The following is a 64,971-nucleotide window of genomic DNA, read 5'->3' as shown; positions in this document are numbered from 1 at the left end:
GGCCCACGAGTTCGACACTCTAGGCAAACAAGGTCAACGAGTTTAACACTCAGAAAAAAAAGAAAGGCCACGAGTTCGTCACTAGGTAAAAACGACCTACTAGTTCCACGCTACACCACGGGGATTAATGAATAGGTCGCTTGGGCCTTGTTTGCTGGGTGTCGAGCTCGTAGGCCATAATGGTCTGATTAATGGGCTGTGATGACTCGTGGAAGTCGTGGGCTGTATGACTGGTGGCTTAATTGTGGGCTGTATGATTCGTGGGCGAGGAATTCGGGACGTGCCGCCGTCAAATCATGTTCAACAATGCAGTTAGATTTTAATGTTATAAATGTTCAAGATTATCAATATTGGATGAAAGATATGAAAATAGGACACATGAAGATTGACCATTAAACTGGTACTTTCTTAAGTACTCAAAGTGGACATTTAAGGCAATCCTAAAAAGTGATTATAAAATACTCAGTGCTCAGAAAATCTGTTGCCGTAACCACTGAGACAAAATTTTGACTGTTACTTAGTGAATTGTGTACACGCTTACACTAAATTTTCATCACAACTTTTATGTTACCGATTTATATATAGAATAAATAGACTAGTCAATCTAGCCCCCAAATGGCCAAACCCGGAAAAAATTGCAACAGAATTTATTTTTTCACACACATGTTCCACTGATATCCTTAAACAACATACAAAAAATCTAGAGGAATATAGGTGGGGGAACCTGTCTAGAATAGGATCCAAAGAGAATGTGTGTTTTGCCACGTTGTAAGCACAACCACATGCGTTGTTTTCTTGGTGTGTGTTACACAAAGATGCTCTTTGTATCCAGGCTAACATCTAACCTTCATTTAAATCATTACATCAGCATCCAGTGAGACTGGCTTCCCTGTCTGTACACTAGTTGTGCATGGCCTTTAGGAAAGCTGGCAGTTCTCTGATCGCCTTGTCAGTACATAGTCTTAAACAACCTTCAGACATGGATCTTTGTGTGTTGTGCAATGAGTCCTTGACCAATGGACAGTTAACTGTTGTACTGGGAGAAAAGGGGAGCAGTGGTGTCAAAAAACAGCTGAATTACGGGGGGACAACATTGATGTATGTGCTGGACATTCTGTGCATCAAAAGTGTAGAAGGGACTACACCAACAAAAACATAATCAGTCGTGATCTGAAAGCAAAGCTAGAGGGTAACACCTTAACTAGTGGTCCCACTCTGCGTTCACAGGAGCCGGTGTTCACATTTAGTAAGCACTGCCTATTTTGCGCTCAACCTGTACAGCCTACCGGGAAAAAGAGAGGCCACGATGACACAGTTGTCTTTCCTGTGAGAACGGAAGATTTCCAGGCTACAGTAGAAAGTATATTTAAAGAACGGCAGGACAGCTGGGCTGAAAAAGTTCACAGCAAGATTGAGTTTGCACAAGATCTCCATGCAGCAGATGCGGTCTATCATCAAGTGTGCAGCATCAATTTCAGAACTGGAAAGCAGATTCCATTAATGTACCAATGTTCACCTGATGATTCTATGCAGAAACAAGTAGGACGACCTGTAAATGTCCCACAGAGAGCATGCCTTTCTGAAAGTTGCTGAATACTTGATAAAGAATGATGATGAGCAGATAACCGTGACTGATCTAGCAGACAAGATGGAGGAGTTTTGCGATGAGCCTTACAGTGTGAAGTACATGAAGCAAAAATTGCAGGAGCATTTTGGTGACCAGATTATCATCACTTCCATTAATGGTAAAGCCAATGTGGTGACATTCACTAGCACAGCATCAGCCATACTGAACAAGTTCTACGAGACTCCAAAGATGACTGATCCGGAGGCTGAAAAGATGAGAATGGTAGCAGCAGCAGCAGAAATGATCAAGAATGACATAAAGTGCACAGAGACATCGAAAGCTGTCTACCCAACACCAGATGATATTTCCTCCATGGAAAAGAACAATGCCATTATTCCTGAATCCCTCAGACTCTTACTCAGAAGGATTTTTAGCGAAAAGAAAGTAGAGGTGAAGATAGCCTCAGTAGGGCAGGCGATTGTGCAGGCAGCCAGACCAAGAGTTATCACTGCTCCCCTTCAGATTGGCCTTGCAGTTCAACTGCATCATCATTTTGCATCAAAGTTCTTGATTGACTCCATGACCAAGCATGGCTTTTGCTCTTCATATTCAGAAGTGAAGAAATTTGAAGTATGTGCAGCAGCTACACAGGGCACAGATATCCCAGGTCTCACTCCTGACCATTTTGTTCAGTATGTGGCAGACAATGTTGACCACACTGTGAGAACACTGGACGGGCTGAACACATTTCATGGAATGGGCATCATTGCATCTGTGACCCCAGGGGTAAAGAGAACAGAGCCTGTGCCAAGAGATTCAATACCAAGTGAAGCAACAATTGCAAAGGCAAAGATCAACATATGCTTCTACAGTAAACCATCGGAGAAGCCTTCGAATCTCTTGGTAGTCAAAAGAACAAGCATTGACTGCATTGATGAAGCATACAAGCTGGACCTTCTTTGGAAAGTGGCATGGCCTTTGCACTCCCCAGGGCCTGGATGGTCCGGCATGATGCAGACTATCAAGTCAGGGAGGCTATCCTGGTAAATCATCTGTGACCTTTTTGCCAATGATAGACATGAGTTCAAGTGACATTAGCTGTGTGTACTCAACTCTGAAATTTGTCTGCAAAGAAGCTAAGCGGCAACATGTAACACCAGTTATCACCTTTGACCAGCCCATACGGTGGAAAGCACAGATGATAATCACCAATGAACCTCCTGACAGTGAGCTGCACCAGTTGTACTGCGCCTTGGTGGCCTTCACACAGAGATGAGCTTCCTGGGATGCATTGGTCACATCATGTCAGGATTGGGTCTGCGAGAGCTTTTGGAGGTTGTGTATGCACCGAATGCAGTTACTCACATGCTAAGTGGAAAGGCCATTGCTAGGGCAGTGTGAGGACATGTGCTTGTAGACTCTGCTCTGAATGCAATGGTGGTAGCCAAGACATTCAACTTACTCCTACCGGAGAGAAGTACCAGTGATCATGTGGGACAACCTGAAGCAGCAGAAGAGTCCACAGAGACTGGAAAAGATGGAGCCACACTGGCTGAAGATCCTGATGATGATGATTTGCCTGCTTTCTTGCATGAGGGTGTTGAAGTGAGTATATTCAGGAGATGGAAGTACCAATGACGTTGATCCCAACAACCATTTTGAGTTAGAAGTTGCAGGCATGAGTGAAGACCTTTATGAGGCCATACAAATGTATGACAAGCTCATGGAAGGAGAACTATCTGCAGAAGAAGTGTGCAGTGATGGCCATCTTGAAAAGGTTCACAAACGTCTACAAGAAGAAATGGAATCAATGAAACAACGTACAGCACGTCTGTGGATACAATATATGGAGATGATCAATATTCTCCGCCGCTTCATCAGAGCAGAGAGAACTGGAAATTGGAAGCTCCATCTAAATACTCTCCAGGAAATGTTGCCATATTTTGCTGCAGCTGGGCACAGTTTATATGCCAAGTCAGTAATGATCTATGTGCAGCAGAAGCTCAACCTGTCACAGCAACATCCCAGCATCTTTGAGGCCTTTGAATGTGGGCACCATGTCATTCGCAGAAGTGATCGATACTGGGCTGGACTATCATCAGACTTGGTGATAGAGCAGGTACTCATGAGAACTATGAAGACAACTGGAGGACTAACACGAGGTAGAGGCATGTCTGAGGCCCAGCGTGCACAGTGGCTGCTGTCAATGCCAGCTTGCTCAGATGTGAATGGTGCAATGCAGGAATTCACTGGCACAGACTATGTGACAAATGACCAACATAAAGATATATCTCCAGCCAGGCAGGCAAGAGATGATAAAGATTCTAGAAGTCTCTTGGAGCATCTGCAAGTAAGAGATCCCTTTTGCTCAGAGGATTCCTCTCTTCGAAACATTGCAACAGGTGTGACTGCTGAGGCTACTGTAAATGCAGACACGGCAAAGATGGTTGGAATGAAGATTCTGGAGTCAATGGAGGGTGTCAGTGCAGCTGAATACACATTCAAGAAGACATCACAGGTGGTGACAATGGACTGCAAAGTTCGAGAGAAAGTAAATGGGGACTCGCTTCCCGTAGATCCCCAGTTGCTTTTTCAGCGGTTGCTTACTGCGGCACATGCTAGTAAAAACATAGCTGAAATCTTCCAATATGAGCTCTGCGGCAATCCAAGTTCACTTTTTGAGTCATCAGGGATGCCTAGACAAGCAAACAAGCCAGCCCTTGCTGATGCCATGTGGACAGCTGTAGGCAAAGGCAGTAGCATGCCAAGCCAAACAGGGGATAATATGCAATATGTACTTGATGGTGGATCACTACTGCATAGAGTCCCTTGGCCCCGAGATGCAACATTTGATTCTGTGTGTAAAATGTATGTAGAATACGTCTGCAGAAATTTCAAGGACTCCATCATTGTCTTTGATGGATATGAAGCAGGACCCTCCACCAAGGATGTCACGCATCTCATGCGGTCTGGGGGTGTGGTTGGGGCACTGGTGACCTTCGTTGGAGGCATGCCAATCAGGACAAAGAAGGATCACTTTTTGGCAAACAGTACCAACAAACAACGGTTTGTTTTCATGCCTAGTGAGAGATTGGAAGATGCTGGCTGCAAGACTGTGCATGCTTCTGGAGATGCAGATGTGCTGATTGCAAAGACAGCAGTTCGCTATGCTGCTCAGAAAGCCACCACTGTCATCGGAGAAGACACTGATCTCTTGGTTCTTCTCTGTCACCATGCAGATCTGACATCCTACCCACTGTTCTTCCAACCAGGTCGTAAACAGGGAAGCAAAAAAGCTAAAGTATGGCACATTCAGTGGACTGTTGAGGTGCTTGGTGCAGATATTTGTCATTTGCTACCATTTGTGCATGCCATTGCAGGGTGCGATACTACTTCACACATCTTTGGCATTGGAAAGGGTCTTCCTCTGAAGAAACTGAAAGACTCCAACTTCAAGAAGCAAGCAGAAATCTTCTGCAGCAGTGAGGCTACCAGACAAGAAGTACAGCACGCTGGTGAAGCAGCACTTGTCTGTCTGTATGGCGGCAGTCCTGATGAAAAGCTGAATAGACTGCGATACCGACGATTCTCGGAAAAAGGTATCAACCAGTACATCATCTGTCCAGGTGCAGACTCTCCCTCCAACATCAGCAGCTGCCCAGTACCACAGTGCCAGAGTCTACTTCCAGGTTCAGGAATGGATGGATAACTGTCATTTGGATCCTGAAGACTGGGGCTGGTGTAATGTTGGTGGGACACTCCAGCCAAAAATGACAGACTTGCCGCCTGCTCCAGAATCACTCCTGAAGGTGATCAGGTGTAACTGTAAGACTGACTGCAATAGAAGGAGATGTACTTGCAAGAAACTTGGCCTTGATTGCACACCTGCTTGTGGAGAGTGCAAAGGGGTTAGCTGTACCAACTCACCAGCAATCACAATGGACGATGCTGATGATGTTTAAGAACATGAAGAGGTAATGGTGTAATAAATGAGAACATGAACATATACTGCATTGAAATGAAGAAAATATTTTGTAAATTAATAGTTTGAATGTGTTTGGGACACTAATTTCCTCAAGTTACCTTTTAAAGAAACCACTAATCCCATTTTAGCACATTTGCAAGCTTTCCCCCACCTCCATTTCCCTAGATTTTTTATGTTTCTTGCAAGAGGTATGGGAGCTGGAATCTGGAAAGAAAAATTCTGTTGCAATTTTTTTCCAGGTCATACCACAGGGTGACTGGACTAAAACGTCACGAGAACATAAGAGCAATCGAAGCTCGCACGAAAAGTAGGCCGCCATCTTGTGTCGGGAGAAAGAAGTGACAGAAATTCACAAAATTAGAGCTCTGCTCTTGTCAGATAGATCATGCAATCCATTAAAATGATATCATCAATCAAATTTATTATGAAATTTTGAAGTGAAAAAAAATCGTTGAAGACTAGTTATTGTAGTCCCGAGTATACTCGGGCAGGAAAGTGTCTATAGGGAAATGCGTGTTGTAGCAAAATCTTTGAAGACTAGTTATTGTAGTCACGAGTATACTCGGGTAGGTGCCTATAGGAAAATATGTGTTATAGCAAAATCTGTTCGTCCTCAATCGAAGCGAGAAAAAAAAGAGCTACATTCACCTAGCTTTCACAGTGATCGTTTGTTCACGGGAAGAAAAAAAAAGAGAAAACTGTCATATGCCAGTGAGCGATGCAAATGCTCGTGTCTATAAGAAGTATTTTGCTCATTTGATTCTTTCCTTACTCTACCAATGGTTGATTATCGTGTCTTTGAAGTACTTCGTGTCGTGTGACGGGAAACGGTACATAATTATTATATTTACATCTCGGGCCCTGACTGTATAACCAAGCAAGGAGGTCCAATAGACGTGACACATGGAAAGTTGTAGTCATACGGAGAACGTCGCCAACTCGCTCATTAATACTCCATAATGACAGTGAGTGTTGTGAAGGAAACAGCGAGACTTGTTAGACCTTTTGCGGGTGAAGACCGTCAGTTGCAGCTATTATAGGAGTATCTTCTTCTCTTTTTTTTTTTTTTGATAGATTGTTACTGGACGCGATTTTAGAAATTGTTCCAAAGGATCATCCTTATATGTGTGCGTTTTTGCTGTCTTTGTTGTTGCTTTGGGCGTTTATTTCCTCAAGCAGATCCCACATTTCGCTATGAAGTACAACATCATCTCATAGAACCAAGAACCATATTCTGATTCTTTGAGTGTTTCTTTCTTCTTCTTTCTTTGCTTCGCATCCCAGCCTTTAAGGCTTTCAACTTCTTGACATATCGTCGCGCAATTCTTTCTTCTCCCTGCCCATATAAATTTGGAAGACAAGAATCGTACCAGACAGAGCTTGAGAGCCGGTCTCTCAAAACTGACGAGAAATTGTTGCAGAAAAATTTACAACAATAAAAAAAAAAATGATGTCCACGTATCATCATAGGGAGCTGAAACACCTGTCTCTCTTTTGTCTCGTCCTGCCAGTATGTCTGATGTTCATTTTAGAACTACCGAATCCAGCTAAAGGTAAGTTTATACTTTTGTCACTCTCTCTATCATGGTTGACATCAGGGTGAAAAAAAAAGAAAATTTAGAAAACCACAGAAAAGGAAAGAAAAAGCAGACGTGAAGCAACAAATATGGTAGCGAAAGAAGAAATATTACTATAAAAGTTGCAAAATCACTCATCTTTCGCTATTGTCATGCTACCTATAGTGAGGTACCGTGTCGGACAGGAACGATCATCCGCCGTACATTGTACAAATGTATTAATCACATTGAGTGATAGTTTTAGTTTTAGTTTTGATTTGTACACATGTGCTTCATTTTCATTTTTATGCTGACGACAATGATGATTATGTTCTAAGAGGTTTATAGGGATGGGGGTCGGGTGGAAATCCAGGAATCTCCTACATTTATGTTGACGTATTTTTTTCAGTTTTTGAAATTAATGTATGAATATATTTATAAGTGAAGTCAACGGTTGGATGATTATACTAGAATTGTATAGTGTTTTTTATGTTTTGAAGTTTGATAAGGATTATGGAGTTAAGGGGTGGGGATCAGGGGTTGAGTGATAATTTTTTAATGATTGTTAAATGTTTCTTAGAGGCAACATGTGTGGGTTCAAATGCCTACGGGCAATAGTAAATGTATTTACTTTTGTGTGCCCTGACCCTCATGTCGTCTCCATTCATTTCATTTTCACATAGTGTAACGTGTACAGTACAGTGTATCCTTTGTAATTTTCATTCTGGTTTTTGTTTCATGTTTGTGATGTTAATGATATGTATCCTATATCCTTTACCTGGTCGAATAAATAATAATAATAATAATATACATTATGTATATGAACCTATATAAACCAATTCATAATGTCTTCATATAAACAGATTGCATTAAATTCAGGTTGGAAGACTGATCAGTAGTAATAAACCAGGAAGTGAGCTTTTATTTCTGAATCTGTCTGACTTTATTCGCTTTGCGTCATTCTAAATTCAATTGGGGATCGCTACTGCTTAATTCACCATCAAAATCTGAGAGGGAGAAAAAAAAAGTGTAAGAGAGATATGTAAGCTTTTCTGCGATATAATTTACCCCCCCCCCCCCCCACAAAAAGCACAATTACGGACTCCTAAAAATATTTATACAGTTCGCTATTGTAGATATTGTAGACCTCCTTGTGACGTCACGCACCGCGCCTTAGAGTGACTTGGTACGGCTAGGTACGTCTAGTCATTTGAATAGTCATCATTTGCAATGGACGTCGCAGGGTAGGACGGATAAGCTGGAAATAATAAGATGACGAATCAGATCTTTAAAAGTCATATCCCAACTCCATAACTATAGAATCTATTTCAGTTTCAGTTTCAGTTTCGTTTATTCATTCCAATAAAAAATCCGTGGTTACAAAACACACAAAACAATAATCAATCGAAAATTGACATAATACAGACAAACAATGTTCAAGTTTACATATTTGCCAAAAATCAAAAATTCATGGAAATGAAAAAGAGAACTAGAGAAAAGCCTTGCGGCCTTGTATGAAATAAGTTCCCTCAGGTATGTACGGGTACTAGATTATGGAGGCACATAGAGTGTTTTACAGTTTCGAGACAAGAACAGAACAAAAACAACAAAAACATATAGATGTAATAGTCATATGAAAATGTGCAGGAAAAAAAATATATGGTTCAGTATCTGTCAAGAAAGTACTTTTTGAGAGATTTTTTGAACATCTTTGAATATTTTTGACAGCGTATATCACTTGACAAAGAATTCCAAACAACGGGTAAGTTAAACCGGACAGATTTTTTTAGCAAAAGTTGTATTAACCTTAAACATATGAAATAAATTACTGTTACGAGTATCATAATGATGGATGCTGTTATTTACGAAGAACATTTCAGAAATATTAAGAGGTAACATATTCTGAAAATGCAGAAATCCAATTATTGCTGTATAATGTAAGAACATTTTTTATGTTAATCATGGAAATTCAAAATCTTCAACTTTTTAAATAAAGGGGCTGAATGAGCAAAATAATCACTACCAGTGCAAATACGAACTGCCTTCTTCTGCAACTTTATCAATGCATCTACTTTATACTGACTACAATTTCCCCAAACAACTACACAGTATGTTAAATAAGGTAATATCAATGAATTATACAAAATAATAAGAGCACGTAATGGCAAATGATATTTTACCTTATGCAATATGCCGACACACCTCGAAATTTTACTATTAACATAATCTACGTGTGTATTCCATTGTAAATGTTTATCAATATAAACACCAAGAAATTTAACACTCTCTAATCTTTCAATACAGTGTGAATCAACTGAAATTTCAGTGTTCTGTATTGAATCAAAAACCTTACTAAATTTATTATAAAACATAACAAAACTAGTTTTATCAAAATTAACAATTAACTTATTACTTTTAAACCAGTTACTAACTTGTTCTAACTCAAACTCAATATTATCCTTCAAATGTTCAGTTCCAGATTGGGTATAAAATAAGGTGGTATCATCTGCATATAATATGAAATCAAAATTTGTAGAAGAATGGATGATATCATTAACATATATCAAAAACAGCAAAGGACCTAAAATAGAACCTTGAGGGACACCATAATTAACTGCAGTTAAAGGTGAGGAACAATTTCCGAAAACTGTATATTGAAAACGGTTTGATAAATAATCTGAGAACCATTTTAAAGGGGTCCCTCGAATACCATAATAATGTAATTTATACAATAATATTTCATGATTTACAATATCAAAGGCCTTTGAAAGATCCAGAAAAAATCCAAATGCAAAATTATTCATATTCAAAGCTTTATTAATTGTATCTTGGAATTTTATCAAAGCATGATCAGTCCCATGATTTTTTCTAAAACCATACTGGTTGTTACAAAGGATATTGTTAAAAGACAAAAAAGAAAAAACCGATTATATATACATTTTTCTATTATTTTTGAAAAGCATAGTAATATTGATATGGGTCGATAATTATTAAATGAATGAGATTCTCCTCTCTTATAAACAGGTACTATCTTTGCAACATTCATTTTTTTGGAACTGCACCTGTTTGTAGAGATAAATTGAATATATAAAGTAAAGGTTTCAAAACTGAATATATTATTTGTTTCATCATGTATACATTTAAATAATCAACATCATACGAAAAACCGTTTTTCAATGATTTACAAACTTCAATCAACTCAGATTCATCTATGGGTTTTAAAAAATCGACTTGGAAAAGTGATCTGTGAGGTAAGTATCGAATGAAGGAATACATGTCATATTATCAGACGATGAATCTAATGCAGTTTTACAACAGTTTTCAAAATGAATATTAAATTCATTTGCTATTAACTGAGGATCATTTATTTCCCTATCATCACTAACAAAATAATCAGGGAAATGTTTCTTAGATTTTTTTCAAAATATCATTAATTATTGACCACATACCTTTGTTATCATTTCTATTTTCTGACATTCTGTTACAATGAAATGTTTTTTTAGCATGACGTAAACAATTGTTCACTTTATTTCTACACATTTTATATTTCCTTTCATTTATAAAAGTTTTATCATTCAAAAATATCTTATACAATTTATGTTTCTTCTTTATATATCTTAACAATTCTGGGGTAATCCATGGTTTCCTTATTTTACACTTACGGACACTACTTTTCTTCAAAGGCAAATTTCTGTCTACTACTGAAATCAACAAAAACAAAAATATATCATAAGCTTCATTTGCATCAGAAGTTGAATATACAGAAGACCAATCTAAATTACTAAGTTCTTGTTTTACCTTTTTCAAACCTTCATCTGATATTTTTCGATTAATTTTCTCCTGAGATCTTTTCTCATGTTTTAATATTGTTGTATTTGCAAACATAAAAATTGGTAAATGATCAGTGATATCAGCATAAAAACTGCCACAATCCAACTCAGAGCAAATAACATTGGTAAAAATATTATCAATAAGTGTTTCACTATTCCTTGTTATACGTGTAGGGGTATAAATTAAAGGGACCAAACCATAGGATGAGTTGAGATTTATAAAACGTTTGGCTTCTTGATCTAACGAAATTCCCAATAAATTTATATTAGAATCACCTACGATATATACATTTCTACGTTCATTTGAAATAATACGAAGAACTCTGTTATAAAAATCAAAAAACAAATCCATTTTACATCCTGGTTTCTTATATATCACACCCACAGATGAGTTGTTATTACTGCCCTCAAATCAACAAAAAGATATTCACAACAAGCCTTCTCTTCTTCAGTTTGAAGGATATCAATTCTGGTCTTAAATCTAATACTATCCAAAATGAAAAATGCTACCCCACCCCCTTTCCCAGAATACCTATTTGAATTTATAAAAGTATATCCTTGCAATTTATACGGGATTATAGGAGTATCAACTATCCAAGTTTCAGATATTGCTATCACAGAAAAAGAATGTTTAAGTGATGATAAAAAATCATAAATGGAATCAAAGTTTTTCTGCAAACTTCGGGCGTTGAAATGTATCAAACTAAGACCAGATCTATCATCAAACTTCAGATTAAATTCACATGGCGTATAACATTTGTATGAATTGGATATTTCTAAGAAGTGAATATCTGGATCTATACTTTCAAGTGTATTACTCATTTTGAATATAAACAATTTTTTATCAAATATTCAGCGTCAATGGAATTTATTATAATCAGTAGTATTGAATACTGTATTTGAACATATTTATATCTTAATTCTGCAAGTTTTGCGAAAGTTATGGATGAAAATGAAATATACACACACAGAGACATCACAAGAAACACACACATTAGGATTCATTCGAGGACACTACTGGAATAAAGGGGGGGAAATCAGACACAAAATTTAGTAAAACACAAAAATCACATCAAAGAGTCAAAAAGAGTTCAAAAGTCTTTGAGTATACAGAAGAAAAAGTTAAAGTTCTACCAGGAGATAGGATGGTCGAGACTTGATGATTATATCATGCATGTTAAAAGTCACAGCTTTTTTATGTCTTTTGTGTTGTGGACCAGTCTTGTTTGATTGTTAGTTCCTTTCACCAGCACGTAGATGCGACCGTCTCTGCTCCATGCCTGTTCAACTTTTTCGTTTGCCCTTGCCTCACTGAGGAGTTTCTGATTCCGTGCTGTCAGATCCTCTACGATAGACATCCTCTGACCCTTGAGCTTGCGGCGTTTGGAGATGAATTCCTGGCGTATCCTGTACGATCTGAATTTCACGATGATGCCCTTCGGGTTGTCTTTGCTCTGTTCCCTCCTCGGTCCAACTCTATGAGAACGTTCAATGTCCTCCAGCTTCAGGTCTGCTTTCAAGTGCTCTTTCGTGATGTATGACCAAGGAGGTACTAGGCGACGTACCTACTTCGTATGGCTATAACAGATTAAGTGGCGAGATCTAACTAATTTCTAAAAACAAGGTCACCTTCAAGCACAGTGACGGCCAATCGACTCAAATGGGTTTCCCCTTTCTCTCCTCTGTTGTCAGAATTTGAATCTGGACAAAGTTATATCAAAACAATTCTAATTACTGTACTTTGTTTTTGACATATTAATTATTAACACACCAATGAAGTCTGTTAAGAGTATATTTTGGTATGAATACGGTGTTTTGGAAGTTACACGACTCAGGCGCTAAATATCGTGACACTGGTATCATTTGCTAGATTGAACAAAGAACCAGAATCATGTGGACAGAAAGGTTGACTGCTGAAAATTATCTTTAAGATAGTCGATACCACTTCCCTCTGAAAAAGGTAATGGCCAGTTGGCATTTATGAAAATTGTGTGGCCAATTTTGCTCCGGTTGATCAATTTCAGCTGTTTCCGCGGACCGCGAGTGCGCCAGGGAGTGTGAATGGCCACCAGCACCAAAACACTGCCGATATAACTTCAGTCTGGAGTGGTACTACTCTATGTCCAAGGCCTGCTACGGGTGTCCCTCAAACCTGACCGATTGCTCTCGACCCCACTGCATTCCACTGAATGGCGTTCATCGACCGATCACCGTGGTCAATAGGATGTTTCCTGGACCCGCTGTTGAGGTATGAAATGCATTCATGGACCACTCTGCATAATTTGAGCCAAATCCCAATTTCAGTGCGTACAGGGAACTATATCCCAAGAATATCTTCTTCTTCCTCCTTCTCCTCCTTCTCATTCTTCTTTTTTTTTACTTCTTCTGCTGTTTATTCTGCCTCCTTCAGTCCTGAAAATATTGCAGATGGCATAATTAATTGTGTGTGCGCACGCGCATGTGTGTGCGTGTGCGCATACGTTGCAATAAAGGGCACTCTGGTATACAAATGCGTTGATGATGGGTATCCGTATTTTTTTTTTTAATCGAAGCGGACATATCAATTCATCGAAAATGTATGTTCCTAACTTTCGTCTGTCATGTTAGAATAGAGATCATACATTTATTAATATTATTTGCATTCGCGTTGCTATTTTTCAGGTATGTAAAGGAGATACGATTGAGGTTAACGTCTACAATCACATGATAAACGGTGAGGGCGCAAGCATTCACTGGCACGGTTTCCCCCAGAGGAACACGCCCTACATGGATGGGGTTTCCATGGTAACGCAGTGTCCAATAACGGAGTTCACCAGCTTCACCTACGAGATGGTTGCAGAACATTCGGGTACTCACTGGTGGCACGGTCATTCAGGAATGCATCGTTCAGATGGAATGTTTGGAGCACTGATCGTGAGGGAACCCGCACAGGTAAAATTATCATTGTTGAAGAAAGAGTTCATTTCTTCGTATAAATAGCTACTATGTAGGTTTGAAATCTTGCCAATTTGGCCTATATGTTATCATTTCTCAAGGGTAATGGTCGAATCATTTTGATGGGTCTGACATAGCCCTCTTCTACATACATGGGCGGTGAGTTGGCTCAGTCGGTAGCGCGTCTGCCTCACGATCACGCGGCCCGGGTTCGAACCCGAGTCTGGACTGAGCAATGTTGTGTGTAAACATACCGTCCCCTCTAGCAAGAGGCAAAACACTCTGTCCCTCGGATAGGACATAAAATGGAGGTCCCGTGTATGAGAGACTCACAGCTCATGCACGTAAAAGATCCCGCTTCATTCATTCATCGCAAAGAGCAGGGTGTCTAACCCGGTGAAGTGGTCCCACCCCACATCCAACTGGACCCCATGGAAGACCAGCTTAGTGTAGCTGAATATGGGCTATGCAGCCATCTTCACGGATGGAAAAATGAACAAAATGAACATAACTATCTAAGGGTATCTATCTAGAATACGTGGCTGCTGCAGTCAGCTGACCTTTAGCAGTAAATATCATGGGTCGTGGAATACTGTTCTCCAGACGAATGATTCAGAATCAGCTGAGAGAAATATTATTAGTAGAGCAGATAAGCCCAAAAATTGTGCAAAATTTGACTAAAGCATGAAACGTTCACCAGTGTTAGTACATATGCTATAAGATTCATTTTAAGATCGGGAGGTAAGTCTGAATTAACCTCTGATGACGTCAATGACCTCAAAATTTCAGAAAATTAATATTTTGCGTCTTTGATTTATGTTAAACATGGTAATGATGTATTAAAAACTAATTTTTGTTGGAGTGGAATTGTCTTCATGTTCCACAGAGCCCTGACAGGTTTCTACCGTTGGCCCCTGATGACCTCCAGAGGTTAATGACCTCAAAATATCAGAATATTGATATTTTGCGTTATTGATTAATGATAAATACGGCAATGTTGTACTAAAACCATTTTTTCTCAGTCGAATTGCCTCAATGTTCCACAGATCCTCGACAGATTTCTACCTATGACCCCCGATGACCTCCAGAGGTCAATGACCTCAAATTATCAGAATATTGATATTTGGTGCAATTGGTTGATGATAAACATGATAGCGATGTCCAAATTAATTCATTTATGTTACAACTGAAGCGTTTTCCTATTCCTCAGCTCAAAGGAAATTATCTACATGTCTCTGCCTTTGACCTCTGAGAATATGTGACAGGTCAATGACCTCAAAATATCAGAATATTGATATTTGATGCTTATTCAATGATTAACTAATACATGGTGTGCAATCATGCATTATGCTATTAGCATTAGAAGTGTCTTCTCATTTCACAGAACATTGGTCATTACCCTGTGTATATCCAACTTTGACCTCTCAGGACAATGTGAGGTCAGACTTTTAGAATATCAGAATTTGAATAGGATTACATATATTGATGTTTGGCTTTATTGGTTTAATCCTAAATGTTTAATCATGTACAAATCACGCCTTGACGTTAATCAAAGTATGTATGCATATTCCACAGAGCATTGGTTCATAGTAACAGGTCTCAGGAATGTGAGCGGTCAAGTTACTTCAGAAATGAAGCTTAAATGTGTACGTGTCTTCAGTGATGGCAGTGACCTCAAATACAATATTCATGTTTGGGTAAGTTATGCAGAGTAGCTTGCATGAAATTATGTGCAACATTATCCAATTTGCACTGGGTAAAGTTTGTACGCTTAAAGGGGATGGCTAGTAACTGATCAGTGGGTAGCAGTGGGAATGCCAGAGGATGATTGTTCCAATCCTTGTGGGATTCATTTAAGAGTACCTTTTGTGTGAATATCATTTGCTTCAGAATGGTCTCATATTCAAGTAATGTGCAGTTTAATGTTTCCAGGTCAGCGTGGCTGGTCAGTGACGGAGCATTAATCTGCACATTACTTGAATATGAGACCATTCTGAAGCAGATAATTTTCACACAACAAACCATACTCTTAAATGAATCCCACAAGGATTGGAACAATCATCCCTCAGCATTCCCACTGATTCCCATTGATCGGTTACTAGCCATCCCCTTTAAACATGAAAGGTGGAGAGAGGAGTACCATATTTTTGGTTGATGCTTAATAGCTTGTGAACAGGCATATTATGGCAAAGTCCCTTGAACTGGATGAAAGGGTGAAAGATGCTAACCAGAAAGCAACAGAACCACCTCATCGGGTGTACGTCACAAGTCAAACAACCCAAGAGTCGTACAGCCCATGAGTTACGCAGCCCACTAGTCATACATCCCGTGACCTACACACTGTGCTGTCCGCGAGCTCGACACTCGAGGAAAACAAGGCCCACGAGATTAATATTACATCAGAGAGCTTAATCTATTCAGTGTAGGTCTCGTGGACCCCCCCCCCCCCTCCCAATGTGTCGGACTCTTATGGGCCTGGTTTGCCTATAGCGTCAAGCTCATGGGCAATGTTACCTAGTTTCGAGCTGGCGGGCCTGTGGTGGTCAGTGTCAAGCTCGTGGGCTGTATGATTCCGATGAATGACTCATGGTCCTGGGGCATACAGTGACACCATGGACCATCTGGAAAACGGCATACTGTAAGGCCTATCATGCATTCCACACGAAACAATCCTGTGTCTTGCAACTTGCTATTGTCATCCAATTAAGTTTGAGTTATTAAGTCAGGCAATTTGGGGCATTTTTAATGACCTCTTTAGGTACCTCACATCCAAAAAGGAGTGGAACTACTATTTGCTCTAATTGTCTTCCCTATACTCTATACTCCTTAACAATTGGGCCTGGCCAAGAGTGGTGCCCCCATGCCCAAATATTTCTTGTTTCCAATATGGCCGCAATCCGGTTTGCATCAGGGTACGCCACTGCAGCGGGTACGCCACTGCAGCGGGTAATATCACCTGCATGATCCGGTTAAAACTCTGTCAGCAAGTGATGATTCAGTGTAACCTCCTGCTGAAATTAATCTAGATCTATACCCTCGATCTCTTTCAAGACAGGGCAGTATCTGCGTCTTCAGTGAAGCACGCGATGGGCGGGATCGGCACACAGCTCTCCTCCACGCCTAAACTGGGTAGACATCCTGAGGTCAGAGCAGCGTTGTTATAGGTGCACAGTCACTGTATGTGATCATTTATAGTCTTCCAATGGCAATATCTAAACAATTTGGGTGAAGACAAGCTTGTCGCTGTGATGGGTGCATTGCACATAGAGTACAGGATGCACAAGATGATAAGAAAGCTTCTTTTTGACTCACGGGGTAGGCTACAATCCGTTCTCAGGCAGAGGTTCTCAATTATCGGGTCGTGCTCAGGCTGCACGCAGTGAGCTGAACACCATATCAAGTATACGCGGTATGCCCAACTGTAGGACCTGTGTCCTACAGTGTTAGCTATATAGGCAAATATACGGGACCATCCCATGAGACCGACAACCGCGAGTTATGCACCCACGAGTTCGACATTGAAAAAAGGTCCACGAGTAATACGGTCCATGAGTTCGACATTACAGGTAAAAATAGCCCACGAGTTCGACATTACAACTAGGGGCTTCATGTGTCGGTCTTGTGGGCCTTGTTTGCTTTTAAATAACAGTGTCGAACTCATGGGCTGTATTACTCGTGAGCTGTATGATTCGTGGGTCGGTCTCGTGACGCTCTCCCAAAGATACTCCCCAGCCATGTCCAAGCACCTAAGAATGTTAATGGACCTTGAATGTCGTCATAAATGACGTATTACGGCATGTACCGCCTTAAATGACGTTATACCTGTGAAACATACAGCTGTACCCTTATGGCGTCACCAGGGGATATGGTACCAAGTACAATAGTACACTCTTAACGGTATTCTAAATAACTGTTTCTTACACCAGGTGGAAAATATCAACGGTACTGTCCTGATTTACAATAAGGAATTCACCTAAATGATTAAAGTCAGGTTTAATTGTATTTAGTAGTGATCTCTATAACTGCCGAATTTACATCCCTTAATTTTGAAAATCTATAGCAAACTAGACAAATTGAAAGCACATAAATTCAACAAAACAAAGATTCTACATCCAATTAATTTCAAACTTTCTTCAATCCCAATATACTTCAAGAGATTGAGAGTTTATATCAGGTTAATTTTTAGCATTTCCCACATTTTGCAATTCTTGACACTGCTTTGTGTGTAATGATATGGGAAAAATGCATGGAAAAATCAAAATACATATTTGTGTATTTTACGTGGAATCAATTCCCGTCTGTTGTCTTAGCAGAATTTCATCAATCTTGCAATGTTGTTGTTTCTTATTTTCCCTCTCCATTACGAGTATATTTATAATGAACGTGTTGATCAAAGTTGTTGATGTCCGAAAATGTGAGGCTGTATTGCCGGTGGCCTATTGCAGGTGGCCTTCAATTTGTTTTTCACATCACATTGACATGTTTAACAGACTGTAACTCACCAAGGTGCCTCTTGAAATGTTTTGAAAAACTTCTGCTCTATTTCACATGAACGGATGATTATCAGTTGTCTTTCTGCTATCATCTTGTGTGACACTAAGTATTGTTTCTCTTCTAAAAATAGCGTGCCAATTAATCAGCACTTACGGTTGGTGCTCCGATATCAAGGCATTCCAACCCACCTCCAACCTATAGTCTAGACATCCGTAGGCGTTGTGGTGTAGAGCGGGATCTGAACATCTCTCATGAAGCGAGACTTCTTTTTTCTGTCTTCTACCCACTAACAATGTGAAACAAAGTATTGTTTCTCTTCTAAATATAGCGTGCCACTTAATCTGCACTTACGCTTGGTGCTCTATACAAGACATTCCAACCCACCTCCAGCTTTGATATCAGTCATGTCAGTAGACGTTGTGGTGTAGACATGGTAGAGCGGGATCTCAACATCTCTCACGAAGGGAGACTTCTCTTCTTTTTTTTTCTTTTCTTTTCTTTTTCCCACTAACAAATAAGTCTAGCAGGAATTAATTATAGAAGCATTCGCACATACTGTTTACATTTCCCATCACATGCTCTTAACATCGGAATTTTCATGTGCACATTTTGCCTGCAAAAGAATTACCAAGAACTTTTCAACACAATACATTTGGTCCATACATAATTTACTCGACAGAGTGATTTGTAGGGGCCTACTTATCACCGTCCACGTACTCGAGCAGATTTCGCTAAAGATACAAGTATGTTCACAAGACAGTAGAATGATTTGACTTTTAACCTATCAGACTGCTTGTCTTGAAATGTCTTCAAACGGAAATGAAAGTAATTCCTGTTAAATAATTACCCTCTTGTGTGTGTGTATATATATATATATATATATATATATATATATATATATATATTATACGTCCTGTACTACTTTAGCGGGGGGGGGGGAGGGTTCAACAAACTACTCGAATCCGATTTATTGATGTTTTCCTGGGAAAAAAAATATGGCGTAGAAATCAATTCTATTGAGATATGTCATTGGAATCACCAGCGTAATATTTCTTCATTTATAAGAAATATATCGCATTTGTCACTTGCTGCATTTTGCCAGGGTGGGGCGGTACAGGTTTGACAGATCTGCGAGTGCATTATACAGTGTAATTAATATTTCTTCCCCGGGGACATGGTGACGTGCACTTTACAATTCAATGTTCAATTTTCCTAAAGAGTACACCTAAACAGGGGCGGCGGAATTGTGTGTGTGTGTGTGTGTGTGTGTGTGTGTGTGTGTCTGTGTGTCTGTGAGGGTGAGTGTGTGTGGGTTTTTTAAAGAAAATGAATTTGACTGATATATGGCGAAAACGGAACCCAGTGTTAAAGCGACTTACTTTTAGGCAAATCGCTCCGCTGGTTCAAAGTCGTTTAGACTACTGGTTTATATCAAAGGATTTGGAAAGTTCAGTAAGAACATGTGAGATTATATCATCAGTAGCACCTGATCATTCTGGGATTTTTTTACAACTGAAATCTATTCGATATAATGAAAGTTATGGGAAGTCTTATTGGAAATTTGATAATAGTTTGTGTTTTGATAAGGAATTTGTACAGGGAATGAATGGAGAAATAAAAAGTATTGAATTACAGTGGTTGACGGAGTTTGATACTAAATCTTCTTTCTGGGATTTTTTAAAGATGAAAATGAGAAATTTTGCAATGAAATTTTCGAAGAAAAAATCAAAGGAGAGAAGATTAAGTATACAGCAATTGGAATATGAAATAGATATTTTGGAGAAAAATCTTCTGTCGTCTCCTGATAGTGGTGGAATTTTAAAGGATATAGAGAGTAAAAAAACGGAATTGAAGAAATTGTATAATGTGTATACGGATGGATTAAAAGTTAGGTCAAGAGTGGTCTGGTATGAAGAGGGTGAACAGAATCAAGAGTATTTTGAGCAGTTGCTCAAGTCGAATAAACAGAAAACGGTTATACGGGAAATGTGCGATGATAAGGGAGATGTGATTAAAGAGAAGGATGTAATAATGCGATTGATTAGAAATTTTTATAGAAATCTGTATTCAGAAGATGAATCAGTGTGTGATGATTTCAGAGAAAGTGTATTTTGTAAAGACATTCCTCAATTAAGTGATGACAGTAAGAATTTTTGTGAAGGAAAAATTACTAAGGAGGAATGTTGGGAGTGTTTAAAAAGTATGAACTTAAATAAATCACCTGGGAATGATGGATTTACAGTTGAATTTTATCTTACATTTTGGCCACAAATAGGAAGTTTATTGGTTGAAGTTTTCAATGAAGCTTTTGAGAAAGGTTGTTTAGCAACGTCTCAAAAACAAGGTGTAATAACATTGATTGAAAAAGAGGGCAAAGATCCATTATTTATAAAGAATTATAGACCGATTACTTTGTTGAACACGGATTATAAGATGCTTTCTAAGATAATGGCAAAGCGAATAAAGGGAGTTTTATATGAGATTGTTCATCTGGATCAAGTTGGTTATATAGAAAACAGGTATATTGGTGAGGCTTTGCGTTTGATAGACGATATGATTTTCTATTGTAATAATTACTGCGAAGAAGAGGCATATTTGATAGCAGTTGATTTGGAAAAAGCGTTTGATTCAGTTTCGCACAAATTCTTATTTAAGGTGTTAGAATTATTTGGGTTTGGTGAGTCGTTTTGTTCTTGGGTGAAAATCATGTATAATGGAATAAGTAGTTGTGTTATGAACGGAGGTGTTTCGACAGGTTATTTTGATATAAAGCGAGGGGTGAGGCAAGGCGACCCATTATCACCATATTTGTTTTTATTGGTAATGGAAATTCTGGCGCAGGCGGTGAGAAGGGATAATGGGATTAGAGGTATTCAGTTTGAGAATTTTGAGGTTCGACAAGTTTTATATGCTGATGATATGACTTTATTTGTTAGACATAGGTCATCAATTATCAGAATACAGGAAATATTTAAGGATTTTTATGAATTATGTGGTTTGAAGGTTAATATTGATAAAACAAAGGTAATGAGTATAGGGAATAAAAAAGGGAGAACATGAAAGATTACCCATGGGTAATGTTGTAACTGAAATAAAGATTTTAGGAGTGTATTTTGCATTGGATATTAAGGTCAGAGAAGAAATGAATTATAAAGAGATACTGAGTAAGATTAAAAGACTTTTGGGATGGTGGAGACAAGGAGATTTGACTGTAATGGGAAAAATATTTTTGCTCAAAACATTATGCTCTGTCTAAATTATATTATGTATCTTCATCAATAGAGGTTCCAAAGTGGGTAGTGGCAGATATCAATGAAATTTGTTTTGAATTTATATGGAATGGTAAAGATCGAATTAAAAGGGTTATTTGTTATCAGGATTATAGTGAGGGCGGTCTTAGAATGACAAATTTTGAATTGTTTGTTAAGAGTCAACGAATTATGTGGTTGAAGCGATTGTTATATGGTGAGAAGCTCATGGGATGGAAACTTTTTTTTTATTATATTTTTAGGACTGCGGGAGGAAGATTCATATTTTTGTGCAATTATGATATACGATTTCTAAAGTTTAATGTACCATTGTTTTATTTAGAAATTTTGAGGGCATGGCAAGAAATGGAGAATAACCGGAATTATCAAGAAGGCAAGATTAATCCAATCTTTTTTTAATAATAAGGATTATTTGTGTAAAGGGAAAATGATTTTTTGTGAAAATTTATATAGGAAGAATATTTATTTAGTGAAGCAAATTTTGGAAAAAGATCGTATGAGATCAGCAGTATATTTTCACAGGTTAGGATTAGATAGTGAAAATATAGTTAAAGTTTGGGAAATAGGGGAGGTTGTTGTAAGAAGCCAGAAATTTGAGGGAAATATATATGATTTTTATTCTGTTGATAAAGAGGAATATAATATTTCTTTGAAAATTTTTGAGAATGTAATTCTATTGAAAGATGTTTCATTTAGAAAGGTGTATGAACTCTTTGTTACAAATTTACAGCAATTGTATGTTCTACGAATGAAAGATGGCCAAAATGATTATTTGTTTTCGAAAAAGGAAATTACACATATATTTTTAAGACCAAGAATGACAACACTTCTAACAAAACTTAGGGAATTTCAGTATAAATTATTACATGGAGTTGTTTATACAAAGGAAAATCTTTTTGAGTTTGGTTTCGTTGCAAATAACCGGTGTTCTTTTTGTGAGCAATCGGTAGAAACATATAAACATTTATTTTGGGATTGTGTGTATGTTAAGAATTTGTGGCAGGAAGTGATAGATAGGTTTGAGATGGCAGATCTTCGAAATATAGAGTGGAGAGACGTTCATTTTGGTGTTACGGGAAGGGATCCAAAAGTAAAATTTTATAGTACAATAATTTTCATTTTGAAATATATCATTTTTAGATCTAGGTCGGAGGGAAAAATTCCTACTTTGGGGGAAATTTGTAAAAGAATAATAAGTTTTCGGGATGAAGAAAAAGAAATTGCTATAAAAAGGAATAAGTTGGGATTACATTTGCTGAAATGGGAAAATGTTTCTGAAACGAGAGCTTAAGTATTGTTTTGTTTTCTTTTTTCTTTTTATTAGTACAGTGTAGTTATCAGTGGTGAAGGCAATATAATGTGTCATTGGTCGCGCGCGGGGAGGGATGAGTTTTTGGTGGTGTAAAAGTTATAGGATTTTGTCCGCAGCTATAGGAGTTTGATGAGTTTTGTTTGGTGAATTTGAATGGGTATTTGGAGCGGTATTTGGGTGCGGGCGGACGATGCTTTTCTGCATACGGCCATTACACGCTTGTATGTTGTATGTATCAATCAACATTTGGAAGTCGTTTTCATTAGGAAGGAAAGTGGTATCGCTTCGGGTGTGTTTTGTGTGTGGGGTTGTATGTGTGTATGTGCGTTTTTGGTGTTGGTGTGTATGTGTGTCGGTGTTTGGGGTGTATGTGTGTGGTGGTTGTGGATGTATGTGTTTGGGATTGTGGTGGGGGTGTGGGATAGGTTTGAGTGCATTGGGGTTGGTGGGGATGGGGATTTGATTTTCAATGAAATGATTTCATTCAGTTTTGTATAACGTATTTTTGTTGCTTTTTTATGTATATACCCTTGTATATATATATATACCCTTACATACTCGATTTATAATCGAGTTGTTATGTTGAAGAGAGATGATTGGCAGTATAAGTATACCATAGTCAAAGATACATATATATATATATATACTTTTTTTTGTACATGTCAATACTTTCTCGTGAAGAAATGGTCAGTAGGATTGATTTATAATCGAGTTGTTATGTTTGAAGGGAGATGATGGGCAGTATAAGTTGGTAATGGATTTGTCTTTTGAATGGCATTTGTACCGTTTTTATGTTCATGTTACACCCAGAATGGGTTGATTTATGATTGATTTGAATGAAATCAATAAAATATCATTGAAAAACCAAAAAAAGTGTTTGTGTGTGTGTGTTTTCTAAGCGTGGGGCCGGGGGGGGGGGGGGGGGGGGACCTCCGGGGCAGTGTTTTGGGCAAGGGTCAATAGTCAATTGTTTAATTATGTTTTTTGTGTGTCTGTGTGTGTGTGTGTGGTTTTGTTTTTGTTTTTGTTTTTGTTTTTGTTTTTGTTTTTTGTTTTTTGTTTTTTGTTTTTTTTTTTGGGTGGGGGGAATTCGTTTTCGGTATGCACCAGACCAGATTAATAAATATGGCCTACGCTCTCTAGAACATCATCATGTTTACCATTAATCAATGATGCCAAACATCAATATTCTGATAGTTTGAGGTCATTGACCTGTCATGGTCATCAGAGGTCAAAGGTAGAAACCTGTCTGTGCTCTTTGGAATATATGAAGACAACGTCATTATTGCGTACGTTACCAAAGTCCTTACGACTTTGTCCAAGCCGGCGACCAATATTGTACAGAGGCGGATGAATATTGGATTGGTCTGTCAATTTCTCTTTGTACTGGTCGGGGGTTAGGTACTCTCATAGGCACCAATCATCACCAAAATTCCAAAAGTAGAAGAAACTGCAAAATGCAGGAGAGTGATAGAATTTACACGGATAACACCAATGCTTACGGCATATTTATTCAACGACCTGCCTTCCCGTAGGTCTGAAATAGAGACTTCATTCACAAACAAGTTTCTTTCCTCACAACTTATTTGAGCATTCCACTCATCATTTAAGTAAGTCTTTACATTTTTGAGACTATTTCATATACCGTATTCTATGAGAAAGGGGGGGATTTGGTTAGTTGGGAGAAATGATGTTAGTGGGTGTGGCCACTTATCTCGACATCGGTACGGTCGATGAATGAGGTCCTCGTCTGCATGTCATTGTTGCTCTCGTCAGTGTGCCTGGGCCGTCCGTTGAGCGGTTTGCTGTCACGCTCTCATTAAACTCTTCGTCACCATCACTGTCCACTTAGTATCAGTCTAACAGGGCGCTTCAACATCTCCGATGACACCAGTTGACTATTTGGAGTTTGTAATTGCACTCCAAATTGCCGTGAACCAAAGTTTTGTCTTATCGTGACGCACAGTTTCTCCTCATGTGCTGCTCCTCGCCGATTCAATCATGACAGTCAGATCCTCATCACATTCACAGCGTAGGTCGATGGTGCATTCAGCGTCGATAAACCCTGACTTGGAGGGGGCATGATGTACCAAGGAAGGGGAGCTCCTGACTTTATCTCTGTGGTTTCTTACTTCAAACTTCCAAAATACTCTGCAGCCTTTACTTCACTAGATAGTGTGAAGCCGCTCCCATTGTGCTTGCTACTGTAACTGATTTTTCGGCTCAAACATGTTTTTTTGATAATTAATTTACTAGCAAACTTCTTTTCCCTAAAACATTTCACTGGCTCAATCTTCTATAAGGGTGCGGTGTTCACTAGAAATTAATTCCTTATTGGTCAAATGTTCAATTTGCTCCTCCTATTCGTTTCTTTGAAAACTCAACTTTCAATGATTCATCTCAATTTCTGAAAAACTCGCCCACTACCTTTTAGCTCCTTTGTTTACTTCTTCTCTGTAACCACTGGTAAAGACTTAATTGTTTCTTGGATAACAAAATGACAAACCAAATTGATATTAGTGTCCTTATGACATCCAAAGTCATCTTTGTTCTGGGTCGTTGTCCCTGAATTTGTCTTTGGAGCTCCTGTCTGACCCACTCCACTAAACAACTAGAGATTGTAATTTGTCATCACTGACAAATTAAGGTGATCCGATCTTTTTTTTTAATCAATGATTCGAGTCCTGATACTGCAAAGTCTCAGCTACAACATATCAAAATCTGAGAGAAATTCACCGAAGCATAAGTAAGATAGTGCTCGATAAAGAGAGTCATGTCAATTTTCACATCTAAAAAATTCCCTCCCATAGAGATAACACGTCATAGCAAAGATAGAAAAAGAAGTACATATGACCTTTGACCCCACTTTGCACAGACAAGATGGCATCTGAGCAAAAAGTGGTTATTTTATGAAATGATCCCTGTAACATGGTCTTTACGTGTGCAAAATATGGGAAAGATAGGACATGTATTCACCAAGATACAGGATGAAACATCTATGACCTTTGACCCTAATTTACATACCCAAGATGGCGTCTGATCAAGTAGTTGTGATTTTATGAAATAATTTTCGTGACATGAACTAAACATGTGCAAAATATGAAGGTGATAGGGGCTGTTTTTCTTGAGTTATTGCAAAGAAAGTTGCAAAAAGAAAGAAATATTTCAATACATCGAAGATAAACTTTAATTTCAACCAAGTTTTTTTACGTGATCCCGACAACGTATGAAAAAACGAAGGGCACATTCACGATAGCCCTACATCTCAGCTACAACATATTAAAATCTTAGAGAAATTCACCGAAGCATAAGTGAGCTAGTGCTCGATAAAAATAGTCATGTCAATTTTCATTTCCATAAAAATTGCACTCCCATAGAGATTACACGTAAACTGGTCAAATTTGACAAGGTTACCTTCAATCCATTTTTTTGAGGTGATGTCGTCATCAAATCAAAATTGTTTAATTACATTTATGAAAGAAAATTTCATAAGCTACAATATATTGAAATTTGGGTGAAAATTGGCAAAGGATTAGTGAGATACGCTCGAGTAAACTTGAAATTTGATGACGTCATTTTGAAAATTTACTTTTTTTACTTTATTAAGAAATTTGATATCTTTTAATCATTTTATCAGCATAGCCAGCCCATGAAATGACATGTACAACTCATCACCTTTCAGAATATGTAAAGAAAATGGGGGGTCACCGTCCATCCTGACGAGTAAAATCCGATTTAAAATTGGCGGTTTTTTGGCATAGTTGCACTGTGTATCCCCATTGACGCACGCGCGGAATTTTGAATTTGACGGGCCCGTATGACGTCATATTGAGTCGGATCGACTTGAAACTTGGTAGAAATATTCCTTGAAATTTCGGACATCCGATCCGTGTGAAAAAATTGAAAATTTCTATTTCATATTAGCTGTGCGTGCGTATATGTGCGCGCGCGTACGCGTCCGTCCAATTTTTTCAATTTTTCAAAAAATGCTCCAAATGGTCTGAAACGTGTGCAAAAAAAAATTGAGCTGGATTTGAGCATACAAATATTTCAACGCGCGCGTACGCGCGCGTTTTGAGATAAATATGAATTTTGAGAATATGAGTAGCATGCGCTTGACTTGAAATATATGTGACGTAAATTTCATTGAAATATTCCATTCCATTAATGAGATATGATTGAAAATGTGTTTTCATATAATGACGTCATAGTGACGTCACGGTCGACTGATCACTACGATTTTACTTGACCCGTCGTCTTTGGGACATGATACATATATGGTATAATTTTGGCATTGATAGGAAGAGGACTTTCTGAGCTAACCGATACACAAATTTTGTCCAGAAATAAAGAAGAAGAAGAAGAAGGAAAACAAAGAATCAGTACAGATACAGAAGGTGATCCGAGAGGATACTCGGATCACCTAATAAATGCTAAAAATGAATAGAGACATAAATTCTGGCAGGGGGGACCTTCCTACTCAGAGGGTCATTTATGTTTGGAGATCAGAGGGCAAAAACACGTCATCACGTCATTCCACGTCATCACGTCATTCCCCATAATTTGGTGCGGGGCTTTGGGGATGGAGAGTGAATGGAACTGACCACTAGCGGGGAAAGTAGCCCATGTCACACTCATAAATTCCTATGACTATGGACTGTTCTTAGGAGAGGAGAATTGACCAAAAAAAAAAGGAAATGGCTTGAAGGAAGATAAACGGTTTCATAAACTTCAAGAAGGGGAAAAGACTGAGCATATTGACGTCACAAGGTGACTGTGAAAACGACTGCAATGTTCTGTTGTATTCTCTATCCTATTCTATTTTATTCTATTCTATTCTTTATCATTATTAAAGGGATCGTACAATTTCGGTTGAGACCTAATTTCAGGTTTCTGATATTTTTTGGTGAGATAACGAGAAACCTCTTATGAAATATGAAAGAGCATGTAATTCTATGAGGAATTCAACGTTTATTTGATGAAAATTGGTTTTGAAATGGCTGAGATATAAAAAAAAAAGAACGATTCTAATAAAGTGTGTGACCCACACTTTATTACGATCGCTTTGTTTTACTTTGTTTTTGGATATTTCAGTCATTCCAAACTCGATTTTCATCAAATAAACTTTGAATTCCTCTTAAATGGATGCTCTGTACAATATCATAAGTGTTTTCTTGGTATCTTGCAAAAAGTTTAAAGCCCAATTTTCATCTCCACCAATACTGTATCATCCCTTTAAAGTGCTAGTAGCCATGGGGGGGGGGGGGGGGGGGCATTTCACGAAGGAACTTGTTGGATGAAATGTCCGACAAGTCAATTATATCCGACAAGTTTTGAGAAATCAGCCAATCAGACTAAAGAATTTCTCAAAACTTGTCGGATATAATTGACTTGTCAGATATTTCATCTGACAAATTCCTTCATGAAATGCCCCCTGGGCTACACTTTTTGTAAAACAGATATGTTTGTTTTGTACATCCTCTAGAGATCACCAGAGGTCAAAGGTAGAAACCTGTTTGTGCTCTTCGGAATATGAAGCAAACAATTTCATTGTGAAACAGATATGCTTGTTTTGTACATCTTAACGATGTTTATCATTTACTAATAACAGCACAGTTCATTATTATATTATTTTGAGGACATTGACGTCTAAAGATCATCCGAGGTCAAAGGTAGAAACCTGTCAATGCCCATTGGAAACGGAAGATAGTTTCTTTGTAGCGCAAATGCATATTTAGTACATCGTAACCAAGATCTAAACCTATCATTCACAGATGCCTCCAAACATCAATATTCTGATATTTAAAGTTCTCTGGAGGTCATCGGAGGTCAAATCAGACTTACTTCCCGATCTTAAAATGAATCTTACGGTATGTACCAGCACTGGTGAAAGTTTCATGCTGTAGTCAAATTTTGCACAATAATTTCATGATTTTGAGGGCTTAACCGCTCTACTATAAAAGCTTGAGCTGGTAGATAAGTAGCACAGCACGTTTCCACCCTTTTCTTTTTCTTTCTTTCTTTTTTTGTTTTTGTTTTTGTTTTTGTTTTTTGTTTGTTTGTTTGTTTGTTTGTTTGGTTTTTTTTTTTTTTTTTTTTTTTGGGGGGGGGGGGTAAAACATTTGTATGAAACGGAAAATCGTTGTCACGCAGAGTTCCGAAAATACACATTAGCATGATTAGGACTAAAGAACCGTAAGAATGATTTCTACGTCAGAAATGGAGGAAAAATCCCCAAACATACACTTTTTAATAGGCGAAAGTATACTACCAATGAAAGAAAATATGTGCAAAGCTCTAATTGTTTCAGCAAGAATTCGACAAAAATTTTAGAATCAAAACTTTTCTACGACATGTTGCTATCTATTTAATATTTGCTATAACCATAAACATTATGTCACAAAATTTCTCTAAACGCGTACAGGCGGATCCACAAAGTTCGCTCTATGACTACGACCTGCCCGAGCACGAACTCCTCATCCATGACTGGTTTGACGTCCCCACTCTGGACAAGTTTGCTTCTCATCATTTCGACGACGGAAGCGGAAAGCCGGACTCGATCTTGATCAACGGCAAAGGACGTCGCGCTCCCTTTTTCGATGCCGAGACGAACTCCACTGTGTTTACGGCGAGGGAGATATTACACGTGAAGCAGGTAGCCAGATGCCGAGTTCACATTTTCAGGAATCACTCATCTCTCTCTCACACACATACACAATAGTTAGGATATTATAAGGGCTGACTATGGCGGCAAAATGTTATGAAAATCCTTGTCCGAATGGATTATAACTGACACGATACACAGTTATACAAACATACCGCTAAACAAACATTCTATAATATTATCCTTAAGAAGTAATCAGGATACAAGGCATTCTCAAAAATGGATTCAACTCAAAGCGAGATCAGGCAAATCAATGTAAGTGGACAGTTGTTCCATAATATGTATCTGTTTAAGAAAAAGTATCGTATAGCTTACGCAATTTGGCAATAAGCGTATAATTTTATTGTATATGAAGTCAATGTATGCCTTTTTATCTCGGGAAAGCAAAAACAAACATTATTGAATGCAATTGCAAGGCTATTAGTCTGACCATATAGCTGGAGAAATTAACAAGAAATGAAGCAACTATATTTAAAAAGATTAGGAGGCTTAACCAGTCAACACGTAATCACTGTAAACTGCATTGATACTGAGAATGATGGCTGTTCACTGTTCTTTAGGGTTATCGTTACCGCTTCCGGGTCATTAGTAATGCCATTACCAATGCCCCCCTCAAAGTCAGCGTGGACGCTCACAACCTGACTATCATAGCCAGCGACGGGCATGACATCCAGCCTGTCGATGTTGACGCCATTTTTGTCTACGGCGGCGAAAGGTGAGCCAAACTTGTCTTCTTTCTCTCTCTTTTTTCTGCGGAGAGCAAAAAGGAGGGAAGGGGTGATGACGATGATGATGATGATGATGATGTTGATGATGATGATGGTGATGATGATGATGATGTTGACGCTGATGAGGATGATGGTGATGGTGATGATGATGATGATAATGATCACTGTCATTACTGTGACGACGACGATGATGATGATGAGGAGGAGGAGGAGGAGGAGGAGGAGGAGAAGGAGCCGAGGAGGATGTTACTGCTGACGATGACTGTCATGTCGTGACGATGATGATGATGCTCGCTGTAGTAATAACTACGAAGAGACTCCTGGTCACAATTTCGACGGAGATAGTAATGATAATCAGGATGAACATACTAAGGATAAACTTCGTGTCCAGCGAAGTTTAGGATAAAATTGTCAAGGACAATAAATTTGTGCAAGATATAATGGAATGTCATTGTCAAAATTCTTGTTTTGTTTTTGCGTTCTCTCCGTCTTCCTCTTTCTGAATAAAGATGTGAACAAGACAAAACTCATGTCTGATGAAAAACTAATCTAGTGTGACCTAGAGTGCTAGAGTGTGTCCAAACATTCAGAGGGATTGGTGAGTGTTTTTGTTGCTTTTTTCAACCATCAGATCATATAATTCAATATCAACATTGTAGTATGCACTTCAGCAAGGGACTGTGAGAGATACGCATCCCCCTCCCCCCTCCACACACACACAAACACAATCAAAAGTCTGTATTGCCGCAGAAAATATTGGATTTGAAAACTTATCTCATTTGATATTATTATGAATATCATTATTTCTTCCAGGTTTGACTTCATTCTCGAAGCATACGAGGACCCGGGGAATTACTGGCTTCGCGTCAAAGGTTTCGGGGGAGCAAGTGATGTCCAGGAAGTAGCAATAGTAAGATACGAGGGCGTCCCTGACGGTGACCCAAGTGAAACGGAAGATATCGACAGAGGCGGTATCATTCTACAAGAATTCAACGAGCCCGCGTCCGAAACCATCTACACGATCGACGAAGTGATTTCGATAGGTATTCCTTCACAAACAAGCAAACAAATAAATGAACATGACGAACGTTTGGTTATCTCGTTTTCATTTTTTTTTCCTTGAGGGAATGCCACAAGCTGTGTCTGCAGTTACACACCGGGTATTTTTTTTAATCTTCTTTTTCGATTAATGGCCGACAGCGATACGTTACCTTCTGTAAGTGAAATCGGCCAAGTTGACCTTTTAGCAGAAGACCCATATTTCCTACTACTTTTCAACCAATATTTCAGCTTTCTCGTGCCTATTTATGTGAAAACCCGGGAATAAAACTGTGCTTTTATTATTGTCATTTACTATCTTATGCTTGAATACGTGACACCATCAAACATGTATGTATATAGAGTAAAAAATGAACGATATTTAGAACTACACCTTTTTTTTCTTTCTTTTTTTATTATGTCAGCATTCGGGGTCTCGAAATGTCATAGTTTCTATAATAATTGTCAATGATCGTATACTTAGTACATATTTTTTTCGTTTCGTCAATATTAGGTAACGATGTCATACCACAAGAAAACAAGGTTACTCATTACATCGCGTATGATTTCTACAAGGTAAGGTTCTTTCGAAGGTGAAATGGTAATTTGTAGCAGTGTCCGTCATCCAGACACCTCGCAATGATGTTCCTAAGATCTTGATTTCAGATTTGTTATACATTTGTCTAGCTAGAGTGAACTTGAAGAGTATAGGCCAAATGCCACTTCAACTGGAATCGCTAATGTATCTCTTGGCCTTTGTAGATATCAGCTTATCATTACGAGAATGCTCCTTGTAGTTACAGCTGCGTACGCCCTGGCCTCGCAAGGCCCAAACAAAAATATACCTGGATCTTTAAACATCGTTGTTGACAATATCAGCTATAACGTCACATGTACGCTGTGGTCTATTTGGCAGTTTTGCTATTATCGTTAGTAAGCGAAAATCGAACGATTCCATGCACCTACATGGGTATTATACATTTTAATTGAGGCATGTTATTTGTAAGATTTACTTTTTATTTCATATTTGTGTTTGAGTCATGAAGTCATGGTTGACATCTCTACATCCCCCCTTAAAAAAAACAAAAAAAACAAACCGATGATAACATTGATGATGATAACAATGATTATGACAATGATAAGACTGTAGTAGTAGTAGTAGTAGTAGTAGAGTAATAGAGTAGTAGTAGTAGTAGTAGTAGTAGTAGTAGTAGTAGAGTAGTAGAGTAGTAGTAGTAGTAGTAGTAGTAGTAGTTAGTAGTAGTAGTAGTAGTGAAGATAACAGTAATGACAATTACAATGAAAATGACGATAACGATATTGTGACTTCACGATAATGATAACAGTGGTAATAACAATGATAGTGATTTCCGTCACGCCATCGAAAATTTCACTCTATCCCAGGTGAACAATTACAATTTCCACGACCCGATTCTGTATCCCATCGAGGACATATCATCAACACATCATCTCTATTCGCCCCAACTGAACCACGTGTCGTTCAAGTTCGCTCCGGCCCCGCCCCTCACACAGTCGGCTGACATCCCCGCTGAAGATCTGTGTGAGGCGAGCGATGTGCTGAACATGACCGAGAGGTGCACAGAGGAGTACTGTGAGTGTACTCACGTCATCACAGTCCAGCTCGGTCAGGTAAGAAGTAAAAGGTCGCAAGTCCTGATACGTGAAATAGAGATAAAGAGATTCCTACCTGCTTCCCGACTATCATTACTTTCTATATGTTATGCCGAATATGGTTTTGAACGTGTTTTCTTTCACTAATTTGACAATGTTCATGTTTTTATCAATTTACTCACCCTGCTTCTACTCTCATGACTATTATATACGTCTCGGCCTGTACGCGTACTGTCACTACACTCCTAAATAAAGTTGTGCCTTGACATTTTTGTTGTGAAAAGGGGCTCGAACACCAAAGAGCATTTTGTTGCAATAACTTCCACGCTCTCGTTATATAGGTCAAAACATTGCCCTTGACTCAGGAAATTATACATCTTCCAATCGAATTGAAAAGACGTGTTCCTTTTCCACCTAGGCATAAATGGGCAATTAAACACTGCCATAATAAAATATTCTGCTATCGTTGCCGTGAAGTCGGTTTTGAGATCGAGGAACAAAACCAAATTAGTTGACTATAAAGCACTTCATGTTGAAGTTGACTTGAGTAAAGAGAGTATATTGAAGGCTTTGATTTAAAAAAAAAAAACAGCGAAGAACAAAGATATGGAATTCTACAGTTTTATGACCCTGTTGGTTGGAAGGTAAATGGCGCATTGTCCCATTTGTATGATTACATGACTGTGGCTGAATGTCTCTTTTCATGAGAACATGTGGAGGTTTTATTACCGAACTTTGAACCAAATTCTCATGCAAGAGGAAGACAGATAATAGGATAAAGTTGCACGTTTTCTTCTCAGACCATGGTCTTGTTTCAAGAGTGTGATGTTGACTTTGAAGTAGCCTCAAACTTGTTAAGGTCCAGAAAAAAAAAAACAACGCTAATTCTGTTTTCGAGAAGGTGAGAAGATTAAATTATCGAACTACGTGAAATTGCACGGTCACGTTTGGTCTGTTGTGTGAACAAATAGAGCGACAATCCATGCACCATAGCATGCTGTAGATTCCGACTGATATATGCGTAGAATCATGGGCTCCCTTTCAATGAAGACGCATGAAGGAGGAGTATACTGGGTATGGAGTACACAGAGTGGTCCCGAATACGTTTTGTGCAAGCAAAGATTTCCTTTATTGAATAGGAGTTGCCCCAGTGTATGCATGTGTGTATTGAAAGCTCGTGTATAAATATGTTTTGTAGTAATGGCAGAGACAGGCAGGCAGTGCTGGTTCTGGGGCCATCACATCCAAGATAAAAGGACAATACTCATTTTCTAGTTTTGCCTGCATGCGTTCGTCGCATTTTCGGAACAAATTACTGCTCAAATCTGTTTCGGATGTGTAATACCTGACTGCTCGCAAAAGTCAGTTAATCATATCTCCGTCTCGTTCCCCCCCCCCCTCTCTCTCTCTCTCTCTCTCTCCCACAATTTGAATAAAATGTTTTATATGTGAATATAATCCAATAATAATTATATACAATACTCGATACAAACATCGAATAGCATGCGTGTCAATATAAATTATCGATTTACATAGTTATTATTACTGTTTGAGTTTGTTAACAAGAAAGAATAGTTGTAAAAAGATATACAGTTAATTCTAGATTGAGTTAGTCTGTAAATGAAAATAGAAAACTTTGATTTCTTTTAATTTTTAAAGGAATATAGATGTTACTGTGTATATTTCTTTAGGGTTTTGGTGTTTGTTTGTTTTTGTTCTGAGATGTTTTTTGTATCACATTGCTTTCTGCTTTTAGTACTGCATTATTCACTGTGTAACTTTTCTTATATTTCTTAAATCTTATATCTTAAAAATGTGTATATAACGCAACAAGTTAATGATACTTGTCCTAATTATTAATCAACATTCTCTGATGTCACAGACGGTTGAACTCGTACTGATTGATGAGGGCGTTACGTTTAATTCCGGTCATCCGTTCCACATGCATGGGTATTCCTTCCAAGTTGTCGGCCTGGAAAAGTTGAATGGTTCCGGAGTAAGTCTGGAGCAAGTCATCGCGCTAGACAAAGCAGGTGAGAAGACACACAAGGTGTGCAACACGTATATAGGGATAAGAAAACAGGGGGAAAAATACATTTTTTTTTTTGACGGGGGGGGGGGGGATCGGTTCATTGCCTTCCAAATCTTGTGTGTAAAAAAAAAAAATCAAATCAAATCAAATGAAAGATCCTGAAAAAAAAAATGAGATAGTAAGTACAGGTATAATTATATCTTGCTTCCAAAAATTCACTATAACCGGAAAAATCCATATGAATGAAAAAAAAAAACAACAACAAAAAGTGAAGGTGATATTGATCATTCAGGGCGTCAAATCAAAATGCATTTAAGGTAGGGGCGGATCCATGATGAATTTCGTAAAATGGGGGGGGGGGGCAAAAAATATATTTGGTGCCGCTTCCAGGTTTCGTCTCATTTTTTAATTTTCATTTCTTTTGTTTTAACAAAGAAATAAAGAGGGGCACCCCCCTCTGCATCCGCCACTGTTAAGCTATCCAACAACCCTGATTGCGATTTCGACACGAATTTATTTTCTCTACAGGAATCGAACGAAAACCAAAAGGAAGACTTTCGCACATATTCAAATTGCTTGACTATATTTGAAAGGTTTATCACCGAGTTTGGTTGCGTTTGTAATGTCTTTTTTTTCTGCCATGTTTGGATGAGCGATGGAATACTGATGCTTCTGTGCCTTCTTGTTAACCATTTGTATGCCACGTTCATTTCCTCTCCATAGGATATTGTATGTAAAAATTTGTGCGCATTTTCCTCGTTGACACAGAAGGGGTTAAAGAGTGAGTAATTGCAAATATTTCATATACATGTAGGTCATAATGATACTATTTCTCGAAAGATAAGCTACTGTTTGAAAATGACCTAGTACTCATTCATCACATTGTACTCCTAGGTGCTTTGGCGCGAAATTTCGACCACCCACCCCTCAAGGATACCGTCATCGTTCCAGACGGCGGTTATACCATCGTACAGTTCGTAGCAGACAACCCAGGCTGGTGGTTCTTCCACTGCCATCTCGAGTTCCATGTAGTGGTGAGTACATCTCTTTCATCCTTGATCACCGGCTTTTAGAACCGAAGAGCAAACCCTCAGTAAAATGTCGAAAGCCAGATTGCATTATTTACTATTTGCAGATGAAACAAAAACTCAGCTTTAGTGCTTCAAACTATACAGTGTAGTTCTAAAATTTGAGCTTAGGATAGAAACAACTAAAAAAAATGTAAAAATTTTAATCAGTATAATCAATGTTAAGTATCGTTAAATAAACAAAATGTGAACAATAGTTATAATCATTGTTTCTGGAATAAACTGTCTACAGTTGTGGTTTAGTGAAAAAAATGGTGGTACACATGTATCTCCGTATACTTTAGTTTTTATTGCAATCTATGTATATGTTAGGATGTAAACAACTGACCTACACATATGCACCAAATGTGATAACTCAAACATTTTTAAAATCACTGCTCCCAATGGTACACTGTGCCTTTAAGTTTTGGTAAAATCCTTTCAAATGTTTTATATATTTGTTTGGTTTTTCTTTCAAGATAATAAGCCAGTTTGTAGTTTCACTTTGCGCATGAGCAGAAACAAGGTCAGTTGGACCAACAGGCATAATAGTTTTTAAATTCACTGGGATGAGCATCTGCAATGTAATGATTATTCATGAGATACTTATAAATGCTGCTTGCCAGCACATCCACCTGACAGCAAAAGTGGTATTGGGCTATATCAATAGAAAGAGATTGTCAATACATTCAATGCAAAATAATGAAATGGATGCTTTCCCAAGTGTAATTTGACGGATCGTTCTGCTCATCTGGTCTACACAAGTCTATTCTTTGTTTGAACAGGATTGTGAATCCCATAAATTGTTATGTAAAGCTTATGCATTATGTCGCTCTAAAACGAGTTAAGTGCCCCTATAACCGACTGAGAAAGAGAAAGGTAATTCGTACCAATGCGCCCATGAGCTAACTCCGAACTAGCTTATTATGCATACTTAAATCAGTCTTGCTTTTTTTTTTGCAGATTCATGCTCACTTTCTGTCTCTGACCTTAGTTTCATCATTGTGTGTAAGGATAGTCATAGCTAACACCTCACTTTTTTCATGATAAATTCTAAAACCCAATCTTAAAATTGATGCAAAACAGTAATATCTGTTTTGTTTTTCTTTGTCACCGGTGCCATCATCATCATTCATATGCTTATTTACTGTTACATTACAAATCATTATCATTGTGTTGTCATAAAGATAGAGATATAAAACAACGCGAAAAGGCAAAGTCTGCATTATTTTGATTCTAGTTGAGGATTCTTTTTTTATGGGGGGCATTTACTAGTCGAGAAGTCATCTTGTCGTCATGATCGTATTATATCATTACCGTGCGTGTGTCATGGAGATTCATCGCTCAGTACTTATCACAAATAAAAGCTGTGGTGGGTTATTGCCTCCATTAGCAAAGTGATGATAAGATTTGTGCTCTTTGTTTTTTCAGATCGGAATGGGGCTTTTGGTCCACGTGGGAACAGACGCCGATCTTCCGCCAGCCCCCGACAATTTCCCGCGCTGTGGCTCCTGGCCGACCGCGTCCGCACCGTCAGAGTCTACATCTACTCCGCCGCCGGCGACGGAAGGAGGCGGATGCGCGTTTCAACCATCTGTCGCTCTTGTGTATTTCATGGGCACTTTCATTTCATCGCTGTATGCGGTATCACGAGGATAACAACTGATTATCATTTCCTTGCATCTGCTTGAATGATGAATATCCACCCTGGTATGTCTTCTGGTAGAACAGTTTATTGAAACAATACTGAAAATGATATCTGCACCGTATAAACATTGCCATGATGACTTCATTATATCACTAAACTGGTGGGCAGTATATGCAATGAAATCAAAGTATTAAAATGAGATTCCTTCATTCAAGTACAGTGCAATTTGTTGTTAACCGCTTATGACTTATGCAGGCTTGTTTTGAAATTTGCTTTATTCATAAAGACACGTCATCTCTAAATACGACTCATCCTAAATAATAATGATAGTAATAATAATAATAATAATAATAATAATAATAATAATAATACAAACATTTCTTTACCACCGTATTTCTATCTCTGTTTATTCTATTTGCAAATTATCAATTTGGCATTTCAGACAACGTCTGTTCATGGAAAATCATGAGGAATTTTCGATTCAGTATGGCAAAGAAAACCGAAATAAAAAAAGAGAAATAAAGCAAAAGTGGAAACGGTAGATTAAATTCCACTCGGCGAATGTGACTAGACGCCTTGCGGAAACGACTCTCAATCTTTAGGTCTCGATTTCGAACCCACTGGCAGTTAATGATGGTATCACCCCGACTTCCACCTTCATTTCCTAGATCCTTCAAAGCGTGTTAGATATGGCCAGATAAAACAAATGCCAGTCTCGGCATTTTTTGTTTAACGAAAGTCCTTGTTAGATTCAATTTCATTTTTAGACATCAAATAAGGTTATTCCTCTTTTTTATGGTGTGGATGGGGAAAGAAGATCTTTTGCACACATATAGAAATAGAATGGCAATTTAAATCAAGCTCACTATTGCGTTCAAGTAGTACAGTACAACGCAGAACATCGTATCATACGATTCAAATGTTAATACTGCACGCCATCAAAAGGGCTACTCGTCTCAATGATTGATTTGTCTAGTTTATTATTCAACAACTTCCTCAAAGTATTTCTATTGGTGATACAAACATTGCTTAGAAACATTCAACCAAGTTCCTAGGAGTGACCCTAGATAGCAATATAACTTGGAATACTCATGTTCAGAATATTACAACAGCAATATCTAAAGCAACTGGTGTTCTAAGGAGAATAAAATACTTAATGATCAAACTTTAATAATGTTATATAACATCTTATTTTTACCATATGTAATGTACTGCAATATTGTATGGGGCAACTGTAGCAAAACTAAATTGAACACAATTTTTCTTCTCCAGAAAAAGGCTCTTCGTATATGCACACATTAAAATTTCTTGGTTCGCACTGATCCCATATTTTATTGCCTAAAAACTCTAAAGGCCCATGATATACAATTATACCTAACTGCCATATTTATGTATAAACACACTCGAAATTTATTACCATTTTTTCATTATGCCCTAGTAACCAATGACCATATTTACTCATACCCTACCCGTCGTTCCCATGATTTCAATTTAAGTAATCCAAAGCATTTACTTGCTCAAAAGTCGATCAGACATCACGGTCCGGATACATGGAACACTCTTCCTGAGGAGTTGAAACAGTGTGCCTCCTTGTCTTCATTCAAAGCAAACTTAGAGAAGCACATTTTATTACAGTATACTTCAAATACGAAATAAAAACAAATAATTTATATAACTAATGTTGGTCTCTCGATAGCAACATCGCATATCGTTCCCTCTTCCAGCAAACCAATTCTATTATTCTAAATTCCAGCCTATCTGCCCTTGTGCACTTTCAAGCACTTGCACGCACATTCACCACCATCACACGTCAGAGTTTATTTTCCCCTGCTATTTTCGCATCAGAATTTGTATTGTTACGAATCTAGTACGTCCCTACCTTTTCCTCGGGCCGGCCATCTTTTCAAGCAATGCTTACAATGTGTGCATAGTCGCTTCTTAACTACAATTGTTATTGTAATCCCTGCTGCATAGACATGCATACTGTATATATCATTAATTTCCTATTATATCGTTGTTTATGCAAGTCAAACGACTCTGTTTCAAATTTACTTGGTATATTTCCCACATGTTCATGATTATGTAACTTATGTATATTGATTTGCAGAAAATAAAGCATCTATCCAACCAAAACATCTAATGAAAGGAAAACAGAGTAAAACATAAAGTGAGACAATCATGTTGACAATTGAACAAAGATGGTTTCATGAACTATTTTACTTGTAGTGGTTTGTTTGTTCCTGAGCGGAAAACCTACTTTTACATAACAGAACTAGGCAAGTGTATTGTCGTACATTACATGGCGCGAGTCTCAACAAAAAAAAAAGTTTTTGGATTTTTTTTTATATGATCGCATTAACTACAAGGATAAATATTTGATTATTTCACCAATGGAATATAACTGAACTCCACAAGTATCTTACGCATGATGCATGATACGACTTTATGCGGATTAAAATACTTGGGGAAACGCAGATAAACACACAAACAACTTATAAGTTAGTTGTAAACGAACGTTTTCAAACATGAAACCCAGATGTTTATTGATACCACGTAGCAGCCAAGATTAGCAGTAAAAAGAATACTTCTTTTCTTGTGTATTGTTTGGTTATATTCAGCAGATACTGTGTATCAAGTGTTGATATGGATTTGAAGAAAAAATAGCTTTCAGTGATTCCAATTGAGCCTGACATTTTATTCCATTTCTTTAAGCAAAATAATGCGACACTATTACGTGAACTCAGCATAAAGATAAGCGCATTTATGCAATTAAATATTTGTGAAATAATGTTTGTCAACAAACAAAAATATGTACAATGTGTATAATAGTAAATTATCAAAGGTCAATGCAAAGTGACACAAATTATTAGTATTTGCACATTTTCACATAATAATTAGTATCCTTCCCTTATACCGTCCGCTCTGTGCGTGTCTGTGATTTCGGGTACGAGTGCAAATGTGTAGCAATACGTTTGTACTTGGGTGAGTACATAATTATGTGGTGTTAGTATAGCTACAAAGGCATGTATAAACCTCAGCTTATAAGACTTTCATTTTTGTTTCCTTTGAAATTCTCCAAAAGTAGATTTGCGTCGTTTTGCAGAAATATGTTTTGGTTCTGGAAGGTATGTGTCTCTGTTTCAATGTGTTTATTTCTCACTATCCCCCCACACCCACACACACACACACACACACACACACACTCACTCACTCTCACTCTCTTTCTTCAGAAGAGTTCCTAACTCTTTGATTTTCTAATCGCATGAGCTGGATAGCAGGACGTATCTCACTCTTTGAGCCAGGCTAGCAGCATATTACAGACAAAAGAAAAATTGATTTTAAAAAAAAAAGTATTCTAAGAGTCTATAGTGGTCATCGTTTCAGTTACGGTCGGAGATCATTTTTTAAGGTAACCGAGTCCGTCGTCGTCATCGAAACTGGCTTGAGTTCCTACGCTGCAGGTAGTGATTTCAATCTCCTGACTGTACGCGTTGTAGGTAGCATCCTTCTCAGTCTCATCCTTGTCTGAGTGTCTAAACTGTGACACGATCTGGTCGAAACTCTGATTTTTCGTTTCCGGAACGTAGAAGTAGATAAAGAGCGTCGTAAGGACGAGGAAAACGATGTAAATGATGAAGGTGTACTCTCCAATCTCCTCCTGAACGATTGAAAGAGAAAAAAATTGGAATACCTTTAATTGATCTGAGCAACTTCTTTTTGTTTTTAATAATTAAGATTCCATAAAATGAATTAAAAAAAAATCTGACATGCATATAGACATACAAACTTGTATCAATAGAATCGTTGCCACAGACAGACAATCGCCCGTAACAATATTTCAGAGAAGAGAGAGAGAAAAAAAACCCGTGCTTACTTTTCAGCTTTGCGAAGATATCAAAACTCATTGAAATGAAAAGAGATAAGAATACGGAAAATACGAAGGAATCAAAAATATAACAGTTTGTCAATTAAAATCTCACGAGTGCAACACACTCTCGGCACAGAATGGAGACTGTTACTTTAAAGCTTTAAAAATAGTTATTTTGCTGCAGATATAATAATTTGGTTTTCATCAAATTGCCAGCTGCTTGGTATTTCTATATTGGAGGATGAAAAGTTCTAATAGGTAAACTTCACTAAATCTGCACATAAAAAAAAAAACTAATATAGTCAATTTCAAGGAGACATGTTAATGTTCTAGCAATATGTTGATGAATGATCATTTACATGATATAGACAAAGGTAAGTGTCAACACACACACACACACACACACACACAATAGGGTTCAAATAACGGAAGAGAAGAATAAGTCTAGTTTGAAATATTCCGGCGACCATGATAAAACAGTATAAATAGTAGCATTAAAACACGCAGATAAATGTGGTTTCTAAATCAATTCAATTATACTATAATTATTTCCATGGATAAAAACATATACATACCAAATACAAACTGATACACTTGTCAATTCCACTGTTAAACAATTAAAAAGGAGAACTAAGTACAATAGAATTGCAACTGATTGACAAATTGCCCTATATATCGACGTAAATAAGCACTGAATTGATCAGTGTTTTAGTAGTAGCCATACAAATCATGGGCGTACATACTCGAGCAGGATTCGAACCTACGACCTCCTGATCAGCGGACAGGCGTCATCTCCACTAGACCACCGAGCTTTCGCCCGACAGCAAGTGTTGGTTCTAGTGATCCCTGTAGCATGCAGCGAGTACTGCGTAATTATTAAAATTTCATGAATTTGAATGAGTACGATCGGGCCTACAAAACATATGTACTGATGATTTTGTAACGAGAAAACAAAGCACATATTGCTCTTGTATATTTTTTTAAAAGATGTATAGCTATAGCTATGGAAAAGACTGATCAACTGAAAAGAGTGGGTCAGTTTGACTCGCCTGGATAGGAGGAAAGGACATTTGAACCACAAAGTTGGCCCACCAGTTGACCTGGATGGAAATACTGGAAGCAGCAGGGCGTGGTCCCTGCGACCACACCTCGGTTGATACCACGTAGGGCAGTGGGGCTGAAATGGTGAAGGATACGGAGTTATTACGTAAGACGGGATATACATCGTTTTCGAAGTATAAATATACGCAAAGTGTCAGGAGACGTACGACATTGTCAGATTCATTTTGACAACTCGTGCAATGACATATTGACGAATAGAAAGTTACTAACATGACTTTTGGTTATTGGAAGAGAGTTTCACGGCTTAGAAGAAAACTAGCAATGAGTTAAAAAGAACTTCCACGTTGAATTTTCCCAAGCTCAATGGATTACCGTTTCTAAACACGTAAAACAAAAATGTAAAGCAACATCACAATAACAAATCAGGAACTATTTCGAATTACAGGATACCAATGTCATACCATGTATTCTAACGATACCCCACTATAAAGTGCTGTAAAGATAGTGTAGGCCGATGCTAACACACAACGCTCAACATCATACAAGGGCATATTAAAGTTAACATTGTCAAATACATGTCAGATGAGACGAAGATAATCGTAGAAGAGCCATTAAAGTTAAAACTATGGAGTATTGACGTTTTACATGTTGTATCTTCACGAAGCCACGATAAAAGTTGCAACCACAAAGTTACACATTAGAAGAGCCGAAAAATCTGATGTCACCACTTCACACCTAAATCTCCCTTAGGATTATAAGACCAAACACTAATAGAAAAAATGATATCTTTATGGTTTATTCAGAAGCGTTTAGGAACTACAACCCTTTAGACATTATTTGGGGTTATTTCGCCACAATGCAACAAGTTGATGATATTGCGTGTTTTTATATGCAAAGGTTTACATGGCCATTGTGAGATTATTGACGTGTGGACATCATCACTTCAACCTCGTCACTGTTTTGTGAAAATACGTGAAAACGTGGCTTTCCATAAGTTGTCCTATTTCCAAATTTCAAGTCCAGAAATGATAAAAACCTCAACCATTCTGTTCGGATGACTTTACATTAATTAATTACTACCAACTTGAAGGTAATGCCTTATATTTTGATTCAACATTGCACACATACAATAATCAAAAAGAAAAGACTACAACTAATACAGAACAAAAGGTTCATAACAGCTGTGAGTGATTGGAGTGGATTATTCGAAATCCCACAGCATTGTCGCATGAAACTCAAGGTACTCAGATAGGTTGTTGAACAATTCTTATAAAATGGAATATCTTTTGATGAGATCCTTAAAAGCAACACAAATAGACCTAAATCGATAAGCTGGAATAATTTACAGGTGCATGATTAATTCTTCGGTTTCTACCAGCGCAAAATCAAGACCAATGAGCGACAGACGTGAGACAACTTACCTGGTCCAATAGCAAAAGTGACAATGTAGATGTACACGAAGGACAATCCCATCCACTTAATCCAATCATTTCGGTCCTGAAACAATCAATGTATAAGAATTGGTCTAAGTATAACATTATTCTTGACATTTAGAAAAACAAATGTTTGACATCGTAAGTCCTGTGCACATAGTTAAGTCAACAAGAACGCATCGCAGTGCAAACATTTTTCTGTTAATATTGCGATAGTGTTTTGAGGTGAATTATTGCTTGTGTGCTGGGCAGCACTGCGACTTTCCAAACTTGATCTATCAAATACTCATTTTATTTTTGTTGCTGTTTTTTTTTTTTGTGGAGGCCGGTTTCTTACTATTTCCGCGCTAGATTTAGGGCATAGAAATCAGACAGGGTAGAATCTAATGTACCTTAATGAATTTATGCTAAACTGGGAAAACATGAACTGACCTGTAATCCATAAAGTAGTCATGGTATGGTCAACAAACAGAGCAGGTATCGTTTGATGCAAGAATAGCGGGATTATTTTATCGTCAGGTATATTGTTCAACTATTAAGAATTCAGTGGATGTGGCGATATGATCGTTTTCATCACATGAACATCACGTCCCTAGCATGTTATTCCTTGTTGCGTGCCTATGATGTCACTTTTTTAAACATTTGAAATGGTTACTTTATGACAACACTTCGGCCATATCAAAACCTTTTTAACATCACCATTGTGCACTTCCTGAATGGTAAAGGTGATCTATTCTTTCTGATATCACACATAGCAGGGAGATTTGTTCTTTTTTTTAAAGAAAACAAGATTATACACAAATAGCATTACAATGAAATTAACAATAATGTCATTTTCGATATCCATGTAGGACGTCACGACAGATGAAACATGGAGAAAAATACAGTCGATGCTTGTCCGTCGAGTGATTCAAACTGTGCAAACTTCCATTAATATTTGTGTTAAGTCGGCCCTATTAATTGACAATGAGGCAAACGCAATATTCTTTTTTTAGTCTCCATGCAAGACTTCGACTGTTTTGGCGCCGACTAGTCATTCCATTGCACTACATAGGGGACAATAAGGACACTCACGCACGTTATTAGTTTTGGGTATAAGAAGTTACAGTTTACACCAAATGATTACAGGACTTACCTGGAGAGCGAGACAAACTGTGAGCCCGATGAGCCAAAATGAGAGAAGACTGAACGGATAGAGCAAGAGAGGGCGTCTTCCAAAACGTTCGACAACCAGAACCTGAAATTACAGTTGTTGTTGTTGTTGTTTTGAATAGAAAAAGAACAGAGAGAAAAGAAAATGAGACCATAGTAAAAGGGTCCTTTTTGAAGTCACACACATCAGCAGAAGAATTTGGAATCTTACCCCCCTTTAAAGTTTTGGCTGCTTTGAGTACCAATTAGCACAGAAAACCACATACGTTCATAGGCCTACTTATCATCTTGCTTGTTTTTAAGTAGGTGACATCATAACTCTTTAGTACTTAAACCTAGATACAAATTTTAAGAGACTGACCATCATGGTCTGCGACTGTTGTTTGCAATAATCTATTGTGCATGCTGAAATTATGCATTTTTGTACTTTTTATTTGATGTATTTCTTTATTGAGAAATATGAAAATCGAAATGCAATTGAAATTGACATTATCCAAAGTCCCTGACGAAGAAAGGATTAAACCTAAAGTTCCCCTAACTCTAATACAGAGTAACCTCTCTACTTATCGGTCAGATGCCCGTATGTCGTGTTTAATTCCTTTCAACACACAGCTTCGGTACAATTGCAATGACATTGGTGATAATAGGTAAATAACAAATAACAATGGTGATAATGCTCGGCAAATAATGGTCATGTCTTAAAGAAGTCCAAGAAAGCTCATTTCGTGGTTTCATGCCGTATCTGTTTATCATGATTTAGTATACAGCATGGCCGGCAGAACAGGGGGCAGGGGGCTCGCCCCCCCCCCCCCTCTTTTTGTGCACCATACAGAGGAATACATAAGGTGTCATCAATTTCTGCCCCCCACCCCCCACACTGTTTTTAACCCGGAAGTAGTGTGAGCGCCGTAAGGTTATTTTGTCCCGCTGAAGACCTTTTTTTTTTCTTTCTTTTTTGCTTGTCAGCTGAAGAAACCCGGAAGTGGAAGGAGAAAGATGAGCTGAAGACCTTTTTTTTTTTTTGCTTGTCAGCTCATGAAACCCGGAAGTGCCCCTCCCCCCCCCCCCCCCCTCACTTTTGAAAACGCTCCGCCGGCCCTGTACAGTAATAATGAACCACTTATCTTTAGATAATCTCGTGGTTCAGTACTGCAGAAATAACCCCAGTATGTTGAACCCGGTTGGATCACTGATCTCTATTGTAAGATACTTTCGTAGAGATCATACCCATTATACCCTGGAGGTTGGAAGGCTGTCTTACCGCGACGACAGTGACCGTAACGTTGAGGGCGCCAAAGCCGACTGTGGCGTATGCGATTTGATCTTCGGTCATGCCTGCCAGTTCGTACAGCTCGGTGGAGTAAAATATGATCTACGGGTCGGATGGGAGAGATTTTTGTGAATTGGAGCGTTTGTTTGGGAAGCATGAATGAACGGAAACGCCGCAAAGAAGGAAGAAGAAACATGTCTTTTTTCCTCTCTCATTCTCTCTCTCTCGTCAAAGATGATCTTCAAAAGACAGTTACAAGTGCACGCAGGTAACCTACCTTCCACAGAGATTTTCCGTCATCGGTCACACATAGGAAGCAGTTTATCTCTTCCGGCCACCCATCGAAGTGTATCAGACCGCAGTCCGATGAATCTGACTTGTGTCGGTCAACTATCAGGCGGTGATCCGACGAGGCAAGATCATCTGATGAGAATCACGCGCGACATATCTGACATTCACCTGTATACTCGACCAGTCAAGTCGGTTTCATCAGACAACGATCCGATGCACTTCGGTGGGTGGCCGGAAGCAACGATCTTTGTTTCTGATGAGTGACCGATGAGAACAAAATATATGTGGAATGATGGGGTATTTAACATAGGTAGGCTTAGGTGTGTTGACTCACGGCATTAATTCCAGACAGCTGTTGACCTCCATGGAGAACGATACAGATAAAGAGCGGCATCATCCACGTGGGGTCCCTCAGGCACAGCAGGTCGACCACGCCCACCTTCTCGATCTCTGCCTCGTGCTGGTGTTCAATCTTCATCTCATCGATCTCGTTCTGGACGTCGTCAGTACCCCTCAGCTTGCGAAGAGCTTTGATTATTGAGATGAATGGATAATCTTGTCATACACGAAGTAGGCCTCCAGACTCTGTAATGTTCTTGGACAATTCTACAAACGTTCAGCCAATAAGTCGCCAGACAGATACATCATGGCCATTGCCATGGGTGTGATAGCTGAAATGTGTACGTATTGCACGTCCAGATTATGACGTCAACGTAATTTCCTATTCTGTAAGAAATCTGAAATGTAATATAACCCCTTTGAACTTTGAACTTTAATTTTTTTCATCAAAAAAAGAACCTAACATCATGTACAGAACAGAAAGAACACAGATCAAACATGCACAAACATGCACTACAACGCATAAGTGTATGGTAATCAATATGAAGCATAGAAACTACAAGATACGCGATGTTTAACCAGGTTAGGGCCTATATTTCCCAACAAAAGGAAGTGAAACAGTATCGTTTATGGTCACAGAATAAAACAGATAACATTACAAAAAAACAAGTACTAAGGAATGCACCATATCAGTTTTAACCGTGAGCTACTCCCACCGCACCAAACACCCTAAATTTGGCAGTAGCAATGATTTCCGTTTAATAAGAAAGCACACGGAAAGGAAATTGGCTTATAAACACATGGCTATTTTACTGTATTACCTTCGATGGCCTTCTGCTCTTCGCCCTTCTTGATGAGAAGCCAGCGGGGACTCTCCGGGCAGAAGGGAAGTAGCACGAACTCGATGATGCCGGTGGCCGCTGAGAGACCCAGGACTGCTGGCCAAGTCTTTTCGTCGTAGAACGCGTAGAATCCTAAGGACTGGTTTTTATGATAATGCGAAGATTGTCCCATTTAAGATGACGTGTTCTAACTTGTATTAGCTTATTGAGAGAGATCCAGAAAATGAAGAAAAAAAGTTTGAATTTGTTCTAACTGTATGCAAATTATGTGGGTTTTTTTAAAGTGTTTTATGTAAAGTGTCTTATACAATGTAGCAGTCCCTCCTTGCTCTCTTTGACACTGTCAGTGATAGGGGGTAGATTATGTTCTTAGGTTACAAGCAAATCAACTACTGCGAAAGAAAAATTGCAATCGTGACATGAAAATGGTAAGATCCAAAATCTTCATACAGAGTTGTATCACATCAAATGATGTTCATAACTTTAAGCAGGTGTTGCTTGCGTGTAACTTAAGCAAGAATCATTGTTCAGAGTAATTCATTCTAAACAATGATTATATGAATTATCCTCTTTCTCTTCTACTGTCAGTGCTATTCAATCCCAGAAACCATCCTATACGTACCTGTGCGATGAGGATGCCTATAGTGATAAGGAGTTGGTGTGTGGTTGTTATGGCACCCCTTAGCTTGGTAGGTGCTATCTCGGCCAGGTAGAGTGGTACGATCGTCAGAGACATCCCTGGATAGACAGGGGTTCAGTAGTGTACGAATAAACGGATATTCTGGCACATATGCATACGAACATATATATATTCGGGTGCACGTCACGGGACCGACACCCACGAGTCATACAGCTCACGAGTTATACAGCTTATGAGTCATACAGCCCAAGAGTCATACAGCTCACGAGTCATACAGCCCATGAGTTATACAGCTTATTAGTCATACAACCCAAGAGTTATACAGCTCCATACAGCCTATGAGTTCGACACTAAACAAACAAGGCCCACGAGACCGACACATAAGCCCCGTGTTGTGTCTGTCGAATTCGTGGGCTGTTTTTATCTGATGTCGAACGAATGTACCTTATTTGCCTACTGTCGAACTCATGGGCTCTATGACTCGTTAGCTGCATGACTCAAGGACCTGTTTTCAATGTCGAACTCGTGGGTTGTATTACTCGCGGGTGTTGGACTCGTGGGATGAACCCCCAAAATCAAGCAGAAATTATAATTTAGAGTTTAAACTTGTCATGTTTAATCATTAACCAGTCAGGAATGGAAGAGAGAAACCACGAAAACAAAATGATAATCACAAACAAGTTACATCAGGTGTCAGTTAAATAATTGTACCATAATAATTACCTTATCAATATGCAATCAAAGAATCTTCACGAATATTATTGGCCTGCAATTCAATTTCATATCAATTCATTTATTTTCATTATTTTTTCATGAAAACATAACACAAAATTACAGGAATTATAGATGATCTGGAATTAAATACCGTGATCTTATATTATGATCTTATACTACTATCAAAAATTGAATACAGTGTACTATGATCTTTTAATCAGGAATTAAATACTACGATCTTATCCTTTTGACCGCTTTCATGTGCATATTATATAAAATAGAACACTTGGTTTGTTTTGGTGTGTCTTTGTTACTTCCATTCCAATTTTCCCCACGTATCAACTACCCAAGTTATGATTTTTTATCTCCCGTAGTCAAAGAGCAGCCATACCGACGCTGAATCCTATGACGAATCGGCCGATGATTATCATCTCAGGAGAGGAAGCGACCTGGCAACATCCCATCAGAAGGGAGGCCACGATGGAAATGAAGTTGTTGTAAATCAGTCCTCGGTTTCTATGGAAATCAGTCAAAGATCGGGGCCTTAATATGTTGTAGGTGAATTTATTTTTCTTCTTTTTTTGGCAAACCAATCAACCTCGAGACAAAAAACAAACACTTAAAATAAGCATATCCACAGAATCCGAAGATTCTTGACGATTACAACTGAGGAAAAGAAGTTACTAATCAGTCCTACACCCACTCTGAACGATACTAAACATCAAAAAGTGACACAAATCTCTTGGGAGGTTTCCAAGGTGTCCAACCAACCTTTCCATATCTTTTTAATATTTCTAAGATTGTCACTTCAGTAAATTGATCAGAAGATTATTGTTTTAATAACCATTTTCATGCTAGGACTCTGCGCAAAATGGCAGTCCGATCGAGATCTTAGTATTGGAATTAAGGAAATTCGGACTCATCAGACAGTTATGTATATGCTGGAGAAGGTTATACCTCCCAAAATAGTCAGCCCAGTAACCGCCGGCGAGTGCACCAAGAGCTCCCCCGATGCAATAGATGGAGACGATAGTTGACCATAGCCACGTCAGACCAGTGTCGCTGATCTGGACACCCCCAGATCGCAGGAAGTAAGTCTCGTTCACAAAGTCCTGGATGAACTGTGACGAATGAAAGAAGACAGAAATGGGGTGAAGAAAATTACAATTTAAAAAAATAAACGCTTTTTGATGTATTGGCAATGATGGGCAAAGAGAAGTCTAATCAAAGAATGTAATTGTGTTTGTGTGTTTGTTTGTTTGTTTGGTTGGTTGGTTGATTGTTGGATTATTGGTGGATATGTCTCTTTGAAGAACTATAATAATCCTTTAACGAGTAGTGTTAATTAACCTTTACGTCGTTTGCAAGATATCCATTATATTTTTCGATAAATTAGTTGATAGACTTCACCCAAATCATCACACATCTTTTTTTTTATGTATGATGGGATAATTCAGTGCCATTTTTTTTTTTTTTTTTTGGTCAAATCACCTTCCATTCAACCTTTACTCAATCATGCAGGGAAAAAATGAAATTAAGAAATCAAAAAGAAATAACTGGTTTTTTTTTAACTGCACTGAATAAGGAAATTGTTTCTACCCATCCCTTTTCATCCCATCCTTTCAACCTTTAACTGCATACCGATAGTGCACTTGCGAAACTTTGGCATTCTTTTACCTCATTCCATAGTGTAGGTTTAGTCATTCGGAAGACCACGTGCCACCACTCAGTAAAATAACACTCTTCAATCATACCTCAAAGACACAATATTTACTTGTCTCCTCATCCACACCACCCATCGCTTATTCTATCTGCCATAACAAAACTCTTGAATTAATGCGACCACGCCAATTTACTATCTTCCATTCTAATATGGAGTTTTAATGGCACTGCTCACCTAAAAGGCACAATAGATGCGATTTCTTCTCTAGTCACCTCGATCTTGCCCCCCCCCCCCCCCCCCCAACTTTCTAATTATTTCTAAATATAAGACCAATGGTTCATTTCCGAAGGTTCGTTTTTCCGAAACACCCATGACGTTCATTGAAAAGGGTTAATTAATCCGTACATTTGTGACGTTATTCGGAAAGTTCGTTGTTCAACAGGTTCATTAATCCGAAAATGAAAATAAAAACAAACAAATTAACAGCAACATTTTGCTATTCTGAAGGTTGGCTAATCCATATTTGAAAAGCAGGCTCGTACTAGCAAACTTTCGGTGTTACGAACCCGGGGGGGGGGGGATGTTTCATGAAGCTGCTCGTAAAGTTACGAACAACTTACGAGCGACTGGTGATCAATTCTGATGTGCTATACTTATCAGAATTTCCATAATTCAGCACAAGAACTGATCACCAGTCGCTCGTAAGTCGTTCGTAACTTTACGAACATCTTTATGAAACAGGGCCCTGAAGTGGTTTTCGGATTAACGAACCTCCACCAATTGTAGACGTTCGTATAAGGTGCGACCACGCTTACTCAGTACTTACCACTGACGGAGCTGTAATGACCCCCTGGTTATAGCCAAACTCCATGGAGGATCCGATGGAGACAGTAGCTGTACACAGAACGAGCCATGATGTTAGTTGAGCCTACGTGAGAACAGGATTAAAGTAAGATATCTATAATCTATCTAGTTCAAGTTCAAGTTCAAATTCATTTCCATTCGACATAAATATATAATCAAACAATTCATACAATGAAAACACACAGATACAACTAATGTATATCAAAAGAAACACACACACATCACACAAAACAACAACAAGAACAAGAGCCGATGCGTAAATTAATGTGAATGCCTTGTAAATCGCTGACCCCTAGAAAACATAAATACTGTGTAAACTATATATATATCGGGAGTATAGAAAAGAAAATAAGAAGGAAAAGAAAAGGACAGGACTGAAGAACAAATCAAAAGACATATACTTTATAAGTGCAATTAAAATAATCATTCCGAAAGAGAATAGGAATTCAGAAGTAAAAATTTATAATTCCTTTTAAAACTATTCAAAGACGGTTTCATTTTCAAATCAAATGGTATTTCGGTCCATATTAATGGACCTTTATAAAAAAAACTGCATTCTTAGAATCTCTTATTGTATTCATTTATTCGAGCATTCATTCACTCATTATCTCGATTATCAGATTTTTGTTATCAACTGATTATATCACTGCTTTTTGCCTCACCCTGTTTCATGAGTGTATCAAACTGTCGTGAAACGTTTGGTAATGGTAATAGACTAACATTACGAATAATACATTGTAGGTTTTGTTGGTGAATACGTTTAGTTTAAAAAAAAACCACACACACACAAAGAAGTGAATCTGCATTACAATCCAAGACCAATTGAAATCTTAGAGATTACATAAATCACATTGTTCTCTGTTGTTAAAGCTAAAGTACACGAGTACCAGACGTGATATAACTCAAGTTGTAGGAGACATTGAACTTTTTGGTCTGTGAGGGATTAAAGTTCATGACTGCACAGTTATCATGTAAACAGAAAATTTGTGTAAATATTTTGGTGACATTAAACTGCAACGTGTATTGCACAATGTGGTACAGAATACATTAGTACATCATTAGTGTATAGTAATTGTACATGTATATAACTTTTACTCGCCACGATAAATACTATAATGATTGATAATGCAGCATTATGTAACTGAGCGATGCCATAAACGTTGATAAAGGAGTCGTTAAAGGGTTTATATAAAAGATAGCATCAGATAAGATGAAGCGTGAAACCATTTCGGTCAGTTTCAACACGTTAAGCAGAGATTAGAAAGAATCATAAAAAACTCACCCCCAACATGAATCAATAGTTTGTCCTCAAACCTTTTTAGTGACAGAATTTTGCTACGCCTTTTTCACTGTGGTACTTTAGACGCTTTGGCTTCATACATTGCCGTGATTGATTTAAAAAAAAAAAACATTGAAAATACAATCGTCTGTCTTATAGGTAGCGTCAATCAATGTCATGTTAACAGAATGACAATCATAATGTCAATAACCGTGATGATAATGATTATGAAAATATTGAAAACATGATGCGATCTGTATACATTCATTCTGACACTGCCATGCTACTAATCTCTAAATAACTCTGGTTCTAGTTTGTTTAAAAAGCAAGGTGAGAGCTTCGATATCAGTTTTGGGGAAAGATATAATGTAAGTGGACAATCATGATGACTCTCTGAGAAAACTAACATGTCTTGATATTAGATTTTATTTGTTGTTATGATAATGATAGTGTGGCTTCTAGTACATGTATCTTTCATCCTTATCTAATCACAAATGTATTCATATTTACAAATGTTTATCCGTGATCTTATGATTACTCAATCATAATCTTAAATCAAAGCCTCGTGTAATAATACTATCCAAAATGAAGTTTTTCACTGTCATACTAATTATAATGTGGCTTCTCTCTTTTTCCGTATTTTTTTTTTCATCTGCACTTTTCAGTGTAGATGCAGTAACTTATAGGAATCATGATAATGATTGTATTCAAAAGCAATGGCATGCATGACATTAAAATGTGTGCACCATCTTGCACTCTCTTTACTAGCAAAAAAGTTTGTTATACATGATACAGTAGCCCAACGCGTAACACGCAACTCGCACAAGTGCAAACTTGAGATCCCGAGATGTAACATCGATTTTTACAGGAGATCATTGTATGCAAAGCGGTATCTCACTGGAACAATTTGCCATTGGAGACACGATGTTCACTCAACTTAGGTTTGTTCAAAAGCAGATTATGATATGTGTGAGTCTAGAGACACGATGTTCCCCCAACTTAGAATTGTTCAAAAGGAGCTTATGATATGTGTGTTTTAATATCGATAATTTTTTTTTTTACTCAATGACTAATACCTTCACAGTTTTATCGGTTGTTGAAATTGTGCAATAAATGCCATGTTCATAGTTTTTCCCAATTCATTTTTGTTCAGTTAGAAACGTTGTAGTATTTACATGTCTTTGAAATTGTTCTATAAGCGTTTATATTTGATTTTTGATTGTATTGAATGTAAATATATATCTTTTATTTTTTTCTTTGTTTGTTAGTAACTGTAATTATGTGTTGTGTTTTAAAGGGCCCCGATGAAAACCAGCCAGTGCTGACTTGGGCCACCCTTTTTAAAGATGTGAAATAGATAAAATAAATGAATAAATAATCATGTGAAAGTCTTTTAATGTTTATCAAGCCAGTTTCTCGCATTTTCTTTTTTATTTTTTATGACGTTTGGAAAAAGAGTTCTTAAAACACTGCGCTTTGACACAAAAAGGAAAACCAACTTGTGCTAATTATTCCAACATTTAATGTCTCGAGCTCTTGGTAGAATGTTAAAGGGATGGTACAGGTTCAGTTAAGATGGGGCTTGAGGTTTTCCACTTTTTTTATTGAGATTTTTTAGATGAGAAAACTCTTAATGTTAGATACAAAAGAGCATGGAATTCTCAGAGAATTTCAAAGTTTATCAATATTTCGATGAAGATTAATTTTGAAATGCCTGAAATATCGAAAACAAAGTGATCCTGGTAAAAGGTGGGACCCACTCGTTATTAGGATTACTTTGTTTTTCTTTGCTTTTTGATATTTCAGACATTTCAAAACCGATTTTCATCAAATGAACTTTGAATTCCTCTTAGAATAAATTTGTATGCGTTTTAATATTTCATTAAGTATTTTCTAGGTATTTCTTCTTTTAAAAAAAACCCTGAATTCTTACTTCAACCAAAACCTTGTCATCCCTTTAAAGTAGCATTTATTTTGGTCTGCAGGACTAGAGCCTTAGTGGGCGTTTACCGCGTTGTTTATGATCCATTAGCAGATTTTGTTGGCTCTGCATTTTTTTTTTCAGTGTTTATGAAACAAAGTTCGCGAGGTCAAACGTTGCATTCGGTGTTGTCCAGTGTTTGAACATTCTGTAATCGATCTTTTCCTATATTATGATTGTCATCACAATTTGCATTCACCGATCAATTCAAGCAGGAGGTCCACGATCGAGGTCTAAAATATTGAACGCTGGTTTCACGCACGCGCAAACGCATGCATCTACTGTATAATTATAAACAAATAACAAGTCCGTAAAGGCGTGATAAAGAAGAATAGAGCCATTTCTAGGTTTGGATTATTATTTCATACATTTATAGATAAAGAGTTCCCTTCTTAAAGTTGCTAAATCTATTCTTAAGAGAAATGTATTCATTTTCAGTAGTCCCGTACAGCAAAGTGTACAGTACACTCTTCACTGTGCGAAAATGGAGAAGTCAGGCATTGAAAGATGGCTTTTGTCATTAAAGGTGCCACTGGATGAAAATACTTGTTAAATGAAATTGAGGTGCTATTCTCTAAGCGTTAGATTTACTCAAAGACGAAAGATTCCCGAAGAACTTTCCAGTCTCCCGAGAAGTATGGGTATCAATAATTATGATAAGCACTTATTTAACTTCTGTATTCTCAATTACAAGGACCGTTCATTAAATTTTATAATACGATAAAACGGTGGGATACATATCTTGGATCCACTTTTTTGAAGTGAAATATGTTTGTGTGAATCATTCATGTTGGTATTCATCCAAATATTATTTAAGGCAAAGCAGTAATATTTTCTTTATTCATTGTTTACTATTTCACATTTCATACAATATTACACTCCATTTGATTTCAAGATAGAAGATCAACACAAGACAGTCAATTTGAGATTAAAAATAAACATATACATTGTAAATAAGCAAATGTGAATTACGTGTAACAATAGATGAATCTACTAAACAGCAGAAGCTTGTAAAATAATTATATAGGCTCCATAGTAATGATTTAAGATATAGCAGAATGTGTTGGTGACGGAAAATGACGTAACATAGCGAACACAAAATGTAGATAACGTATATTAAGGTTACATCATGCACAAAATAGAACATCATATAGCGTTCATAAGTAAGTCCAAGATAACAAGTGTAGAGTAGTAACAATGTAGTCAGACAAAATTAGTCAAACAAATTATCAACAATACATATAAATATAACACTATATATCTTGGATTTTCTTTGTTATATCGTAGTTTGTAATTGTTTACATTTTTTTTTCTTCAGTTTAAGCCAAGTATTATATTCCCAGTCGTAACCTGTTTACAAACAAAGTCGTCGGCGTTATGAGGCAGGAGAGTTAATAAATGGGCCTCTTGAATGCGCCAAAGTTCAGGGTTTATCTCCCTATCACCTCTTGTGGGGTAGACTTTAATAATGCGCTGGCACTTGAGTTTGGGGTATTATTTTGGACTATGTCTAATTACACTGTATGGTGATCTATTGCAAACATTCTACTAATTGCACATCAAATTATAGGAGATAAATAATGGGTCGCTGGTGTATAACACGTTATTAAACATTCTAATTGCCTGTATCATGACTGTGTTTTAACCTCCACCCTTTTGTAATCAAATTATATTGCTCTGTGATAATTTACCTTACATTCTATAGAAGACAACATCATACTCAAGAGGAGAGCGCATTAACCGTTCATTGCAAACTGTGAACAGAGGACATTACATGTAGCATATAGACGAATTTTCATTTCTGCATGAATTCACAGCTCTAGAAACTAACCACCGATGTTAAAGGGATGGTACAGTTTCGGTTGAGAAGGGCTTCAAGTTCCCAGGACTTTTTAAAAATATATATACTATTTTTTTCAAGTAATGAGAAGTCTCTTCTGACAGTAAGAAAGATCATGTATTTCTAAGAGGCATTCAAAGTTCATTTGATTTAAAAAAATGGTTTTGATATGGCTAAGATATCCAAAACAAAGAGATTCTTATAAAAGATGGGACATTTTGATATCTCGGCAATTTCAAAACCGATTCTCATGAAATAAATTTTGAATTCCTCTTAGAATAATTTATTGTATCCTCTTTAACATGTCATGAAGTGGTTTCTAAGTATCTTACAAGTAAAAATCTGAATCCTAGCTCACCTCAACCAATACTATACCATCCCTTTAGGAAAATAATGAGAAAAAGAATGATTGTAAACTAGTCAAACTGACATTCAGTGGATCTTTCTCACCTGTTGCTCGTCAGCATCGTTAGATTTTCAATTGAATTGAATTGAATTGAATTGAATTGAATTGAAATGAATGATTGTAAACAAGCCAAACTGAGATTCAGTGGCTATTTCTCACCTGCTGCTCGTCATCATCTTTCAATTTTCAATTGAATTAAATTGAATTGAATTGAATTGGATTGATTTGAAATTGAAATTCAATTGAATCAAATTGAATTTAATGATTGTAAACAAGTCAAATATGAGATTCAGTGGATCTTTCTCACCTGTTGCTCGTCATCATCTTGACAGTTTTCCTTCTTATCCTGAGATTCCTCTCTTTCCTTTATGGCTACTTTGTCCATGTCGTCGTCCTTGCCAGGTATATATCCAGTACAAATTGACACCAAAACACTTTTTTGATGAAGGGTGTTGGTGAGTCCTACTGAGTTGACAAAGATATACACCAACGCCTAGTCAAACCTGCACGTCTTTTGATATACCCTAAACATGGGGGTTCCTCCCAGCTTAAAAATGTGGGACACGGGACGATCTTTGCACCTTTTCGAGGACTCTAAGAAACATGAGATTAAAAAAAAAAAGAAACGTGTACCTTGTGTATTAAAGGCTGCGCTGGATATCGGTTTGGTTTACCAGTGGGTGTATCTCTGTTTGACATAATCTCTGGGCTACTTTGTTGTGGGGTCACCAGAGTATAATTTGCTGGGATAATGATATATTCGATCTAATGTCAGCCAAATATTAGCTTCCACACTGCAGCAGCTATAGTTGTAATTTCCAAGCGAACTTTGAACAGTTAGTTCTGTCTTGTAGCAAAAAGGACAGAAACAAGAACCCTCTTCCCAAGCCACAGTTCCCCTTGAAATGGGTATCTTAGAATTTCAACCTCTGCAGCAAGAGAGGAAAATTAATAATAACCATCGTCGAAAAGTGTCCTTAATCTTGACTTCTTCATCAGTCACATTCTGAGTGACAAATAAACAAACTTATAGGCCTATTTCCATTTTATCAAACTCTGTTGACGTTCTACTTGTGAATACATCGAGAGGGAATTTTCGCTTTGTTGAAAAATAATGATCTCGCAGTCTTGACGGTGTTAGTATTCAAAGCACACCACGGCACGCACGCACACACATACTTTGTTTATTTTCCTAGTTCACATCGCTTTTTCCAAACATACAAACAATACAATGATATCAGAAATCCATCAGTTTAACAACAGTGTATTAAACGGATTAAAAGAGTATGCAAAATTCGACTAAATTTATTTTTAAAAAGAGCACATCTTGTTAAACAGTAATTCTCTGTGATGTAGAGAACATAATGTTATAAGGTTATAATGCGTACCCATGTTGACTTCTGTTGATTTATGTTACCCTAAACATTCCTTATGTGGCCATGATTATATATATATATATATATATAAACTCCTCAAGAAAACTTTGGAAATCTGACTTCAGTTGTAAACTGCTCCAGTTTGAAAGCACTATACAATGCATGCTTGATATCAATAGATGACTAAGATTATTAAATTTTCTTTAAAATGATATCCAACTCATTATGATTATGCTATCAAATAAAGGGCTGTACTCAAAAGTGTCTGATAAGGTTTACATTGAAAAGTTGCAAAATGAACAAGATTGGTCCTTATGAATGAGAATGGTCGTGAAGAGTAAATAGAGAACAAGTACTTTTGTGTTATGTCTTTTGTTCTCAACTGGCCAGCCATGAAGGCAAATTTCAATAGACATCTTAACTTCACATTCAAGTTTTCAGTGGTTCCATGACAGGCAATTTTGTAGCTCATCAAGTTTCATGACTGTACATCATGCCACGTGTAAGCAATGTTCAAAAAGCCCGCGCCATAGGGCAGATTGAAGCTGAGATTCTTCAAAAAGATGACAACGCAAGATCACATAGAGCGAGACTTGTGCGCAACTTTCTCGATAGAGAGGGCATCACTAGAATGGACTGGCCTGCATGCAGCCCCGACCTCAACCCCATAGAACATCTTTGGGATCAACTTGGCCGAGCTGTGGGGAAGAGGGTCACAAATGCAACGACATTGGCAGGACTCCGTCACATACTGGTTGAAGAGTGGAATGCCATTCCCCAGCAGCGAATCACGAAGCTAATCAACAGCATGAGGACATGGTGCCAGGCGGTGGTGCAAGCACTTGGATCGTCCACCAGATACTGAGGCCCGATCATGTTCATTGACTATATAAAGACAAATTGACATAAAGTAAAGACAAAATAACGACAAAATGAAGACAAAATAAAGATGAAACTCCAACAAAATCAAGACCATGCCATTTCACTTCTTTATGTCTTTGTCGTGGTTAATGTGGCGAGTTTCTGTGAGATAATGGTTTGAGTTGTGATCGTTTGTGTTTGTGTGTGTGTGTGTGTGTGTTTGTGCGTGTTTGTTCATCTGTTTGGTTGAACACATGCATGTTTCAATCCATAAAATGCTGATGTTACAGTAAATAAACACCAAGGAAACAATGGGGAACTCACTCATAATGAGGAAACTCCATCAGGGTCGTCAAAAATTGGGCCATTTTGCAGCTTTTAAATTCTGACTTTACCTCATATTTGTAAGCACTACACCTTCATGTATGCGATAATCATAACAGTATGGTATTATTTTAAAGAGAATGAAACAATCTTTGTCTGGTACTAAGAACAAATAAATTATTTTTAAGAAAAAATGAGAAATGATTGAATAAACTCAGATTTCCAAACTTTTTTTGAAGGGTTTATATAAATACACTCAACCAAAAAAGTAAGTTCCCCCCCCCCTAGCATTTTTGGATATATCTCAAAAAGTATTTTACCAATTTTCATAATTCAAACGGGAATGGATAGGGAATTTTATTACTCATAACATGAATGGCATATCATTGCCACAAGATATCATTATTGGTGTGGAAAAAAATGCATTCTATGTCAAAATGCATGGGAAAAAAGTTGCACTTAAGGTTATATGAAGCATATTCTGTACATTTCCTATGCAAGTTAGCAAATTTCCTTTTTAAATTGTTATGTAATTCTCAGGAATTTCTTCAGGTACATTGTGCTTCCCTATTAAACAGACTGATGTTATGCATACTTTTTAAACAATTAGCCTTTTCAATATGAAAGTGTTGCTCGAAGCCATGTGCTTTTTAATTCCAATTTGGGTTGATCACATTAATGTGCTTATGGCCATTTTGCATCATGCCGCGTCTGCAAATTTTTGAAAGAGGGAGAGCTACAGCTTTCCTTGAAGCTGGGGTTCCGGTTAAGGAGGTGGCCAGGAGACTAGGTATTTGCCAGGGGTTTCGCCCAATGCAATAAGGAAACTTAGAGCAAAGTTTCAGGAAACTGGAGAGATCAAAGATCTAATTGTTTGATTATTTGTGTAAAAGTCAATGCAAATCACTATTGTGCAACTTTTTTCCATGCATTTTGACATAAAATGCATTTTTTCACACCAATAATGATATCTGGTGGCAATGATATGCCATTCATGTTATGAGTAATAAAATTACCTATCCATTCCCGTTTGAATTATGAAAATCGGTAAAATACTTTTTGAGATATATCCAAAAATGCTAGGGGGGAACTTACTTTTTTGGTTGAGTGTATATATTATATTACATTACATATTTAATCATCTGTCAATCACTGGTTAAATATTGATATGATTAACAGATAACATTGGAATGTACCTTTCTCGAGACTGTGCATAACTTGCATGTTTCTATGTTACTTATTAGTGTTTTACGATTAACAAAAGACATTGCCTACAAATATAAAATAAACTCTTAAATATGTTTAACAGTCTTAAGTGCTATTCTCAACCGTTCCTCGTTAAGGCCCCGCTCCCTTTTTAATAGTACACATGAAAAGATTGACCTGTTTCATCTCTGTCCCTACATATCTTTGTTTCTTGCTCTTTCTTACTTTTGCTCTGTCTCTCTCCTCTTTTCCCCTCTCTTTTACTTTTTTTATCACTGTTCATTAACCGTTTTACCTCTGTCAAGTGTCTATGTGTAGCAAAAGTAACATTTAAGAAATTGATTACGATCAATCGATTAATCAATCAATTAAATCAAGTATAGTGCAATCAAGGTTACGCTATACACACACACACACACACACACACACACACACACACACACACATATATATATATATATATATATATATATATATATATATATAATATACATACACATATACACTCTTAAAACATCCGAGTCAGACCTGACCTGGAACTGGGTCCGCTGGGGTCATACACCGTTCCGGGTCAGAAATGACAAGGAATGGGGTCAGATATGACCCATTCAGAGTCATGAATTGGGTCAGGGTGACCCCATTCGGGGTCTTCATGACCAAATTCCAAGTCATTTTTGACCCGGAACGGTGTATGACCCCAACGGACCCAGTTGCGGGTCAGTTCTGACTCGTGTTTTTTTAGAGTGTATATATATATAATATACAAGCATATAATTATATAGTGTGTGTTATTAAGGTATATGTGTATATGTATATATTCATACAAATAAAAGATGTTTCGGACGATGTGTGTTTTTGTGTAAAATACTTTATAAGAGAGATAGAGAAAGGAGATAATATATTATGTACATGGATTTCTGTTGTCCGCCTGCCTCGCTTGGCTGCTTTTTCTTCTTCCCTCCCCTCTCTATTTTCTCTTTTATTTCGTAATCTTTGTTTTGTGTTTCATATGAAACGCAGAAGTGAAAGCAGAAAAAAAATACAAACATCAATGTCACTTAAAACTCAATCCCACACTCGAGGAGGCATACTCTGGAGACAGAGTAATGAGAAAATAAAAACAAAACACGTTTTTAATGGTGATTGATATTGGGACTTCACACCAGGCGACTTAACTTTATTAACACAATTTGATACCCTGTCAAAACCAAACACAAACCATCAAACTTATGATTTTATATGATAAAACTCTGGCAGAAAGTTAAGATATAGTTAAAGGTACGAACTTGGCAGTATGACCTGCACAGTGTGCTAATCCAAGCCATGATTAAGTACACATCAGTCCTCTTAATAAAAGATCGATAACTTCGACAACTTATAGTCGGCATGTTCAGTCGACATGTTTGTACATTGACAATTCACCACAGCCAAAACATTTCAGTTGAAAGCGTTTAAACAGCCATGAACGTACTGAAAATAAAAAGGAAAGAAAAAGAGTCAGCGTGTAACTGGAACATTTTTCCTACATTTCATCTGTTATGAAGGGTCTTTTTTATTACTTTTTTTAAATCTAAAGCAGACAATACACGGAATTGTATTTTGCATGTAATTCAACAGGACCTGTGAGTAATTTTAATGAACCAAATACAAAGACATGTATTTCTAATTATGATACCAAGCTGATCAAAGAACCACCGTGCATTGGCAAACTGATGAGGTATGGATGTCATTCAAGGCACAAGATGTAACATTAATTTCCTAGGCAATATATACAAATATTTGTCAATAGAAATAAAGACCGGTTTTATGACTCTATCTCTAGGTATTAATCTTGAAGACCGTGTATAGAAAGTTATATAGTTTCTTCCGGTTAGAAATAATGATAGAAGATGGTACACGTGGCGCCTAGCTGCTTTCTACTATCTGTGACGAGCATCACATTTGAGGTGAGGAAAGAGCAGAAAAACAAACTAAAACACGTGAAACATGATTAAACCAATTAATACAAAAAGATATGAACACATACATTGAATGAACAATTAAGAGAAAATGACATGATAGTAAAAGCATCCTTGCAAAATCAAATTTAAAATTTTTATTCTCCTAAAAAACATGATTTTTAATCGTAATTGTCTTAAAATGAAAGATTGTTCTTTTGACATGAATTTAACAAGAATTCCATGTACATTTGCGAAAATGAAAGAAAAATCAATCACGTCAAACCAACTTGAACTGAACTGAACTGAACTGAAACCACAAATGAATTATCCATGAACTTTACTTTATCGTACAGCAGGCTGACCAACAACAACAAAAAAAACATAAATTAACCTACCTGTGTCGGGTATATCATGCGAGTTACGTTAGTAAGCACATCTTGCTGCGCATTGTATTGGATTTCTAGGCACACTCTCCGACAATTCTCCGGCCTCAGATTTCCAATTTGTATTTCACATCATAACATCATAATCGTCCTTCTGCAGCTATTGGCCATCTTCTTTGCAAGGCGTACGGTGGATGTTCCTGAAGCTACTTTTTAAAGGGATGATACAGTTTTGGTTTAGATGGAGCTGCAAGTTTCTACCTTTTTGCTTGTGTGTGTTTTTGTGAGATGATGAGAAACCTATCATGAAATAGGAAACAATAATTATGTAATTCTTAGAAGAATTTAAAGTTTATTTGATGAAAATTGGTCTTGAAATGACTGAGATATTCGACAAAGCGATCCTAATAAAATGCGACAGGCCACAACTTTTATTAGGATCGCTTTGTTTTACCTTGTTCGTTTGTTTTTTTTTGAATTCTCAGCGATTTCAAAATCAATTTCATCAAATAAAATTCCAATTCCCCTTAGAATTGTGTGCTCTTAAACATTTTCACAGAGTGATTTCTAAATATCATGCAAAATGTCAAAAGCCGAATCCTCACCTCGACCAAAACTAAGCTATCACTTTAACAAATCAAGGACCAATCCTTTACCATAATCTTTATGGAATTAAGAATTCAAAGTAATGTGAAGCAATTTAGATATAATTTTTTCACGCATTTTTTGTTTGTTTTTAACAGGAAAAGCGCCGTGTGTACATGACCCTAATTCTTTCCCAACTCTCTTTTTTGTTTATGTACCGGTATGTTTGTTTTCTTTGGGTCTTTCCCAATATATCTAACAGTCTATTATCATTAAAGGGATGGTACAGTTTCGGTTTTTTTAGGATGATTTTTTTTTTAGATAATGAGAAATCTCCTATATTATGAAAAATGACAGAGCACATAAATCTCAGAGGAACTCTAAGTTCATTAGTTGATCGAAATTGGTTTTGAAATGGCTGAGATAAATTATCTGAAATGAAGCAATCCTAATATAAGGTGTGACCCATCTTTTATTAGGATCACTTTGGTCTACTTTGCTTTTGGATATCTCAGCCATTTCAAAACCGATTTTCATCAAATGATCTTTGAATTCGTCTTAGAATTGTTCTTTAACAGTTCATAAAGTCGTTTCTAAGTATCTTGCCAAAAATGAATGGCTCAATCCCCATCTCAACCAATACTATACTAATCCTTTAATCTAATATTGATGAAACGATGATGATTGTTACTTAAATGTGGAAAAAAATAATGTCAAATGAAAAGTAGATCCTCTCAAAGACAGCAGAAATCTAAATCGAATGTATATAAGGGCACAATGACGTTTGTAACTGTATGTGCAAGAGTGCTGGGGATGTTCCCCTCTTCGTTTGGCGAACTACTATCTGACTATTGCAAAAGAAGAAACTATAATAGAAAGGAGGTACCAGGAGAGTA

The 64,971-nt window shown here is 37.5% G+C and overlaps 2 protein-coding genes and 1 non-coding gene across 3 annotated transcripts; 1 reads left to right on the top strand and 2 right to left on the bottom strand.

Annotated features, from left to right (window-relative positions):
* Positions 1-12,986: 12,986 nt before the first annotated feature.
* Positions 12,987-37,767, top strand: LOC139727055 (uncharacterized). Its single transcript, XM_071638035.1, has 10 exons — positions 12,987-13,186; positions 13,600-13,869; positions 29,372-29,602; positions 30,172-30,326; positions 31,153-31,382; positions 31,892-31,953; positions 32,782-33,027; positions 34,892-35,042; positions 35,936-36,075; positions 37,540-37,767. Exons 1-10 carry the CDS (start codon positions 13,058-13,060, stop codon positions 37,765-37,767), a joined length of 1,842 nt encoding a protein of 613 aa, XP_071494136.1. The 5' UTR covers positions 12,987-13,057.
* Positions 37,768-37,965: 198 nt separating this feature from the next.
* LOC139727058 (solute carrier family 2, facilitated glucose transporter member 1-like) lies at positions 37,966-57,930 on the bottom strand. The gene is made up of 12 exons (XM_071638038.1): positions 57,708-57,930; positions 51,857-51,958; positions 50,325-50,488; positions 49,759-49,883; positions 48,636-48,751; positions 47,993-48,152; positions 47,167-47,360; positions 46,533-46,643; positions 45,255-45,356; positions 44,108-44,183; positions 42,674-42,801; positions 37,966-41,414 (listed from the first exon to the last, which is right to left on the bottom strand). Exons 1-12 carry the CDS (start codon positions 57,783-57,785, stop codon positions 41,154-41,156), a joined length of 1,617 nt encoding a protein of 538 aa, XP_071494139.1. The 5' UTR covers positions 57,786-57,930; the 3' UTR covers positions 37,966-41,153.
* Trnas-gcu (transfer RNA serine (anticodon GCU)) lies at positions 42,364-42,436 on the bottom strand. Its single transcript has one exon. It is a non-coding gene; the product is annotated as a tRNA-Ser (tRNA).
* Positions 57,931-64,971: the final 7,041 nt, after the last annotated feature.

Source organism: Diadema antillarum, unplaced genomic scaffold, assembly GCF_040938485.1.
Source record: "Diadema antillarum isolate AM-2024a unplaced genomic scaffold, OU_Dant_1.0 seq00000113_RagTag, whole genome shotgun sequence".
NCBI lineage: Eukaryota > Metazoa > Echinodermata > Echinoidea > Diadematoida > Diadematidae > Diadema > Diadema antillarum.
Note: the sequence above shows the minus strand (reverse complement) of the source record. Positions and strands in the feature narration are given on the sequence as shown.

What these genes read in the sequence shown, in the direction of transcription:
- LOC139727058 (XM_071638038.1), bottom strand. Translation starts at nt 57,785, where the DNA reads ATGGACAAAGTAGCCATAAAGGAAAGAGAGGAATCTCAGGATAAGAAG. An exon ending in AAGATGATGACGAGCAACAG is followed by an intron (nt 51,959 to 57,707) that starts GTGAGAAAGATC and finishes GTTCTCACGTAG; the next exon opens with GCTCAACTAACATCATGGCT. An exon ending in CGTCATAGGATTCAGCGTCG is followed by an intron (nt 48,752 to 49,758) that starts GTATGGCTGCTC and finishes CTGTCTATCCAG; the next exon opens with GGATGTCTCTGACGATCGTA.
- LOC139727055 (XM_071638035.1), top strand. Translation starts at nt 13,058, where the DNA reads ATGTCCAAGGCCTGCTACGGGTGTCCCTCAAACCTGACCGATTGCTCT. An exon ending in TCGTGAGGGAACCCGCACAG is followed by an intron (nt 13,870 to 29,371) that starts GTAAAATTATCA and finishes AAACGCGTACAG; the next exon opens with GCGGATCCACAAAGTTCGCT. An exon ending in TCGCGTATGATTTCTACAAG is followed by an intron (nt 31,954 to 32,781) that starts GTAAGGTTCTTT and finishes ACTCTATCCCAG; the next exon opens with GTGAACAATTACAATTTCCA.